The following is a 70788-nucleotide window of genomic DNA, read 5'->3' as shown; positions in this document are numbered from 1 at the left end:
GGAATTTTCTCTAAATGAAAAGGAGCTTTTCCCTGGCCACATATCCCTGTGAGCGTTGACAAGGAGCAGAGGCTTGGCACCAGGCTAGGATTCAGTTCAAGCCACACAGAGCTCCCCGTGCTGGGGGACCCACCTGCACTGGGTGACCACCACGGACGTGCCCGACAAGACACATGGGACCCGTGTTTTCAGTGCCCACAAAAAAATAATTTAACATGTTTGCAGTTTCCGGACTGAAAGCCATGCTGAGGAATTTGCAATTTTTAGGGGCTGCTCTCCATATGTGGACCAGCAGGTATGAAGAATGTAATAGAATTTCTGTGTATTGTGATCATTACCGGATTTCCAGAGTCCATGGAATAACTGGATTTTTTTTAAACTGTAGAAGAGGCTCTCAGAAGAGAGTAATGACCATTAATGATGCCCACTGTGCCCAGGGCTGCTCGGGGACCTCCTGCATCACCCTCGGAGCTGCGGTCACGGTCTCCATCTCCAAGACAGGATGCTGGCACTCAGAGGGTTCAGGGATCGTTCAAGACTTCAAGGGGGAGCCCCAGACTCACCCACACCTCAGTCCCCATGAGTCTGAGTGGGGTCAGCTGAAAACTGCATGACGGGTCAAAAGCATATTTGTCTCAGAGGAGCCCAAGGGCTCAAACCTAGGCCCCCGTGGCCTCAAGCCTGCTGCTGTCCCTATCACATAGCTCTGCTCCCTTCCCAGCCAAGCCCAAGGGGACATGGACAGGGCACTTTTTACTGTCCCTACATCCCATGCCAGCTGTTTGCTAGTGTGGACCATCAGCTCCCCAAGTGGAGGAGCTCGTGTGGGCTGACTGAATTTGAAATGGTGTAGACACCCAGCATAGACCCAGGAGGACTTTTCAAGATATGGTATTTTTTATTTGATGGTAGATGACAGAAAGTGACTACATGAGAGAATAAAATAGGAAAGCACCTTCCAGACCGTGTAGTCCGACCCCCACGGCACAGGTGAGCAGAGACCTCCAGGGGGCAGGTGGCTTGCTTTAAGCAGGTGACTCAACCTTGGCACTTTTGCCATACTGGGCCTGACAGTACTTTGTTGTGGGGCTTTCCTGTGCATTGTAGGTCCAACAGCACTCCTACCAGTTGTGACAACCAGAGATGTCTTTAGACATTGCCAAATTCCCATGGGCACAAAATCACCCACAGGTGAGACCCCTGAATGAAGGTAACACAGCTGGACAATGATAACAAATAGGACCTCCAGCACCAGCCCAGAATGTTGTATTCAAAACAGGGTTGGTCTAGCATATATAAAAAACTCCGACAAATCAACAACAGCAAAACCCAATTAAAAATGGGCAGAAGAACAGACATCTCTCCAAAGAAGACATACTTATGGACAATAAGGTCATGAAAAGATGCTCAACATCGCTAATCATTAGGCATTGCAAATCAAAGTTTTGGTGAGACATCACCTCACACACACATTAAGATGGCTACTATCAAAAAAAAAAAAAAAAGGAAGGAAGGAAGGAGAAAAAAAGAGAAAGAAAGAAAGAAAGAAAGAAAGAAAGAAAGAAAGAAAGAAAGAAAGAAAGAAAGAGAAAGAAAGAAAAGGAAGGGAGGGAAGAGAATTGTGGGCCAGGATCTGGAGAAGGTGCACTATTGCTAACAAGGTAAAATGGTGCAGGCATTGTAACAAACAGTATGTCAGCTCCTCAAAATATTAAAAATAGAAGTACTAGATGACCCAGCAGTCCCAACTCTGGGTATGTATCCAAAAGAATTGAAAGCGGGGTCTCAAGAGATTTGTACACCCATGTTCATAGCAGCGTTACTCACAATAAGCAGAAGGTAGATACCACACTAGTGTCCATCAGCAAGTAAATGGATGATTAAAACGTGGTCAATCCATACAATGGAATGGTATTCAGCCCTCAAAAGTAATGCTATGGGGCACCTGGGTGGCTCAGTCGGTTGAGCATCAGACTTCAGCTCAGGTCATGATCTCATGGTTCATGAGTTCGAGGCCCGCGTCAGGCTCTGTGCTCACAGCTCAGAGCCTGGAGCCTGCTTCGGATTCTGTGTGTGTGTGTGTGTGTGTCTGCCCCTCCCCTGTTCATGCTCTGTCTCTCTGTCTCTGTCTCTTTCTCAAAAACATTTAAAAAAAATGTTTTTTTCAAAAGTAACGCTACAACATGGCTGAACATTGGGATACGATACCAAGTGATATAAGCTGTTCATAAAAAGACACTTATGTATGATTCCACTCTTATGAGGTCCCTAGGTTGTCAGGTCCACAGGGACACAAAGTAGAATGGAGGTTGCCAGGGTCTGGGGGAGGGGAATGGGAGCTGCTGCATCATGGGGACACAGTCTCAGTTCTGCAGGAGGAAAAGGTTCTCGAGATGGTTGCACGACAATGCGAACATGCTCAGTAACACTGTCCGCTCTTCTCTCCGTTGTGAAAATGACAGAGAGAAGCAGAAGATATTTTAACACTTTTGTTCACAGTATCTTTTGGAAATTTTCCTTGAGTTAGGTTTGGCCTAGGACACTAGCTGATTCCCAGGGAATGATCACGCTGATGTCTCTGAAGGCGTGAGCCCTGGCCAGCCCATCAGCACCCCCCCCCCGGAACCTGTTAAAGATGCAAATTCTCGAGCACAACCCCCGACCTACCAAACCTGAATCTCTAGGCATGGGGCCCAGAGTCTCTGCTTCAATAAGGCCTCTAGGTGATCTTAAATTTTGAGCACCATTAAACTGCCAATTATAAAATCTCCTAACATTCTTCCAACCAAATACGTTGTTCCCGTGCTCCAGGTGGATGCAAAGGGCCACCAAACCTAAAAAACAGAGGCAACATAAAACACCGGCAGTCATAACAAATACCATAGGTTATCATTACCCCAGACGTTGACTCACACCCTTCAACACTCGTTTGCAAAGGCAGGCTTCTCCTGTGCTCTAGGAAAACTGTGTTTGCTTATTCCTTCTCCGAATGTGCAGATAGCTGTGACCAGACCCACTTTACATCAACTAAGGTTTATTTCATTTCCAAGGCTATTTGGAAGAATGCTGCTGCTTCCAGCCAGCGTGCAGATGTGGAACACCTACAACAGGTGCCTGACAAGCAGGTGGCGTGTATAGTCCCTGGGTCCCCATTACTCCTGCCCGTGTCTATCTCTTCCGGTGATCTCTACCAATTTGGTGCAAGCACGCATGGAAATAAAAATGCAGACAGCTAGTATGGAAGTACAGATCCAGGAGCGCTGCACTCTGGCAGTGGGGTGTGGGAAAGGGACCGTCGTCAGCTTTCTCGGGCTGTAGTAAACTCCATTCAGGAAATGTCTAGATTCGTGTAGCAGATATTTTAGTTGCCTGCTCAGAAGCGCCCTCCCCCTTTCTAAGGCTTGTGCTCCGTCTAGATTTCCACCCTGCCCACGAGGCGTTGGGCTTGGGGAATACCGACTCCTCTTAGCTCTGGGTAGTCAAAGCCAGGCAGGGTCATCGGGCCTGAAGATGATCCAGGACCGGGCCAGGGAACACGTGGGGCAGCTGCCTCTCACGTGCCCACGGAGGGAAGCCCGAGTCCTCTCCCGTTAAATCGGGGTGGGTTCTAAACAGTAAGGAGCTGGCGTGGGAGCCGGCTCGCGGTGGTTTTCTGGGGGAGGGCGGGGGTAAATTACTTGGCCTCTCTTTACTTTCGTTCCTCTTCCCTGAAAGCGGACATGCTCTTGGCACCGTGGTTAAAATCCGTGAGGATTAGATAAAGTCGTGTGTATAAGCCCGCGGCATCGTGCCCAGCACAGGGTTTAGACGAGGCTGGCTACTGAGAACATGACGGCACACGGTGAACCGGCCGGGGCCGCTGACCGTGCGCACGCAGTGAGACCCGACTCGGGAGGAGGGGGTGCGGCACGGATGGAAAGAGGGAGCCAGAGAAGAGAAGGAAAGAGGCGGAGAGGGAAGCCCTGGGCCGGGCGTGCCGACCTCAGGGCGGGTGACCCTGGAGCCAAGGGGCACGAGCCCGGGCATGAGATGGGTCTGCCTGGTCTGTCTGTCTTGCCCTCTGTGTCCTCACCAGGCGCTGGTCTTGTCTCTCCCCAGACCCGGCTGCTCCCCAGCATGACTGGAAATGGTCTCTCTTCTATTGGCCTGTGTCCGCACGCAAGGAGCCACACTCCTGGGACCAAGTGCCTCAAACAGCTCTTCCTAAAGGTAAGCACGCCCCTGGCAGACAGCCCGAGGGCTCGCTCTCTGTCTCTCTCTCTCTCTTCCCCCTCCTATCTCCCTTCCTCTCTCTCTCTCCTTCTTTCTCCTGACCTCTCTCCCTCCTCTCTGTCTCCCTCCCTCTCTCCCTCTCGTCTTCTCTGTCTCCCTCCTTCCCTCTCTCACTTCCCCCTCTCTCTCCCTCCCTCCCTCCTCTCTCTCTCCCTCTCCCTCCCTCTCTCCCTCTCTCTCTCCCTCTCCCTCTCTCTTCCTCCTCTCTCTCCCCCTCTCCCTCAGCAACCCCCCCTCATCTCTTAGATGCTTCTGTAAGCCATTTTCCCCCCTTTCTCCCTCACCGAGCCTCTCCCTTTCCATCCTTCTCATCTGTTGAAAAGTTGACAGCAAATTTTATCTTTCAATTTTAGCAACTAACTCTCAAATCCTGAAAGATATTTTTATTCCTCCTTTTTGTGATTATTAGTTTGCTATTTATTTAATAATATTATGATCGCTATTTCAAATATGATTTAATACAGTAAGCTAACGTGAATCCTTTATGGAGTCTGGAAAGCATAAAGAAACACGAGCTCAGAATTGAATGCCAGACATCCCCCGAACCTATTTAGACACGGAGAGGGAGAGAAGGAAGGAGGGAGGAAGGGAGGCAGGCGTGATGCGAATGCCTCATGATTTTTATTCTTTCCGTAAAACTTCCAGCTTTGGAAATATTGCTGGTAAACTGGGGGTTCCACTCACAAATGTCCTCAGGTCTCTCTCGATTAAGAGATCCTATGACCTTCTTGAAACTGAAGGTTTTGAAACACAGAAACATAAAAGCCGAGGGAACGCATTATGTGTGATGGTGGCGAGCGCGGGTCAAATATAACAGAGTGCGAGTCCCACGGGGAGGGGCTGGCTGGCCGGGAGCCACAGGGCACAGAGCGAATCGGGGGGTATCGCCTGCAGACCGTTCGAGAACCACAGACATTCTGCCATCCACAGCAGGGCCGGACCGCTGGAAATCGATGACAGGTCCTGCGGCCAAGAAGCGGCACGGACGGGGGCTGGCTCTATTTTGTGTTTCTAATTATTGTTTAACTCAGACGGGGAAGTAGGTTACTTTGACCGCGTTCGCAAAGAAAAGGAAAATCGAATCTATACAAACGGCCAGATGGTCACACGGGGAGCAGCCCGAAATACCCCCTCGCTCACACAGCATCCGGGGAGACGGCAGGGCCCCCCGGCCCACACCACGACGCCCGTCTCGGGGTTCGGTGCCCGTGGCCGGGAAGCTTCTAGCTTTGAGTCTTGTCAAAGCACCACAGGATTCGTTTCTTCCCGGACCACACGGGCATCGTCGATTTTGCAGAGGCATAAAACAAACCTCCAGCAAAACGAGGCTCTCTGTACCTTTAACTTCTTGTTAAACACGTGGATTTTACCCAGAGCAGGAGGGAGGAGGGCAGGGGAAGCCGGCACGCGGGAGAAGGAACCATACTCGTGTGACCACGCTTGCGGCCTCCGGAGAAGCGGCCAGCGGTTTCTGTCTGCCCCTGCCCACCCGACGGTCCCCGGGGCCGCTGATCCTCCCACGACCCCTCCCCAGCATGGGCAGAACAACCCAGGGGCCCCGTCCACGTGGTCCGCGTGCACTCAGCTCCGGAGTCCTGCAGGGCTCTGCCCGACGCCAGCAGCCCCGAAAACAACTCGCACGTACACGGGGCCACGTCACAAGGCACGGCCGGTGCTGAGGGAAGAGTAGCCCCCACGGGGATGGGTTTCTGGCCACAAATGCAAAGCCACGGGGCCAAGTACAGATAATCGTGTCCGCAGGTGAGAGAGACCAGAAGGACGAGCGGGTCAGACCCGAGCAGGGCAGGGAGAACAGCAGGCCGGGGCCGTGCTGGTGCTGCGGGGACGTGCCAGGCTTCAGGCGCTCCCGGGCCGTTGGGCACGACCTCGATGCACCAGGTCTGACCGCGGGCCGCAGCCAGAGCAGGCGGGCGGTTCTCAGCTCAAGGTCGTCCGTCTGCGAGACCAGAGGGCGCGGAGTGCGGGGCTTACCAGGCGCTGGAAGGAGAGAGGAGCCCGCGTCCGGGCAGGTGCGCAGTGCCATCCTCGGTGAGCGCCTGTGAATGGTCACTGAACACCTCCTGCCATCCTGTGGGGTTGGGTCCACCTGGTGACCCTCACCTTGACGGTCAAGCAGGACTCAGACATGTCAGCCAGCGGAAGGGGCACCTCGGGGCGGGGGGGCGGGGAGGGGCAGGAAGCAGCAGAGGTCGCAGGTTGAGGGCAAGTGACAACAGGGACTCAGGTTACAGAGGGGAGGCTGGCTGCCACACGAACTCTGGAGGCGGAAGGAAGGTGGGCGCCTGCCCCCCAGAGGCGTCCCCTCGGCCACAGAGAGAGCCACAAGGCCAAGCAGAGTGCTGTCACCTGTCCTGGCCCAGGTGTCCGGGGTCACAGAGCCCCTCACGCGGGTGTCCCTCCGTGGCACTCCGGCCACAAAGCCAGGGGATGCTGTGCCTGCCAGGGAAAGGGACTCACGGCCCACAAAACTCTGAACCGTGTTCAGTTCAAGCCATTGTCCTTGAGACGACGTGCCCTTCCTGGGAAGGGAGGCGGTCCACACGGAACCTCGCCCTGGGGCTGCAGAAGGGCAGTGCCCACCCCCAAGCTGCTGTGCACGGCCACCGTGACGGAGCCAGTGCCCCAAGGAGAGGCCCCGGCACGCCCGGCCCCTTGCCACACCCTTTAGTTCCGGTCCTGCTGCAAAGCCAGGAGATGGGCTCCTTTTTTTTGCTGTTCTGTGTTGAGAAATGCACGCGGTCCCTGCCCCAGGGGGGAAGTGGTCACTTGGAGTTCCTACGACAGATTTAACTTGGTCTCATCTGTCCCCACGCACCGAACTTCCAAACCGATGTCAGCCCTCGGTGTAGACCTGAGACCCTGGCCCCACAGTCTGTAGGATTCGCCGGGACCTCGGTTTTGGAAGGGACGCTGCCGACTGCCAGCAAGAATGCAGGTGTGTGCAGGGCCCGGAAAGCGCCAGAGCCACCGACGACTGAGGAGCCGGTGAGGTTCCTGCTGCCACGTAGCACCAGTTGCTGGCACTTCCTTTCTTTCTCGTCTTTTCTTCGCTCTTTGCGAGTTTCACCCGGGTCCACGCCCAATCCCGTGCCATCCGAGTCTGATTTCACAGGACGCCGGGCGGTGCGCTCTCGGGCAGTGACCCCATCGCTGGCTCCACCCAGGGCCCCCACTTCCCGCCGACAGGCAGAGTGAGGTGGCGGAGGTCGCAGTACCGAGGGACGGAACCAGACCCTGCTCCTCCTGCCGACCTCCCCGCCAACCTCCGTCGCGCCCTGAGGCCGCGCTGGTTGGCGGGTCGCTCACAACACGGTCCACGGGGGGCTCACCGCCGGCCCCTTGCTTCCCACTTCATTCTCCCCTTTTCCTTGGGGGTGAATCCGGGCACCTAGCGTCTAGACCGGTCTCTTACTTGAAAAAGTCAATGAAGCCAGGAAATCATAGAAATGTACATACCTTCAACAATTTTGCTTTGTTTCCTTCCCTTTGCTTGGCTCAGAATGCTGATCTTACTTTTTTTATTTATTTTATTTACTGCCTTTTTTTTTTTCTCTTTACCTTTTGAGCCCTTTACCGATTTCTTATTTTCTGGTGAATTTATAGGCTTGAGTATTTCTTGTTGACTCCCCGCGTGGCTGGCAGGCTCCGAGAAGATAGGGACTGAATGTCATTTGCTGCTGTAGCCCCAGGAGTGAAAGCACCTGGTCTATGATAGATGCTCAGTAAACACTGGCGGGAGGGGTAGTTTGGCCAGTGATGATTTCTAGAAGCATCGGCTCCTCAGAGCATTTTACTCCCAATCCGCCCCGTCTTCGTCCACCCCCTCGGTTTGTAAGATACACGATTCATCCCCATCAGATCAGTCCATGGACTCGACCCGCCCCCAGAAGAGCTTGGCTGAGAAAGCAGTTCCTGAACAGTTGCAGACCACCGGCCCCAGGGCCACCAGTCTGGTCCCCACTGCACATCCGGAGGGTGGAGACTGTGGGAGCAGCCCTTCCATCTAGGTACCTCCACGAGACCCGGGTCACCCATCTGTGGTTAGGAACTATGACTTGGGGTCAGCACCGGGCCCGCAGCCACAAGCCATGTAATGTGGGGTGAATCACTCACTCGGGCTTTCCGTGTGCTCGCTCGGGAATCAATTCCTTCCCTCATCTCATAGAGGAGGAAAGGGAGGCAGAACACGCATGAGAAAAACGGCATTCTGACTTCGTGATTTGTTAGATTTAGACCACGAGTCAGTTCCCCCACCCCCGCCCACCCCCCCAGAAGGTGCAAACAACACAACGGGGGTCGGGTCAGGCTGAGCTCTGTCGCCACTCTCGGGCTCTGAGGGACTGGGGTGGCAGGGACGGGGGCTCAAGTGGGTCAAGAGCAGTCAGGCAGCTCCCCCACGTCCCCCAGATCAAGTGCCCATGACACCACCTCCTTCTGCGAGGCGCATTCCCGGAACGAGCGTTTGCTCACACTTAAAGGGGAGGCTGGATTCCCTGGCAAAGCCGAATCACAGCACCGTGGGGGTTTCCATCGTGGGCCCGTCCGTGATCCTGCTCCTTTCCGTGACGGAACAGAATCAGGACTTGTCCCTCGTCTCAGCACACGTTACCCCAAAGTCACGGCTAACGGGCAGATCAACTGCTAATTCCGAGCAATTAAAGGCTGAGTCACAACTAAACCGCAGCTAATTTGAAATTTTATTTTTTATTTAGGGCAAAATGGCAAAGGCCTCGTGTCAGGCAGAGACACGAAGACCAAGGATGTTCGTCCTGTCACTCCAGACAGACCGAGCGCTCGGCGTGGCGGTGCCTTCCGGTCAGCCAGCAAATCACTCTGTGTCCCGCGTCCAGCAGCACAGCGGTGGCAGAGGAGGACGTGAGGAGGGGCCGCGCGGCCAACGACACGCAGGCCGGGTCCTTACCGCCGAGGGGACGGGATGGGGGGTGGGGCTTCCCCAAATCCTGAAGAAGACAACCTGCCAGGAAGGAGCCTCTCGGGAGGGAGGGACCTCCTCCTGGCGACCTCAGTCGCCCTCTTTGCATCCTTTCTAAGCCTGCGAATAGAGACAGTGGGTTCCAGGAGCAGAGCAAATAGGACCCCAGCCCCTCCGTGTCCCCACCAGACAACACGCAGGTGCACCCCACTCCGTGGCCAGAAGCACTGCAAAGGGCCAGGAGAGAGAGACGTGGGGCCCTGGGAGGCCTCGCTGGGAGAGCCACTGCCTTCTGTCCCAGTGCACCCACCCTCTTAACTGTGGGTGGAAATGAGCACGGAGGTCAATGTCACACGCACACACACAAAAGCTTCAGAGGACAAAGACCTCAATGTCATTCTCGGCGCGGGAATGGAAAGACAGATGGCCCTTCTGTGACAGGCCGCGGGTAATTTGAGCCCAAGATTCAGGCCGCGAGGAGAGGCTATCACCAAAGAATAAATCTGAGTCAGCGGCAAAGTAATCACTTTGGATTAAGGGCACTTTTCCAGGGCCAGGAGGAACAAAGGCTATTTCCCAAAGCCCACAGAATAAATACCCGTTGTTCTTCAAGATGTGAGAGGCTTGCAGACGGACCGTGTACACGCTGACCGGGGGCAGGCCAGCTTGCCCCCGCTCCACCATCCACTGTGACCTTGGCGATCCATGCTGCCCCCCCCACCGCCCCACCAGCCTTCAGCACTCTGGACCCTGCATGCGTTCCCGCCTGCGGGAGGGAGGGAGAGCTTCCCCAGGCTGGAGCCCCAGGGAGAGCCACCTTCCCCGGAGCCGTCTGAGCAGGGGTAGGGGAGGAAGAGCAGCGAATGACCCCCAGCACAACACCCCGGCTCCCTGGCACCAATGGGGCCCATCCTGAAGTTTGGTATCTTTTGGTTTTCCCCAGAGTACCTTCTTCCAAATGAGCACGGACTCAGCTCAGTGCACGAGCTGCCCTGGACCGCTCACCTGGGGGCGGGACCCAGCCTCCAGGGAGGGGACATCCCACTGCAACCCCAGGCCTGCCCCGCCCCGCCTCTGTGTGCTCTCAGCGCACCCCAAACTGGAAGAAGCCCCTCTCTCCAAAGTCCTTATAATGCAGCCTGGGTTTGCCTTCAGTGTGGGCGGCTCCTGGTGCTTCCACCCAGGAAGGAGCGCCTCTCACTGTGGACAGTCTGGGGAGGACCAAACCCTCCGTGCAGAGCCGTCGTTCTGGAGACCTCTTTGCCTTAGCAGCGTTCCCTCTGCCTTCCTACACGGCACTCTGAGGGTGATTTCCTCGGCTCTGGCTGTCTTGGGCGGTCTTTGCAACAAGCTGGGCCTGACCTGCGTTCATCCCCACACGTCCTCCTTTTCTGCCCGTAAGCACAGTCACACCCACCCCACAGAGAGGCCCTCGCCATTAAAAACCGAACACGATGCGTGTGCCACGCATACTCCGGGCCCTCCAGCTCCCTTTTCGCAGCCTGCTCCCTGCTCCCTGCTCCCACTGGCCCCCACGCCCAGGGATGCAGGGGCTACAAATAAGGCAAGGCTTCACTCTGAAACCTAACTGACTTCAAGTCCGTATGCCTTTGACGGTTCTCCCAGCTTCCTCCTCGAGGTCAGGCTGTCAGAAACCCTTCCTTGCTGCAATAAACCCCCCACGCTGAGCCCGGACCTCGCGCCTTCCCACGAACAGGACCTCAGTGCCTCCCCAGTCTCCTTCACAAGCCGCAGGATGGTCAGGAACCCCGCCACGAGACTGTCACGGCCTCCAACGCTCTGGTCCGTGAGCGTTGAGAACGAGGGCTTGGTCCGCATCTCACCTGGGCTGCGGGGGCCCGAGGGCCCCACCTGGAAGGCAGCACAGCCCAGGAGCAACAGACAAGCCTCGCTGCTTCACGTCCCCTCCGCAGAAGCCCCTGACGTTTCTGCGTGGCCCGGATGTGGGGTGAAGGCTCTCCTCGCGGGCGTTTTTCTTGCTCACTCCTTTGCACCTGTGACATCTTCCTTTCCAACCAACCGAGAGTCATTTATCAAGTACAATGTATTCAGCACATGACCACATTCTGAGTAATTACAGGTAAAAAAAAAAAAAAAAAATTTACAGGAAAGGTGTAGGAAGAGAAGTAAAACCCTTTTTTTCTCTTTGAAGGTAGACCTGAGTTTTTAAAATTTTGAGCATGATCTACTCTTCATTTAAAAACACTCTGCGTGCCCTCTGACCCTCCCTGAGAACACTTGCCCGGGAATCTGCAGGCCCGGCCACCGGCAACGTGCGGATCCTGGGGCGACGGGCCGTGCCCCTGCCACCTGGGGACACGTGTAAACAAAGACGGGCGTCTGCCCCTCTGCTGCTGATCCTGGAGGTGCCCGTCCTGCGGGAGCATCCCAGACACGTGCCTGCAGCGCTCAGAGCTCCTGGCCGACAGGCCACGCCAGAACTGCCACGCGGATACAACGTCCCGCTGTTTGCTTCCCGGCCATCTTTGTCAGGCACCGCGAAGCCCGTCTCCGGCCACGTGTCCTGACGCACACCTGCCAACGGGGACCAGAGGCTCCCAGCATCAACGGCCAGTTCTCCGGGAGCCCTGTCTTCTCCAAGGTCCAGGCCACCTCACTTCTGTGCGTTCTGCTTCTCATAAAGTGGAGTCCCAACCACTCAGAGGGCCCTTCCCACCCTGTGCTCCAGGCCGACCGTTGTGGAACTGACTTAACCTCTGGTAACCAAGCGTCTGCTGTGGATCCCTGCCTATCTAAGCATTTTGACAACATTCATTTTATGTTATTAAACGTATCGTTGAAGCTTTATGATTTTGTTTTATTAAATTTATTAATTAAATTTCATTCCTTAAGTTAATTTGTGTATTTCTTTTCCTGGTCCCTCTGCTGATGACTCGGGCATTTACTTAACAAATGTTGACTTAGTGCTAATGCTAATGTAGGCACTGTCCTCGTCACTAAGAGGACAGACAGAAATGACAGAGCCCCTGCCAACGTGGGGCCTACGATTTAGTGGGGAACTAGGCAAGAGCAAGCAAATAAATAAACAATGTAATTCCAAGTGGTGATAATACAGAATAAAGGAGTGTAAGAGTTGAGAGAGTTACAGAGATTTTTTGATGGAAAATCCCTTGAAAGAGACGGCATTCAGAGGGTCAGATGAGCTGTGCCCGGACAGGAGAGAACTTTCCAGCAGCAGCCACACCAAGAGGGAAGAGCCTCTGGCCGGACGCTGTCAGTGTCACAGCGTCCTCAGGTAACAGCATCGTCCGTTCAGCCAGGACGACAGCCCGGGAGGAAGCAGGGGGGTCTTGCAAACCATGTACAGCCTCTCGTTCCCTCGAGGTGTGACGGGGGCCGCCATACATTATGAACAATACAGACGTGAGCAAAAATATGACTTGAAAGGTTATCCTGCTCTTCAGAGAACAGACTGGAAAAGGGGCCCAGACGGAGGCCATCTGGGGCCACGGCCGTGTCCAGACAGAGACAGTGATGGCAGACGGGAGGGGTGGCCATGGGGCTGTGCGGGTGGTGGGGTCTGGAACATACTGTGAAGGTCGCTCTGACAGGACCCGTCAGCGGAGTCACTGGATCTCTGCCTCCTTTCTGGAGTTGTCGGTGTTCTAGAATGACTGACTTCCAGAGAACGATGGATCCTGAGAAGCCTCCGGTCTACACACGCGATGCTCCTCCTCAGAATCTTCAGTAGCTTCCTCTGTGACCGAGAGTTCCTGCTTCGTGGAGCACAGACCATCAAAGAGCTCCCGCCATACACAACTCTGCCTCCTGGAAGCTCCTGCTGTTTTCCTAGTCCCGCCGGGGCCCACGACCAGCCTGAGCGCGGTGCCCCGAAGAGCGTCCCTTCCCCATGGGCTGCCCTCCGCTCCACCTCCAAGTGCTGCCGGCCTCACACCTCCCAGACCCTCGGGCCCCCTCCTTCCCTCCTCCTGCCAAGCAGGCCCCACACTCAGCAAGGCTGTCTGTCCAATCTTCAGAACCTTCTGGCCGATGATCAATATGGAAGTCCCTCTGGTTTCAGCCAATGATCAATATGGTCTGGAATCGATAGCCTCATTCACAGGAAGGGATAAGAGGTTAATAAGAACCTCCATGTGACCCCCTCCTGGGCTGTTTTCACATTTACAGTCTTTGAAACAAGACCGAGGTGCGGGTGCTTGGCTGATAGAGACGCATCTTTCCACATCCCATAAACCAGGAGAGGGAAATCAACGTCTTCTTGTACGACCTGCCCTGGCTGCGTGGGGTAAAGCCCTGAAAGTCTGCCAGCTCCGGGCCCAGGAGGGACCACGCAGTTCCCAACCACACAGCAGCGTCTCCGTCAGGAGTCTGTGCACAACTCCGACCCAGTCAGCTACACCGGCACTGCACCCGGAACCACACTACTTGCCCCCCAAGTTTTTCCAGCTAGGTCATCGGCAAACGTAGAAACCTGAAGCAAAATTGGGGCGCCTGGGTGGCGCAGTCGGTTAAGCGTCCGACTTCAGCCAGGTCACGATCTCGCGGTCCGTGAGTTCGAGCCCCGCGTCGGGCTCTGGGCTGATGGCTCAGAGCCTGGAGCCTGTTTCCGATTCTGTGTCTCCCTCTCTCTCTGCCCCTCCCCCGTTCATGCTCTGTCTCTCTCTGTCCCAAAAATAAATAAATGTTGAAAAAAAAAAAAATTTAGAAACCTGAAGCAAAGACACTGGACAGGAAGTCCAGAGTTCTGGGCTTCGCACGGGAATTCTTCGGCTGCGGCATTAGTGACAGGTAGACCTGGCGACCCCCCCCCAGCAGCATCCCCGGCCTCTCCTATTGGCTCCAGCAGCACCTGCCTGAAGCCATGACAATTGAAAACGTCATGAGAACCACTGATCCGGAGAATCGCTGTTGTCTTGAGTCGTCACTTTTCCTTTGGGTCCCGTTAGCCTAGAGCGTCCCCCGGCCGGCCCAACCCCATCGGTCCAGGACCCCATTTCCCCTCACAGCCACTGTCTCTTCCAAGCCACAGAAGCCTCCCCTCATTGCCCCAAACGTCTGTTCCCCTAGCGTGGCCTGGAGGCCCCCTGCACCAAATCAGGGGGCCAGGCAAGAACGCAGGCCCCCCAGGGACGTGCCGTGCTCGTGCTCGGGCACACTTCGTCCTTCCAAAGCTCCCACACAGGAAGCTTATTTTCAGCAGAAACCCAGCAGTCTACACACATGTTATTAGGCCCTCCGAGGAGACTCCCCAGAGCTGCGAGTGTGGTATTATTTCTATTCTGCGTTTCCAAGTGCTTTCTAATTAAAGGATTTCATTTTACTCTGAACAGTCCTCGCTCCTTTTTGAAAACTGTGCACACAAAATGCACAATTGTATAAACATAATCCCGTTCGTTACAAAACTACGGTTCTCTGACAAAAGCCCATTCCATCTCAAGGGCTGTTTTTCTTAACCTTCACGGAGAATAAACATCATTTTCACCATAAGGAATCTAGTTCCTGTGGCAAATTCTGTAACAAAGAGAAAGCTATCAGGATAACTTGGTGAGCAACCGAGAGGCCACCATGTGGCCCGCGTCTCCCCGGACGGGGACAGAACAGTCTCTCGAGCCCTGTCTGGGGGCTCTCCCTCCACTTCCCCCACCCCTCACCATGGTGAGCCCCCACTGCACCCCCAGGCTGACCACCCAGTCTAGGTGGAGGGAGAGACCCCTCCCGGTGGCTGGGATGAGGTGGGACTGATGCATCATGGGAAAGCACCCTTGGCTTATGCTCTTGGGGGCTCAGAGTCTGTGAGGGATTGTGTGCACGCATGCATGACCCCAGCAGCACCCCAGGCCTCTTGTGATCATCTCCCTCCACGCTGCGTGCGGGCACCTAACTTCCTCTGGTCCGCAGGGAACCAGCTGAAGCCAGAATTGGCTGAGGGTTGCCCGTGTGTTGGGCACCGGGCAAGCGTTTTCCTCACTGTTGGTCACCTTGAGTTCACACAAGGGCGTTAGGACAATGGATGCCATCTTTGGCCAGTCCGGGTGGACCCCAAAGCTGAGGACGTGGGCTCCACTGTGACCAGGGTCACAGTCCAGGCATCTTGTCCCTGTGGCCCTGTCTGCCCAGGGAAAGCGCTCCCTGGGATTTAGGTCTTGAATGGCTAGGCACCTGATCTTGAGGTGGGTGGGGGACACGCTCATCCCACTAAGATGGCTCCAGGCCGATGACTGTAGACCATTGGCCCGGCCCTGGGGGTTCTCAGCACACTCCTGCCTGCTGGCTCCAGGCCGATGACTGTAGACCATTGGCCCAGCACGGGGTGCCCACCACACACCTGCCCTTCTCTAGGCGGGACCTAAGGAGGCTCCCCAATAAGACACAGAATATAACCGTGCAATTTAAACATCAAGGCTTCCATCTGGCCCTAACCCACGAAAAACCGTGTAGGAACTAAAACGTATAAACACACAAGACCAGAAAAACAGACGCAGAGGGTGAGTAGATACAAGACGGCCCACAGATGACGTGAGAACCGGAAGTGGGCGGGGGAGGACACGCGACTTCTCAAAGCCAAGGCCGCCACACTGGCCGCTCCTGCCTCGGGCACCCAGGGAACCCAGGAGAACACTCTGGGTGAGCTGGGAGCTGGTGGTCGCGGGCATGAGGAGTGAGGTCAGAGACGGGGGTGCTGAGATTTGTGGACGGAGCAGGAGGATGACCAGGAGGGCCTGCAGATTCACGGATGAGCCCCCCTCCCCGACCGCACGCCAGGGACTCGCTCCCCAGAGCAATCTAGCACACGGGGCCCAGACAGGGGGCATGAGGGACCCTCAGAGGTGGGGCGAGGCCAGGTCCTCATGAGCGTTGAACAGCACGGCACACGGGAGGCTGGGTCTCTCAGGCCACCTCCCACTTCTGTCCCCACCCCTACCAAGCCCCTGCGGTGCCAGGTTGAGCCCCGGCAGGCAGAGACCTGTGCTGGCGATCACCGGGCCCGGGGAGAGCGTCTCTGTACACGAATGCCCCCCACCCCCCACAGCCGCACTGTAGTCAGCCCGTGGGCACACCCCAGCCACGCAGGGCGCCTCTGGCCCCCCAGCCCGTCGCTGCGAGCTCGGGCAGACAGCCAAGCATGAGATAGAGGGCAGAAGAAACAAAGGCGGAAAAGGAATCTGAAGGAAACAGATAATAACACAGAAAAAAAAAAAAAAAAAAACCGAGGGAAAAAATGACACAGAAGAAATACTCTCAGGTTAATGAATTCATTAAACAAAAAAATGCTAGAATTCTAGAAAACAAGGAAGAGAGAGGTCTCTTTAAAATTAAAATTAAGAGAGGTGAAATTAAAAATCTGAAGGACAAACTAGGAAATGAAGGACTGAAATCTGCAAGAGATGGGAGACAGCAGGGAAGACGTTAACAATTTAGAAGGACAGGACTTCCTGTGTCCGACTCCCAGGACACGGGCGCTTGGGGGGCTCGGCCGGTCGAGCATCCGAATTCAGCTCAGGTCATGATCTCCTGGTTCGTGAGTTCGAGCCCCGTGTCGGGCTTGCTGCTACAGCCCTCCGCACAGAGCCCGCAGACCATCCTCGTACCCCCTCTCCGCCCCTCCCCCACTTGTGCTCGCCCACAAGCAAATAAATATTTTTTAAAAAGAAGAAAGAAAGAAAAGAGTTAGGACAACCGGAAAGTCTACCTTTGGATAGCCACAGAAGTAAGACCAGAAATGTCCCCTATGCCCCCAGAGGTCCACGAAGTGCCCAGGGCCGTGATGAGGGGCCCACTAAAGGCCTCCAGACAGGAAAAATGGATCACATACAGAGAACGAGCACGGGACTGTCTGGGTGTCCCCAGCACTGGTTCTGGACAATGAAAGAACACTGCCTCTGACGTGATTTCTTCAACCAGCAAAACCAGCGCCGTGGAAATAAAGGCATTTCCGGACACGCAGCAACGAAGACCACCGAGCTCTGCCATGAAAAGGTGGGTAGACAAAACCACAAATGAATGAAGCGGGGGGAGATGCAGGTTCGGGGTGCAGGGGACCCAGCTTCCGGGGGCAGGGGGCAGCCCAGGACCACAGTGACGGCCAGAGTGGCAGCAGGGGGCCAGACGCTGTCTGCAGGGGATGGGGAGGCAGGGGCTGGAGGAGGGGGTCCACACTGCACGAGGCGGTGAGTGAACCGAATCTGAGACCACAGTGGCAGTGACGGCAGAGTTCTGCAGCTTCTTCCTCAAATGTCCCTATGAAAGGCAGGTGTGGGACCTGGACGGCGGAACCAAAACCGCGGCTAACACTCTGAATCAGACCAGGTGCTTTAGACTGGATGTTGTGTCCCCAGAGACGTCACAAGTCGGAACCCAACACCCAGGGTGATGGTTTTAGGAGGCAGGCTGTGGGGGCAATCAGGTCAAGAGGGTGGAGCCCCCGTGAAGGGGATCGGTCCCCTTCTGATCAGTCCTTAGAAAAGACCCCAAGAGCTCCCACCCCCGGCCCACGTGAGGGGACAGCGAGAAAGGGCCCTTGTCCCCAGACACCAGGTCTGCCGGCACCTGATCCCGCACTTCCAGCCTCCAGAGCCTGGAGAGACAGCTGCCTGCCTGATGGGAGGTCTATGAGCCCCAGGCTCTGGGGGACCCAGTGAGAGCCACCCCGACAAGACGTCTGTGAACCACGGGGTGTGGGGCACCCGGTGAGAGCTGCCCCAACGGGCAGCAGCCACTGACACACTAGTTTCCTAGTTTCCCGGCACCATCAACTTAGCAGCTAAAACCACAGAAACTCATCCCCCCCACCCCACCCCAGTCCTAGAGGCCAGAAGGCAGGGATGGGCAGGGCCGAGTCTTTCCAGGGCATCCAGGGGAGAACCCACCCCATGCCTGTGCCAGCGTCCTTGGTGTGGCCTGGCTGGCAGTGGTCACTCCAACCTCGGTCTCCTGTCCAATCTCCTTCTCTTCTCTTGGGACTGAGGGATAATCTCATCTCGGGGCCCCCAAGCGAATGACATCCGCCAAGACCCTGTTCTAAATCGGGTCACAGACACAGGGACTGACCCCGGGACTGGTACTTAAGACTTGAACATGTTTTCTGGGGACACATTTCAACCCACTGTAGAAGGTCTTCCCACAGACCCCACAATCCAAGTCCCGCCCACTGCATCCACCACACGTGGTGACCGTGGCACCATGAGGGAAAAGCAGAGACGGGAGACGTGTCCGACAGGCCTCGGCAGGGCAGCTGGGACTGGATGCACTTCCTCCCGCCCCACGGCACTGGGCGGGGTCTGCTCGAGGACAGAACGGGCCGGAGGCTCACACCCATCATCTAGGACTCTCTGGACAAGGCCTCGCCAAGAAGGAACTTCTGGAATCTGGAACAAAACAAAGCAGGACAGGGACAACAGAGAAAAAGCAAAAGAAGGCCCAGAAAAAGGGGCCAGCAAGTAGGAAGGAAATGAGATGTGGCCGAGCCCAAGAATGAGCCGGACCCTCTACAGGGCACCTGGAGCCACGGGGACGGCAGGCAAGTGCACAGACACACCGACACGCGTCCCTCGCGGCCACCAGGAGCAGCAGCCAGGCCCCCAAGAAACCGTCACCCTGTGCGGGAGCTCGAATCCCATCCAGGGTGTGGAGCAGGGGCCAACACAGTGCTTCTGCACACGGCCATGCGAGCGAGCCTGGGGCCCTGGGGTCCAACCTCTGGGCCTCCCCCACCCTCAGCGAGGACCATCTTCCAGGTTTTGACACCTGCCCAAAAACCATCTGGTTTGCTCACTCTTCACAGCATTCGTGTAGTTATTTTTCCCCCCAGAAATTTTAGTCTATTGCAGGTTTAGTTTATGCAGGTTAGGCTTCTACTCCCCAGTGGGAACCCACACCTGCATTCCAGAGACAGACCCCACTTAATAACCCTGTGATTTACTTTTTATATACTACTAGATTGGATGTGAGAATATTCCTGATATTTTTGTTCATTTTCATGACGACATAGGTCTGTACTTTTCTTAGACAATCTTTAACTGGGTATTGATATCAGATTAATACTGGCCTCACCAAATGTGTCAGGAAATTTTCAGGCTTCCTCTGCTTTCTGAAAGAGTTTGTGTAAGATTGTTGACATTTCATTTTCTGTAAGAATTTGATGTAATTAATAAAGCCATCTGGGTCCAGTGTTTTCTCCATAGAAAGATGTTGGTTATTCCAATCTTTATTAACTATAGGGCTATTCAGACTGTTAATTTCTTCTTGAGTCAGTTTTGTTGAGTTCTGCTTTTCAGAAATGTTTCCATTTTACCTAAGTCACAAAATTTATCTTCATAAAGTAGGCTGTCATAGTTTCCTACTTAAAATCATCTGTAGAATACGTAGTGATATTCCAGTGTTCCTTTCTAATATTTATAATCTGTGTCTTCTCATTGTCTTTATTTTCCTTCCTAGAGATTTAACAATTTTGTTAATATTTCCAAAGAACCTGTGTTTGACTCTCTTTACTTAGTCTATTGTCTGTTATAGTTCTATTGTACTGATTTTGCACAGATATTTATTATTGTTACACTCTGATTATTTGGATTTAACTTACTTTTCTGTTTCTAGCATCTAATGGAGAAAACTTAGATCATTGATTTTAACCCTTCTTCTCATAAAATATGCATTTAAAAAAATTTTTTTTTTTTAATTTTTTTTTTCAACGTTTATTTATTTTTGGGACAGAGAGAGACAGAGCATGAACGGGGGAGGGGCAGAGAGAGAGAGGGAGACACAGAATCGGAAACAGGCTCCAGGCTCTGAGCCATCAGCCCAGAGCCCGACGCAGGGCTCGAACTCACGGACCGCGAGATCGGGACCTGGCTGAAGTCGGACGCTTAACCGACTGCGCCACCCAGGCGCCCCTAAAAATTTTTTTAATGTTTATTTATTTTTGAGAGAGACAGAGACAGAATGTGAGTGGGTTAGGGGCAGAGAGAGAGGGAGACACAGAACCCAAAGCAGGCTCCAGGCTCTGAGCTGTTAGCACAGAGCCCAACGCGGGGCTCGAATTCACGAGCTGTGAGATCATGACCCGAGCCGAAGTCGGACGCTCAGCCGACTGAGCCACCCAGGCGCCCCATAAAATATGCATTTAAAGCCGTAAGTACCCCCTCTGGCCCCCTTCAGCCATTTCATACAAATTTTGGTCGTCATTTTTATTAGTAAGCTTTCTAGTTTCCAAGTGGTTTCTTCTTTGACCCAGGCGCTATTTAGAAGCTTACTTTATTGCCAGCAGTTTTGAGACTTCCTAGATATCCTATTGGTTTTTTTTTTTTTTCTTCAAACTGAGATCTGTTTTAGCCAGAAGACATTCTCTGTTACATATTAATTTTTAAACAAATTATTGACACTTTCTGTAGACCAGTGTATCTCAGTGAACACTTAGTGTCGTGTAGAGTGTGGTGTTCTGTGAATGCCAAGGACATGGAATTGGCCGATAATGTCCAGACACAAAAGTGTTACAAAGTTAACGGCCTCTGATGGCGATGGTGGATGTATCAGAATTGGTGCTTTTTTGCACCATGAATTTTGAAGGTGGTGCCCAGGCCCCTGCACACCTGGGTTGCTCTGTGCCCCACGTGCCCTGCCCGCTTACCAGTACAAAGCGGGCCTCCAACCTCCTAGAACACTCTCTGTCTGCAAGTCCGCTTTGTCTGGTGCTGACAGAGCAGTGACAGCTTCGCTATGCTTCCTGTTCACAGTGTGACTTGTTCTTTTACATCAAACTATTTGTGTCTTTAACTTTGAAGTGCATCTTTTGTAAATAGCATGTAACTGGAGGTTGCTTTTTTAATCCAACCTGACAACTTCTGACTTTTAATTAGAATTAATTGGGTCCAACTAAATTTAAAGTAATTCTCTACGTGGTCGGGTTTCATGTGGCCCTATGTCTTTGTCCCTCCTTTTGCTTCTTTCCTGCCTTCGTTTGCGTTAATCGAATATTTCTCAGGATTTCATTTTGTAGCCTCTATTATTAGCTTCTTTCCTTTCTTTTCCAATTACTTTTCATTGTTGCTCTAGAACAATGTCCATCCTTAAATGACCACAGTCCATTTAGAGTCGATGCTGTAACATCTTGTGCCTCTGCTTCCCGCCTGACTCTTCACGGCCCCACTTCAGACCCCACTCTTGCCCAACCACGTCGCCACAATGACCCTCCCACTCAACGCCCGTGGTCTTCAGCCTTCGTGCCGTGTACCTTAGAAACTTCCCCTTATGCTGCCATTATTTTCTCTTGAGCAGTCAGTTGTCCTCCAAGGAAATTATGAGGAGAGAAAACAATTTATGTTTACTTACTTCTAGTTCTGACGCTCTCCTTTGTGAGAATTCCTGTAAGTTCGTATTTTTTATTCACCTTCAATCTGAGGGATTTCCTTTAAAATTTCCTGTAGTGCAGGTACAAATTTTCTCAGTTTTCTGTTTTTCTGTAAATGTCTTTATTTCACTTACATGTTTGAAAGATATTTCATTCAATGGAAAATTCTGGACACAGAGCATTTTTTTTTCTAAGCATTTTTTTTTCTAAGCATTTTTTTTCTAAAACATGTTCTTCTAAGGTTTTCCGGACTTCCTAATATTTCATAAGAAGATGAGCATCATTTTTATCATTGCCCCCACCCCACATCTTTTTGCTTGTTTTCTGGGTTTTCGGCTGCTTACAGGATTTTCCCCTTACCTTTGGTTTTCAGAAATTTGGAAATGATATGCAGAGTTGTGGTTTTCTTTGTATTTAACCTGCTTGGGGTTGGCTGAGCTTTCTAAATCTCTAATTTTAAGTTTTCCACCAAATTTGGAATTCTTCAGCTAAATTACTTCTTTAAATATTGTTTTCTGCCTTATATCACATATTTTTAAGAGACTCTCCCTGTATACGAGATGATTTTTCTTCAGCCATTTTTTTCTCTCTCACCTTCAAATTGGATAAATTCTATTGATTTGTCTTCAAGCTTAGACTTGAACTTTAGACAGACATTTTCTCCCGAACTCTTCTATTTGATGTGGAGCCCATGCATTTTTTATTTCAGGCATTGTACTCTTCAGTTCTAGAGAATCTCCATTTGGTTTTTCTCTAGTTTTATTTCTCTGCTGGGATTCCCTATCTAGGAACTCATGGAGATGATATTTTCCCTTAATTCTTTACATATGTTTTACCTTGGAATCTTAAACACATTTGTAAGAGCTGCTTTATCATCTTTTTCCGATGAATCCAACATTTGGCTGTGTTGTCTGCTTCCTTTAATGGCTCTTTTCTTGACTCGGGTCACATTTCCTGTTGTCTGTATACTGGCCCTTGTTGAAGAGACATTATATGCATTCTGTGTTCTGTTATCTTCTTCCAAAAAGTGCTCATTTTTATTCTATTGGGTAGTTCATTCATTGGCTACTCACCTTGAATGAATGCACACTTTTGTTGTTTTCTTTCATTTTCATTTTTACTTTTGCCCAAACTCTGTAATTTGACAAGACTCAGCCTCCAAATTCCACGTCTGCCAGCCTTGCCAGGGCTTGGATTTACACTTAAGGAAGATCTAGGATAGGCCTGACTCCAGGGAATGCTTTTTATCTCTTCGTTCCTGTGGGCTGAATGCAGAGGGTGCTACTGAGGTGCTGACAGTGTCTGTCTACTCTGTTGGGGCCCGGATGTCACCAGCCCTATGTGGCCTCTACTATCTCTGTCTGCCCTTAACCCCACAGCAGCCACTCGCCGGTGGGCCCCATACAGCCCAGCCTGGGCACACACAGCCCAGACGCGGCCCGTGTGCTCCCGGAGAGCCCACACGTGGACCCCAGGCTCCCTGTGCACAGCCCCCTCCCCCGTGCCGGCTCTGCTCCCCCCCCCCCCCCCCCCCCCCCCCGTTCTGACCTTTGCTTCTTCCGCTCAGCGGGGTTGCCAAACTCCTCGGACTTCTGTTTTCTGTGCCCAGGTGGGGAATTCTAACCAGGCCAAGAGCTACAACAATCATGGCGCAGAGCTCGCCAGTTTCCCCTCCCATGGGGCCACCGTCTTGCACTGAATGTTGTCTGTGCCTGAGCTCCGTCGCTCCGTCGTCCCATAAACGCTGCCCAAATTGATGGTTGTTTCATGTGGGGGTGGGGTTAATAAGCTCCTTTCCACCCAGTTCAGCCAGGATAGGCTACTATTGCTGGCAACCAGCAACCCCGCCCGAGCCACGCAACCACAGCACCTCCACGACTTCCTACGGCAGACAGGCTCGGCAGCACCGTCTCCCGTGGTGCCCGTCAGGCCAGGGACGGCAGCATGGAGTACGGCTCGGCATGGGAAGCTTGCTGGGGGAAGCAGGAGAAACAAACCGAAATCCACACGCAAGGCTCCCTGTTAGTTTAGGGAGAGCCCCCAGACTCCAGAGCCACAGACCCCAACCCACAAGTTTCAGAGACATCACACCCTCGGGGACCTCGAGCTTCCGGGGGAGGGGGAGGGGGGGCTCCGCTAATCGGTGCGATGCCAGGAGTTGGCTTGAGGCTAAATCACAGACTGTTTTCAGATGTGCCCAGACGCCACTATATTTCATAAAACACGAACCCATTTTAAAACTGTAAATACACGCACAGTAGTTTTAATTATGCTTTTTTCTCAATCGACAAGTATTAAAAGAAAACCAGTGATACTGGGGGGGACCAGGGGACTCTGAACGTTTTTAAGATTATAAAGGAGGCTTCATTTTTAAAGCATCGGAAAGCACGGGTCTAGGTGACCAGGCAGTCGGCATCCCTGGAACCTTCCTCCAACACTGTATCTATTGGCCTTCAGTACACATGGGTCAGACTGCACTGGAGACCACACTCCCCGAGAGAAGCCGGTGCGGGTTTTCCGGGTTGCTCACTGAAACAGCAACTCTACGCCAGGGTTAGGGCAAACATCCCTCACGGAAATTAGAGAACTTATTCAGAATGTGTGGCCACAAAGAGGCTACCCCACATCTCCCAAGAGGCTACCAAACAAAGTGATAAGCCAGCCCCACACCGAAAACCCAGCTGTAAATGCCAGTCGATGCACCACGTTCCATCAAAGTCAGCACAGCCCACGACAGGCAGAGGCTGGAAATTCTCGCAATAAAAGGAAAACGAGGGCCTTTCTTGTGAAGTCGCTCGGCGGCTTCATTCTGCTTGGCCAGAGCCGTTCGGCTCAGCACCCCCGGGCCAGGGCCAGGGCCAGGGCCAGGGCGCCCACAGGCCTGCTGGGCAGAGGCAACCTGGTGGGGGGCCGGCGGCCAGAGAGGCTGGAAGGAAAGGGGGTGGGGCAGGGCTGCCCTGGGACTTCAGAGCCGGCCTCTCCATTGCCTCAGGCCACAGCAGCAGCCCTGTCCTCCTCTAAGGCAGGGAAGGGGAAAAGGCCGGAACAGACCACAAGTGGAGCAGGAAGAGGGGACAGAGGAAGGGGGGAGGAGAAAGCAGAAGCAGGGGGGCAGGGCCGGAGGAAGGGGAAGGATAGGAGGGCCCACCAGCCTTCTCAGCCCGCTCGGAGCGCCCTTCGGGGCCCCCAGATCTGGTCCCAGGTTTGCCCGCTGCCCGGCCACACAGGAGCTCGGGCCCTGCACTGCATCCCGTGTGACTGTCCCAGAAAGCCCAGCCCGAGGGTGAGCCCCAGCCAGATGGCGGAGGAGGCCGGAGGGACAGACGTGGCGTCTGTCCCCGCCTGGATCCCACTGTCCCTGAAGCAGCGAGTGGGGTGGGGCCCGCCGTCCCAGAGCAGCGCCCCCCCCCCCCACGGCTGTGGCCTCAGGGCACCTTCCTCTTTGCTGTTCATACACGTTTTATTCACACGTGTTGGTCCTCTCCAGGCAGCCTCACGGGATGCTTCCATCCCCTTTCCTACTGCCGTAAAAATGGGTTTTCATGCATTATTCAGGACTGATCGATTCCCAGAAACATCCGATGCACTTGGCGGGAGGGGAGCGCCGGCCCCCCTTTGCGGCCCTCTGCACGACCGCAGCAGCCTGTCCGCCGCCTGTTCAGGCACCAGCACTGCCATGCGAAACGGTGCTGCCAGAGCCCCCCAATGTCGCCCCTCCTCACCGGGGCCACCGGAGTCCCCGGGGGGTTCTGGGACAAGCCTTGCTTTTGTCCCACCAACCGTCAGGCTCTGTCCCAAACAGCCCGCCCGGGGCCCCACACCTCCCGTGTGGTTTGCTGCCGGGTCACCCCTGCACCACACCTCCAGTCCCACAGGGCCACAGGAACTTCAGCCGGCTGGCATCTCCCGGCCGTGGCCCTGCTGCATGGCCGCTCTCGCAGGCCCCACGCCCAGCTGGCGGGTGAAGCTCACTCCCTCCCCGCCTGTCAGGGGTCACACACACCCAATGCCCACGCGCCCTCCTCTCCGGCCAGCGAATCCTGCGCCTCCCGCGGTGACGCCCACCCCTTCCCTGGCCTCTCGGGACTTGCCTGGGCTCACAGGGCTGAGGCTGGGCAGGCGGTCCCGCGTCATCTTTCATCCCCTAGAGCCTGGAGCTCCACCCCTGCTGCTCCCTGCCCTGAGCACTCACCCCCCCCCCCCCCCGCTCAAACACCCTTCTCCTTCAGAACAGTCCAGCTGCCACCACGTGGGGCCCTGCTCCTCCCTCCAGCCCAGGCAGGGTCCCCCTCCTCCTTGAGACCCCCCCCACCCCACCTCCAGGGGACCTCACCCCACCACCTCCTCGGGGGGACCCCACCCCACTCCCTGGTGCACTCACCTTCCCTCACCACCTGAAAGCCCGATGCCTGCCCAGCAGACAGAAGGCACCAGATGACCGCTGGAGGAATCCATTAGCTGAGGCAGAACGGAGGCACCCCCCCACCGAGTGCGGTCAGGCACCTGCAGACCCCCTTCCCGCACTTCACTTCCAGGGTGTAACCTCAAGCATTACAACCTCGATGAAGACTAGAGAGTTTCTCTCTGGGGAAAGCAACGAGCCTGGAGGAAAAAATCTGCCGAGTCTGTCAACATCCCCAGCTCCCCACCCAGAATCCTGGAGCCAAGCCCCTCACTCATCAAGCTCCTTGCCCAGGCACACAAAGCCTCCATCAAGTCTCATAAATATGAGCAGAATAGTCAACTATGGCCAAATGTTTGAGGGAAGCTTCTAACATAAAAATAAATAAGCAAACAAACAAAACCAGACAAATCCAGAGCAAGCAAACGAAATAAAAGCAAAGCAGTAAGAAAAAATAGGAACATAAGAAAAACATAAGAATAAATTATAATTAATTTGCTCATAAAGAAAAGAACAGGGGCACCTGGGTGGTTCAGTTGGTCAAGTGCCCAACTCTTTTTTTTAATTTATTATTTTTTATTTTTTAAAATTTACATCCAAATTAGCATCTAGTGCAACAATGATTTCAGGAGTAGATTCCTTAGTGCCCCTCCCCCATTTAGCCCATTCCCCCCCCCCCAACAACCCCTCCCACAACCCTCAGTTTGTTCTCCATATGTATGAGTCTCTTCTGTTTTGTCCCCCCCCCCGTTTTTATATTATTTTTTCCCTTCCCTTGTGTTCATCGGTTTTGTGTCTTAAAGTCCTCCTATGAGTGAAGTCATATGATTTTTGTCTTTCTGTGACTAATTTCACTTAGCATAATACCCTCCAGGTCCATCCACGTAGTTGCAAATGGCAAGATTTCATTCTTTTTGATTGCCGAGTAATATTCCCTCGTATATATAGACCACATCTTCTTTATCCATGCATCCATCGAGGGACATTTGGGCTCTTTCCATACTTTGGCTATTGTCGATAGTGCTGCTATAAACATAGGGGTACGTGTGTCCCTTTGAAACAGCACACCTGTATCCCTTGGGTAAATGCCTAGTAGTGCAATTGCTGGGTCATAGGGTGGTTCTATTTTTAGTTTTTTGAGGAACCTCCATACCGTTTTCCCGAGTGGCTGCACCAGCTTGCATTCCCACCAACAATGCAAAAGAGATCCTCTTTCTCCGCATCCTCACCAACATGTTGTTGTCTGAGTTGTTAAAGTTAGCCATTCTGACAGGTGTGAGGTGGTATCTCACTGTGGTTTTTTTTTTTTTTTTTTTTTAATATATTTTTTTTAACTTTTTTTTTTTTTTTTTTTCAACATTTATTTTTGGTAGAGAGAGAGACAGAGCATGAACGGGGGAGGGGCAGAGAGAGAGGGAGACACAGAATCGGAAACAGGCTCCAGGCTCCGAGCCATCAGCCCAGAGCCTGACGCGGGGCTCGAACTCACGGACTGCGAGATCGTGACCCGGCTGAAGTCGGACGCTTAACCGACTGCGCCACCCAGGCGCCCCTCACTGTGGTTTTGATTTGTGTTTCCCTGATGATGAGTGATGTGGAGCATTTTTTTCATGTGTCAGTTGGCCATCTGGATGTCTTCTGTGGAGAAGCGTCTATTCATGTCTTTTGCTCATTTCTTCACTGGATTATTTGGTTTTTGGGTGTTGAGTTTGATAAGTTCTTTATAGATTTCAGATACTAACCTTTATCTAATATGTCATTTGCGAATATCTTCTCCATTCTGTCGGTTGCTTTTAGTTTTGCTGATTGTTTCCTTCACTGTACAGAAGCTTTTTATTTTGATGAGGTCCCTCAAGTGTCCAACTCTTGATTTCAGCTCAGGTCATGACTTCACAGTTTGCAAGATCAAGCCCTGTGTCAGGCTCTGTACTGACAGTGCAGAGCCGGCTTGGGATTCTGTGACTCCCTCTCTCTGCCCCTCTCCTTCTCTCACTCTCTCAAAATAAACTTTAAAAAAGGAGAAAAGAAAAAAAATGAATTTCTAAAATTAGACCAGTATGCTATAAAAAAATTCAAAGAAAAGGAAAAAAAAAACTCTTGAAAATTGAAAAATAGAGTAGCAAACACTGAAAATACTGTAAGTTTAGACTACAAAGTAGAACAAAACAAGAAGGTGAAAAATCGGAATGAAAATATAAGAAAATTAGAGTATCAGCCCAGGAGAACCAATATAAAAAAAAAAAAAATGTACCACCAGAGGGACGCCTGGGTGGCTCCGTCGGTTAAGCGTCCAACTTCATCTCAGGTCATGATCTGCAGTTTGTGAGTTCAAGCCCCACATCGGGCTCTGTGCTGACAGCTCAGAGCCTGGAGCCTGCTTTAGATTTTGTGTCTCCCCATCTCTTGGCCCCTCCCCTGTTCATGCTCTGTCTCTCTCTGTCTCTCAATAATAAATAAATGTTAAAAAAAATTTTTTTAATGTAGCACCAAAAAGAAAGAAAAGAGCGGAGAGAAGAAATTATCAAAGAAATAACACAAGAAAATTACCAATAGCTGACAGGTATGTATTTCCAGATGGACAGCAGCAATGCTCCCTCCAGCTAGGAGGGCTTCCAGAGTCAAGTTGAAGACAGGGTACCAGCAGCTATTGAAGGGATGGGCCTGGCAATCATTCTGCCTGGTTTTAGTTCCCAGCTCTGCTCCCTACCACCTGGGCAAACTTGGGCAAGTGAGGCCCCTCTGTCCCATAGCACATGTCACACCCTATTACAATGACTCATTCAGTTACCTGCTTCCCTTTATTCGCTGGGTACTGGTAGGGTAACGACTCTGCCTTCTGAAACAATGGGTCCTAAGCCTCTGGAATGTTCCTGGCACATAGCAGGTGCTCAGAAAGTACTTACTGGATGGATGGATGGGATGGATGAGTGGGTGGAAGGCAGGGAGGGAGGGAGGAAGGAAGGAAGGAAGGAAAGAAGGAAGGTGGGATAGATGGATGAGTGGGTGGAGGGAAGGAAGGAAGGAGGGAAGGAAGGAAGGTAAGTAGGATAGATGGATGGGTGGGTGGATGGATGGAAGGAAGGAAGGTGGGATGGATGGATGGATGGATGAGTGGGTGGGTGGGTGGGTGGAAGGAGGGAAGGAAGGAAGGTGGGATGGATGGATGGATGGATGGATGGATAGATGGATGAGTGAGTGGAAGGAAGGAAGGAGGGAGGGAGGGAAGGAAGGAAGAAAGGAAGGAAGGAAGGATAGATGGATGGATGGATGGATGGGTGGATGGAAGGAAGGAAAGAAGGTGGGATGGATGGGTGGATGGATAGATGAGTGGGTGGAAGGAAGGAAGGAAGGAAGGAGGGAGGGAAGAAAGAAAGGAAAGTAGGATGGATGGATGGATGGATGGATAGATGAATGGAAGGAAGGAAGGTGGGATCGATGGTGAGTGGGTGGAGGGAAGGAAGGAAGGAAGAAGGGAAGGAGGGAAGGAAGGAAGGGTAGATAGATGGGTAGATGGATGGAAGGAAGGTGGGACGGATGGATGGATGAGTGGGTGGATGGAAGGAAGGAGGGAAGGAAGGAAAGTAGGATAGATGGATAGATGGGTAGATGGAAGGAAGGAAGGTGGGATCGATGGTGAGTAGGTGGAGGGAAGGAAGGAAGGAAGAAGGGAAGGAGGGAAGGAAGGAAGGGTAGATAGATGGGTAGATGGATGGAAGGAAGGTGGGACGGATGGATGGATGAGTGGGTGGATGGAAGGAAGGAGGGAAGGAAGGAAAGTAGGATAGATGGATAGATGGGTAGATGGAAGGAAGGAAGGTGGGATCGATGGTGAGTAGGTGGAGGGAAGGAAGGAAGGAAGAAGGGAAGGAGGGGAGGAAGGAAGGGTAGATAGATGGGTAGATGGATGGAAGGAAGGTGGGACGGATGGATGGATGAGTGGGTGGATGGAAGGAAGGAGGGAAGGAAGGAAAGTAGGATAGATGGATAGATGGGTAGATGGATGGAAGGAAGGTGGGACGGATGGATGGATGAGTGGGTGGGTGGAAGGAAGGAGAGAAGGAAGGAGAGAAGGAAGGAAAGAAGGAAGGAAAGTAGGATAGATGGAAGGAAGGATGGATGTAAGGAAGGAAGGTGGGATGGATGGATGAGTCAGTGGAGGGAAGGAGGGAGGGAAGGAAGGAAGGAAGGAGGGATGAGTAGGGCGTGTGGGCAAGCCAACAACTGGTAGGCCAACAAAGGTAGCACAGCTGCAACCAATATGCTGCTTAGCTGACGGATCACGAGGAACGTTTTTATCACTCATCTAACATTTGTCAAGCACCTACTATGTGGCATGCGGTAGGGACACGAATGGGAATGGGACACAGTCCCAGAGACAGAGGGGCTCGCGGGCCCGTGTTTACAGCCAACACACATTAAATTCAGCAGCTTCTCATACAATCACCGTCATTTCTGGAATGCTCAGACGACCCGCAGTGAATCTCGCAGGGTCGAGCCTCTCAAGTCAACTTGAGCAGAGCCGCACGCCCAAGACAGGTGGGGGCCACACACACTTCCTAGAGCCTAAGTAATCCTCGGATCACAAGACGGTTTTCCCCGAGAGCAGTGCCGGGTGAGGGCCTGCCCAAGCCCGCACCCGCAGCGCACCTGGGGTTGCTATCTCGGAAGCCGCTGATCCAGACGCTCCCCACAGGCAGAAACCCGCCCGGCTCGGGGATGCGATGAGCTCGCAGCTGGAGAAGCTTGCCTTCAGCAGCCTTAACTGATAAGCCTTGAAGAGCTCGCTTCTCTTTCCTACCTCATTACCGTGCAGTCCCGCCGCTGCCGGGCTGCTGGCATAAATATGAGCTCTTTCTCCTTCACTTAGGATAACCTCCTTCCACTTCCTTCTTCCCGAAGCAGTTACAGTGTAATGATGTCATGTATTTAAGCTTGATAAACATAATTACTATCAACATTTAATTGATTCTTGATTACGATCAATTATATTTCTGAAACAATCAAGCATCCTACAATTAAAAATAATTGATTCATTAGCACACCCCCTTACTTGACAATTACACAAATGCATTATTTATGTAATTAGACACATTTACAGTTCATTATTCCACATTTTATGCTATTGTTACAAAGCTACCAAACTCTCCAGCTTACTTTTTAATCTTCCTTTGGCTAATCTGAGATAGAACACTAAGTTTATTCAAATGGATCCGGTTAAAAATTGGAAGTCACCTAGAGCAGTACAATTAAGTTATAAATCAAAAGCCTGAATAGCATGTCAATTCAAAAACAATAATTAACTAATTTACTTGCCATATTTTCAGAGGAAGATGTCAGGGCCCACATCCATCTGCATCCAGTAATGTAGTTTACCAGTTAAGCAGAATAATGGCTTCATCGAGGCAAAAACCTTCCTAGTGTGGAGTTGGGTAAGAGAGAGCAAAGACACGAGAAGCCAGGCTATCCCTGGATGGCAATGCTCTGGTTCGGGGCAGGGGCAGGATCTGTGCTGGACCCGCCCCACCCCTCCCTGCAGGGCCCTCTGGTTCCCTCCTCTCAGTGGAATGAGTCACTCTGACATCACTGACATCACAGCCTTCGCTGACATCAAAGTCTGAGTCACTCCCTGCTCCCCAAACGCCTCTTTGTCTCTGCCTCTCCCAGTAGCCCTTGGCCCCCGCGCCCGATTCTCTTCTCAAGATGGCAAAACTGGCAGGTGCATTTTCCTTAATCACTCCCCAAATTCTTCCCCATGATAATAAGAATCCAGCAAAGACCCCGAATCCCCTCTGGAGCTAAGAAATGGTCACTGGAGCCACAGCCGCTCACAGACTTGAGTGGCTTCCTAGAAGACCAAGTCAATGGGACCGCATTGGTAGACGAGCTGGAGCAGGGGGCAGGACAGCTCCAACCACCCGAGAGATGGCTCGAAGGTGCACCCCACGTCCCACCAGCTCCGCAGCACCGAAGACAGAAACCGCGGCAGAGTCAACGCCAGACCTTCCTAACAGACACCTGAGGGCCCAGGTGTGGGGGAAGGAGTCGCGTCCTGGGCACACGGGGATCTGGCCTTCATTCAGACCACACGTTCCCCCTCCCACAGCCTCCCTGTGGGTTTACCCCGTCTTCTTCATAGAGGCTGGGGTCACCCCCACCACGGGAAGGCCTGTCAGGGTGACAGACATTAAAACGCGGAGGAGAAGCCCAGGAGAGCTCCTGCATCACTCAAGCTGTTCTCCACTTTAAGGAGAAACACACCACCAGGTCATCACGTATCTGAAGAAAATCAACAGCAAGAAAGACGAAAACCAAGATAAGCCAATTTCCCCAAGGGGAAGAACAGGATCATTCAGAAAACGAAAGAGAGATTGGACGTGATATCGCACCCCTTTAATAAAAGCAGGCCGCTGTGAAGAAGGAGAAGCAGCAGGGCGAGAATATTTAAATGTCAGAGTAAAGAAGTTCAGTGGCTGTGATGCTCAGAACACTGAATATTGTGTACCTGAAGGCTGCATTGACTTTCTAGAAGACACAGACAGGAAAAACTCAAAGCATAAAGCAAAAGGAGAAAGGCACAGAAAATAAGAGAAGTGAGGACATGAAAACTCAACCCAGAGTATTTTGCAACAGGAAGTACATAAGAGAAAACAGACATGGAGTGAACGATTCCCTTGTAAATAGCGGCTGACATTTCCTAGAGCTGAAGAAAAGCACAAAACTTTCGATTGAGAGAGTCTGCAAAGTGCCTGAACGAATGAAAAACAAAGGCTCCATACTTACGCTTACTCCGTGCCGGGATTTCAATATTTCAAGGATGACATTTACATAAATAAATTACGTTACAGCCATAAGTGGAATACTACATAGCTGTAGAATAGATGAAAACTCTTCGTACATAAAGATCTCCAAGATACATTAAAATTAAAAAGTCATATGCAAACAATAACCACAAGGGGGCCGGAGTGGCTATACTTACCCCAGACAAAAGAGACTATAAAAATTGCTACTAGAGACAAACCAGGACATCTTACGACAGCATGAGAACAGGCGTACAGACCAGTGGAATAGAACTGAGAGTGCAGATGTAAACCTGTATGTGACTGAACAGGGAGAGAGCAGCCCTTTCAAACAGTAGTTGCAGGACAACTGGACATCTGCATACGAGAAAATGAATGTGGACCCCTACCTCACATCATATCCTAAACTCAACTCAAAATGTGTCACAGGTCGAAATATAAGACCAGACTAGAAGATTCCCTGGTAAAAATCATAGAAATAGGTCATTATGACCTTGTATTGGGTAATGGTTTCTTAACATGATACCAAAAGTGTGATTTTAAAAAATTGGTAAGTTGGATTTCATTAAAAACTTTTATGCCTCAGAGGCCACTATCACTATCAAAAACAGTGGAAACATATTCTGTAGAATTGGAGAAGGTATTTGCAAATCATAGATCTGACAGAGGTCTAGTATGTAGAGTATAGAGAGAACTGTTACAACTCAAAAATATAAAAAATAATGACCCAAACAAACAAACAAACAAACAAAAAAGAGCAAAGGAACGGGTACACTTTTCTCCAAAGACACCCAAAGGGCCAATGAATATAGAAAAAGATGCTCGACATCATTGGACCTCAAAGGAATGCAAATCAAAAGCACTGTGAGATTTCACTTCGCACCCACCGGGATGGCTAAAAGTTAAAAAGACGGACAGTAACAAGGGTTGGCGAGGATGTGGAGGAACTGAACCCTCGCACACCACCGGTGGGAATGTGAAATGGTGCGTTCCTTTTGGAAAGTACTTCCGCAGTCCCTCAAAATGTTACACATCAAGTTCCCATGAACCCAGCCATCTCCCCTTGGAGGTATCTACCCAAGAACACTGTAGACATTTATCCACAGAGCACACACAGCGCACGCAAACATTAAACGAAGCATTATTTACAGCGGCCAGAAAGTGAAAACGGCATCTCCATCACTGAAGAACAGATAAACAAGTTGTGGGCTGTCCACACAACGGAGAATGGGTCAGCACAAACAGGGGACGGGCACAGCGTGAGGACGTTGACAAGACAAAGTCGGTCGCATACACCACAGAGTGGACGATTCCGTTCACGCAAAACGCCCAGAGCAGGTGGATCCATAGACACCGACTGGCGGTCGCCGGGGGCTGGGGGCTGGGGGCAGGGGGTGGCGGTGCTGCCGCGGGTACGTGGTTGCTCTGGGGGGTGACACCAATGTCCTGAAATCTGCAGTGACAGTTGTGCAACTCGGTGAATATACAGCGGGGCACACTGGGCTGTACACCCTAAAGAGCGAATTTTATGATAATGACCATGATATGATGAATTTAATGTGAATTACATCTCAATAAAGCTGTTATTTAAATGAAAGAAGGCATGGACTCGGGGGAGGAGCCAAGATGGCAGAACAGCATGGAAGCTTTTTGTGTGTCTCACGGCCACGAAATACAGCCAGACCAACACTAAACCATCCTACACACCTAGAAAACTGATTGGAGGATGAACACAACCATCTGCACAACCGGAACCACAGAATTCAGCAGGTACGCGCGCAGACGAGGGAACTTGGGGAGGGAGAAGCCGCGGGAAGGGAGGTGCTTTTGCGGGCGGAGAGAGGACGGAGACTGGGGGAGGGGGGCGGGGAGAATACGGAAAAGCACCCCTCCCCCTCCCCAAAAGGAGCTGGAGAGAAAGTGGAAAATGGGAACCGGCCGCAGGGACTAAAGGAGAAAGGAGAGGGTTTCAATCCCATTAAGACCGTAAACGAGGGGAGCGCAAGGCTGCACCTCCGCAGCTCCCTACCTGGCGGTGCTCTGGTGGGAAGGGCGAATCCCCAGGAACAGAGTGGGGTCCGGGAGGTGCTCGGGCCACACGGGGGAAAGGCGGTTCCGCTGCCGGAAGGACATTTGGTGGAGACCGTTGAAGCCACCTGGTCCCGGCAGACCCCGGAAGGCGGCCACGTTCGCCGGTGCTGGAACAAGGTCGTTGAGGGTGAAGCCTGGGGCCAGACGTGTGTTGCCATTTTCCACCATCCCCGAAACGCTGCTGCTAGACTGTCTCGCCAACTTTTTCTGGGGCGGGCTGGCCTCGGGCGGCAGTCTCGGGGCACCGGCAGCAGCAGGGTCCAGCGGGCGTTCCTGGCTGCAGCCGACATTCGGCCGTTGCTCCGTGAGACCCTCCCGCGGAGGGGCAGAGCAGGTCAAGGCCTCAGTCCTTCGGGAATAAGGGGCTGGGGAAAACAGCCACGTCTGAGGCAAAACTCGGGAGCGAGGTACGGCCTGGGGCCTGGTCACGGAGAGTGAAAAAGCGGGGAGTGGACGAGAGCTGAAGACGGAGGACGGGTGCGCGATTGCTGATCCGGGAGAAGAGACGGGTTAGCTGGTGACGCCATTTTGACCGCTCCCGCGCAGGCGCAGACGCACCTTCGAACTCCGTTAACACTCCACCCCAGGAGGCTAGCAGTGCCATCTAGTGGAGAGCAGAGCCGTTGCACTGGGCTCCCGCCAACTGGGCCAACCTCACTCTTCAAGAACACAAGTCGGCTTAGTTTATGGACTATAAGGCACTACATAGACTGACTTCTAGAGAAAACGAAGTAATTTCAGTCCTACTTCAATCTGTTAGCGGGTCCATCTATTCAATTTTCTTTATTTTTCTCTTTTACACTTCTTTCCTTTTTCTTGAATACAGAAAGAGAAAAAATTCATTTTTATTTTTGATTTTTATTAAAAATATTTTTCTTTCATTTTTTATTGTATTTTTTGCTTTTATGTAATTTTTTTCAAATTCTATTTTACTTCCATCATTTTATTTTAGTCTACTACACTGTATTCACTTTTTCAAATTTTCAAACGATTTTCTTTTTTTCTTTTCTTTTTTTATCTTTTTTCTCTTTTTCATTTCTTTTCTTTTTCTGGAATACAGAAAAAGGAAAAATTCATTTTTACTTTCAATTTCTATTAATATTTTTATTTAATTTTTATTACTATATTTTTTGCTTTTATGTACATTTTTTCAAATTCTATTTTACTTCCATCATTTTAGTCTACTTCAGTGTATTCATTTTTTCAAATTCTCAAAGTATTTCCTTTCCCCCACTCTTTTTTTGCTCTAATCTGTCAAACCACGTTCAACACCCAGACCAAAACACACCTAGGATCGAGCATCATCTATTTGATTTGTGTGTGTGTGTTTAATTTTTAATTTTAATATTTTTTTAATTTTAATTTTTTAAATTTTTCTACCTCATTAATTCCTCTTCTCCCTTCAAAATGACAAAACGAAGGAATTCACCCCAAAAGAGAGAGCACAAAGAAACGACAGCCAGGGATTTAACCAACACAGATACAAGCAAGATGTCTGAACCAGAATTTAGAATCACGATAATAAGAATACTAGCTGGAGTCGAAAATAGATTAGAATCCCTTTCTGTGGAGATAAAAGAAGTAAAAACTAGTCCGGATGAAATAAAAAATGCTATAACAGAGCTGCAATCACAGATGGATTCCGCGGCAGCAAGGATGGATGAGGCAGAAGAGAGAATCAGCGATATAGAGGACAAACTTATAGAGAATAATGAAGCAGAAAAAAAGAGGGAGATTAAGGCAAAGAGCACAATTTAAGAATTAGAGAAATCAGTGACTCATTAAAAAGGAATAACATCAGAATCATAGGGGTCCCAGAAGAGGAAGAGAGAGAAATAGGGGTAGAAGGGTTATGTGAGCAAATCACAGCAGAAAACTTTCCTAACCTGGGGAAAGACTCAGACATCAAAATTCAGGAAGCACAGAGGACCCCCTTTAGATTCAACAAAAACTGACAATCAACAAGGCATATCATAGTCAAATTCACAAAACACTCAGGCAAGGAGAGAATCATGAAAGTAGCAAGAGGAAAAAAAGTCCCTAACCTACAAGGAAAGACAGATCAGGTTTCCAGCAGACCTATGGACAGAAACTTGGCAGCCCAGAAAGGAGTGGCAGGATATATTCAGTGTGCTGAATCACAAAAATATGCAGCCAAGAATTCTTTACCCAGCAAGGCTGTCATTCAAAATAGAAGGAGAGATAAAAAGTTTCCCAAACAAAAATTAAAGAAGTTTGTGACCACTAAACCAGCCCTGCAAGAAATTTAAAGGGGGACTTTCTGAAGGGAGAAAATATACCAAAAGCAACAAAAGATTCGAAAGGACCAGAGAACACCACCAGAAACTCCAACTCTACAAGCATCATAATGGCAATAAATTCATATCTTTCAGTACTCACTCTAAACATCAATGGACTCAATGCTCCAATCAAGAGACATAGAGTAACAGAATGGATAAGAAAACAAGATCCATTTATATGCTGTTTATAAGAGACCCACTTTAGACCTAAAGACACCTTCAGATTGAAAATAAGGGGATGGAGAACCATCTATCAAGCTAATGGTCAACAAAAGAAAGCCGGAGTAGCCATACTTATATCAGACAATCTAGACTTTAAAATAAAGACTGTATCAAGAGATGCAGAAGGGCATTATATCATAATGAAGGGGTCTATGGACTAAGAAGACCTAACAATTGTAAACATTTATGTGCCAAATGTGAGAGCACCCAAATATATAAATCAATTAATCACAAACATAAAGAAACTCATTGATAAGAATACCATAATAGGTGGAGATTTCAACACCCCACTCACAGCAATGAATAGATCATCAAATCAAAAAATCAACAAGGAAACAATGGCTTTGAATGACACACTAGACCAGATGGACTTAACATATATACAGAACATTTCATCCTACAGTAGCGGAATATACATGCTTCTCCAGTGCACATGGAATGTTCTCCAGAATAGATCACTTACTGGGACACAAATCAGCCCTAAGTAAGTACAAAAAGATCAAGATCGGGGCGCCTGGGTGGCTCAGTCGGTTAAGCGGCCAACTTCGGCTCAGGTCATGATCTCGCGGTCCGTGAGTTCGAGCCCCGCGTCGGGCTCTGTGCTGACAGTTCAGAGCCTGGAGCCTGTTTCAGATTCTGTGTCTCCCTCCCTCTGATCCTCCCCCATTCATGCTTTGTCTCTCTCTGTCTCAAAAATAAATAAACGTTAAAAAAAATCTAAAAAAAAAAAAAAAAAGATCAAGATCATACCGTGCATATTTTCAGGCCACAATGCTATGAAACTCAAAATCAACCACAAGAAAAAATTTGGAAAGGTAACAAATACTTGGGAGACTGAAGAACATCCTACTAAAGAATGAATGGGCCAACCAAGAAGTTAAAGAGGAAATTAAAAAGTATATGGAGGGGCGCCTGGGTGGCGCAGTCGGTTAAGCGTCCGACTTCAGCCAGGTCACGATCTCGCGGTCCGTGAGTTCGAGCCCCGCGTCGGGCTGTGGGCTGATGGCTCGGAGCCTGGAGCCTGTTTCCGATTCTGTGTCTCCCTCTCTCTCTGCCCCTCCCCCGTTCATGCTCTGTCTCTCTCTGTCCCAAAAATAAATAAACGTTGAAAAAAAAAATTTAAAAAAAAGTATATGGAAGTCAATGAAAATGATAACACCACAACCCAAAACCTCTGGAACGCAGCAAAGGTGGTCATAAGAGGGAAGTATATAGCAATCCAGGCCTTCCTAAAGAAGGAAGAAAGATTTCAGATACACAACCTAACCTTATGCCTTAAAGAGCTGGAAAAAGGGGCGCCTGGGTGGCGCAGTCGGTTATGCGTCCGACTTCAGCCAGGTCACGATCTCGCGGTCCGTGAGTTCGAGCCCCGCGTCGGGCTCTGGGCTGATGGCTCAGAGCCTGGAGCCTGTTTCCGGTTCTGTGTCTCCCTCTCTCTCTGTCCCTCCCCCGTTCATGCTCTGTCTCTCTCTGTCCCAAAAATAAAATAAAAAAAACGTTGAAAAAAAATAAAAAAAAAAAAAGAGCTGGAAAAAAAACAGCAAATAAAACCCAAAACCAGAAGAATACAGGAATAACAAAGATGAGAGCAGAAATTAATGCTATCGAAACCAAAACAACAGTAGAACAGATCAATGAAACCAGAAGCTGATTCTTTGAAAGAACTAACAAAATTGATAAACCACTAGCCAGTCTGACCAAAAAGAAAAAGGGAAGGACCCAAATAAATAAAATCAAGACTGAAAGAGGAGAGATCACAACCAACACAGCAGAAATAAAAACAATAATAATAGAATATTGTGAGCAATTATATGCCAATAAAATGGGTAATCTGGAAGAAATGGACAAATTCCTAGAAACATACACTACCAACACTGAAATAGGAAGAAATAAAAAATTTGAACAGACCCATAACCAGCAAGGAAATCAAATTAGTAATCAAAAATCTGCCAAAAAACAAGAGTCCAGGGCCAGATGGCTTTCCAGGGGAATTCTACCCAACATTTAAGAAAGAGTTAACACCTATTCTCTTGAAACTGTTCCAAAAAATAGAAATGGAAAGAAAACTTCCAAACTCTTTCTATGAAGTCTGAATTACCTTGATTCCAAAACCAGACAGAGACCCCACTAAAAAGAACTATAGACCAATTTCCCTGATGAACATGGATGTAAAAATCCTCAACAAGATATTAACCAACTGGCTCCAACAATACATTAAAAAAATTATTCACCACAACCAAGCTGGATTTATACCTGGGATGCAGGGCTGGTTCAATATCCGCAAAACAATTAACATGATTCATCACATCAATAAAAGAAAGGACAAGAACCATATGATCCTCTCAATAGATGCAGAGAAAGCATTTGACAAAATACAGCATCCTTTCTTGATAAAAACCCTCAAGGAAGTAGGGATAGAAGGAGCATACCTCGAGATCATAAAAGCCATATATGAACGACCCAACACTAATATCATCCTCAGTGGGGAAAAACTGAGAGCTTTCCCTCTAAGGTCAGGAACAACACAGGGATGTCCACTCTCACCACTATTATTCAACATAGTATTGGAAGTCTTAGCCTCTGCAATCAGACAACACAAAGAAATAAAAGGCATCCAAATCGGCCAGGAGGAGGTCAAACTTTCACTCTTCGCAGATGACAAGATATTCTATATGAAAAACCCAAAAGATTCCACCAAAAAACTGCTAGAATTGATTCCTGAATTCAGCAAAGTTGCAGGATAAAAAATCAATGCACAGAAATCGGTCGCATTCTTATAAACCAACAATGAAGTGACAGAAAGAGAAATCAAGGAATCAATCCCATTTACAGTTGCACAAAACCCATAAAATACCTATGAATAAATCTAACCAAAGAGGTGAAAAATCTATACACTGAAAACTATAGAAAGCTTATGAAAGAAATTGAAGACACCAAAAAATGGAAAAAATTTCCATGCTCCTGGATAGGAAGAATAATTACAATGTCGATACTACCCAAAGCAATCTACATATTCAATTCAATCCCTATCAAAATAACACCAGCATTCTTCACAGAGCTAGAACAAATAATCCTAAAATTTGTATGGAACCAGAAAAGACCCTGAAAAGCCAAAGCGATCTTGAAAAAGAAAACCAAAGCAGGAGGCATCACAATCCCAGACTTCAAGCTATACTACAAAGCTGTCATCATCAAGACAGTATGGTACTGGCACAAGAACAGACACTCAGATCAAGGGAACAGAATAGAGAACCCAGAAATGGACCCACAAACGTATGGCCAACTAATCTTTGAGAAAGCAGGAAAGAATATCCCGTGGAATAAAGACAGTCTCTTCAGCAAGTGGTGCTGGGAAAACTGGACAGCGACATGCAGAAGAACGAATCGGACCGCTTTCTTACACCATCCACAAAAATAAACTCAAAATGGATGAAAGACCTCCATGTAAGACAGGAAACCATCAAAATCCTTCAGGAGAAAGCAGGTAAAAACCTCTTTAACCTTGGCCACGGCAACTTCTTACTCAACACGTCTCTGGAGGCAAGGGAAACAAAAGCAAAAATGAACTACTGGGACCTCATCAAAATAAAAAGCTTCTGCACAGTGAAGGAAACAATCGGCAAAACTAAAAGGCAACCGACAGAATGGGAGAAGATATTTGCAAAGGACATATCAGATAAAGGGTTAGTATCCAAAATCCATGAAGAACTTCTCAAACTCAACACCCAAAAAACAAATAATTCAGTGAGGAAATGGGCAAAAGACATGAAGACATCCAGGGAAGACATCCAGATGGCCAACTGACATATGAAAAAATGCTCCACATCACTCATCATCAGGGAAACACAAATCAAAACCACACCTTACCTCACACCTGTCAGAATGGCTAACATTAACAATTCAGACAACAACAGATGTTGGCGAGGATGCGGAGAGAGAGGATCTCTTTTGCATTGTTGGTGGGAACGCAAGCTGGTGCAGCCACTCTGGAAAACGGTATGGAGGTTCCTCAAAAAAATAAAAATAGAACTACCCTGCGACCCAGCAATTGCACTACTAGGCATTTACCCAAGGGATACAGGTGTGCTGTTTTGAAGGGACACACGCACACCCATGATTATAGCAGCACTATCGACAATAGCCAAAGTATGGAAAGAGCCCAAATGTCCCTCGATGGATGCATGGATAAGGAAGATGTGGTCTATAGATACAAGGGAGTATTACTCGGCAATCAAAAAGAATGAAATTCTTGCCATTTGCAAGTATGTGGATGGAACTGGAGGGTATTATGCTAAGTGAAATGAATCAGTTAGAGAAAGACAAATATCATCTGACTTCACTCATATGAGAACTTGAAGACACAGAACAGATGAACATAAGGGAAGGGAAACAAAAATAATATAAAAACAGGGAGCGGGACAAAACAGAAGAGACTCATAAATATGGAGAACAAACTGAGGGTTGCTGGCGGGGTTGTGGGAAGGGGGATGGGCTAAATGGGTCAGGGGCACTAAGGAATCTACTCCTGAAATCATTGCTGCACTATATGCTAACTAATTTGGATGTAAATTTTAAAAAATAAAAAATAAAATTAAAAAAAAAAGAAGGCACGGGCTCTAGAAAATAGTAACTGAAATATGAGCTAATAAGATACCAAACTGATAGAGGACAGGAGCAGGCTTAGTTAAGGCAATCATTTACAGCAGTGACTAACGCATCAAAAATACTTAAAAAATGAGTCCAGAAGTAGGACCAGACACAAATTACTCTGCAGAAAAACCAAACCATCTACTCTGCAGATGCCATGGGACAAAGGCTTGGGAGGCCAGCCCATGATGCAGGGGCGCAGGGCAAAGCAGCAAGGGCAGTGAGGGCGGACACACACACAGGACCCACGCGGTAGAGATCACAACACAGAAGCGCCACGGGGAAGCCACACCGGAAGAAAGTGTCCTTGAGCAGACAATCGGGCCACTCAGTAGACACCGAGTGTACCAGTTAAAATTGACGGTAAGATTCCAACACCTGAGTCAAACCGGGCAATTGTTTTTAATTTTGTGGATGAAGCTCCTTTAAAGAGCCAGCAGGAAAAACACGTTTCTTTTACAAATAAGGATCGGTCAGGTCTTATCAGGCCTCACCTTTCCTTTCGCAACCACAAATGCTAGAGAACAATGAGGCAGAGGCATCAGCTTAAAAGGACACTTGTGACCCCAATTCGATCCCTAGCTAAGGCTTCAGAAGCCACAGCCACTCGCATTTACCCAGGAATGAAGTCTAGGTCATCAGCAAAGAAACAGAGGAAAAGTCCCTCAAAAATCGGAAGTCATGGCATAAAAGACGGGCAAGCAGGATTAAAACCACATCATCACACAAATTTGAATAACTGTTCAAATTAGATGCACCTGTCATGTGTAATTCTTGACCGAGAGAGCACTGAATATACACAAGTATCAGCCTAGCGACCACGTAAGGAGAAAACACGCAGAAGACGGACGGAGAGGTAAAAGAATATAAATGTGCCAGTTTCCTCGATTTATCTAGGGAAGATCAATGAATACATTTCATTCTTGATGCTGATATTTAGGCAATATATGCTTTTCTCTTCGCTAGGAAAACCGGTCCCATAATTGAATCAACAAGCGATAGACAAAAAGCTGTGTATGACATTGAAAATGTTATTCAAGAATTGTCTCCCACAGGGTCCCAGGCCCAGAGAGTTCACAGGCCAGGCTTCCAGATGGTCATGGAGCACATCACTCCCATACCAGATAAACGTTCCCAGAGAGCACACGAAGCCACATCCCAGGAATTCATTTCACAGAACACGCATATCCTGGAGACCCGAGCAAGGACAGGTTGGAAAGGAAGCTCTGGGCAGGTGTCCTTTATGAATACAGATGCAGAAATGACACATGAGTGCCGTGGAGGCGCATTAGAGACCGGGCACGTGCACGCACGCCGAAACCCAGGCAGGAGTCTGCAACACGGCAAACGTTGTGTCTACTCACCGCCAGCGGAAACCAACAGAGGAGAGCCCTACATGCACGTGGATAAACGCTGGAAAGACATTTGCAAAACCTTAATAAACAAGACTGATTAAACATGATTAAAAAGATCTACTCAAGGGGCGCCCGGGGCGGCTCAGTTGGTTACGCATCCGACTCTTGGTTTCAGCTCAGGTCTTGATCTCACAGTGTGTGAGTTTGAGCCCAAGTCGGGCTTGGTGCTGACAGCATGGAGCCTTGTTGGGTTTCTCTCCCTCCCTCTGTCTCTCTCTCTCTCTCTCTGTCTCAAAATAAATAAATAAACTTCAGAAAAATATCCACTCAAACCACAAGCTGATAGGGAATAAATAGCCAGCAGTACGTCAGGGGTGGCACTCCCCGACCCCCACAGCAAAATAAGAAAAAGGGCTAGGGATCTATCTAGCAGGAAGGGAGGGGCAAGGTGACACAATTCAAACACGCCTACCCAAAAGAAAAAAGAATCTGAAAATACACAAATTTATAAAATTCCATTAACACAAACCTAAAACGCAATACTTTTCCTACATGCCAGTGTTAACAGAGCCCCCGTGAAAAAGGAATCCTATTCAGAACAGTAAAATTGAATATGCAGAAGTTAACCTTACAAAACCTATGCCAGCCTCCAACGACTAGGCCAAGGGGGTGCTGTAAGAACAGGTCTGAACCCATGAATGAAGGCAGCATGTTCCGTATCGGAAGATCGACACTAGGAAGAGGTGCGCTCTCACCAAACCGACGTGTAAAGTTAGTGCAAATCATGCAAAATTGCAGTAGAATTATTTACGTACCGTAATGAAAAGCAAGAAAAGACAAGGAAATCTTTTCACAGAATAACAATTTGGATGCACAGAGGACACTTCATGTTGAAATAAAGCTGCTAGAATGGACAGAGACCCAGAAATTGCCCAAAAAGGTGTGAGCAGTTAGCACAGGCCACGTGGTGGCACGCAGACTGGGGGAGCAGCCCGCAGAGGTCACGAGCCCAGCGCTGCCTGGGCCCCCAGCCCCGATCCCGCTCCCCCCGGGCAGCCGTGCGACTCGGCACAAGACCCTTAACTCGTCTTGGCTTTAATTTCATCAGTAAAATGAGGATAATAGTACCTACCTAACAGGTGTTTTGTGAGGGTTAAATAAGGTAATGTATTTAGAGCCCCTCCCGGAGGACGTAAGCTCCACGTGAGAATTTATCAGGTAAAAGAAAGAAAAGGTGAGGGAAGTCAGGTAACTGGGGGGACTGTGAATGAGGCACAGGTTCACACCACACGCCCATTTAAGGGGTGGAGGCGACACAAAGTTAAGCTGCAAAATACAGTCACCAAGTGATGGTGCAAAGTGTAGACAGATCTGTGGTCACGGGGCAGTAAAGTGTTTCTAACCTGGCAGAGATGGGGGGTGGGGGTGGAAAGAGAGACAGAGGGCAGAGAGGGAGATAGAGGGAGGGGAGAGCGAGACAGAGAGGGGAGGGAGACAGAAGGGGGGAGAGAGACAGAGGGAGGGGAGGGAGACGGCGGGGGGGGGGGGCGTTGAAAGAGACAGAGAGGGGAGGGAGAGAAAGGGGGGAGAGACAGACGGAGGGGAGAGAGGGGGGAGGGGGAGAGAGGGGGGAGGGGGAGACAGACGGAGGGGAGAGACAGGGGAGGGAGACAGAGAGGGGGGAGGGAGATGGGGTGAGAGAGAGACAGGGGGGAGGGAGGAAGAGTGGGACAGAAGCTGTAGGATGAGACACTCAAAGCTCTGGGAACCAGGAGAGGCAGCAATTCTCACGGCCCGGACCCGGCAGCGGAGCTCAGCCACCGGGAACACAAGCAGGTCGAGGCGACCGTCGCGTCCGGCAGCAGATCAGGAATTCGGACACTCTCGGTCTTTACAGGCACCTTCAGAAAACAAAATGTCTCCAATAAACGTCATTTTGTTTTTTTCACATTACGAAACATTTTCGAAGGAACAGCGTGTCCTCATCGCGGCTACAAAATCCGCACCGACGGCGAAGCCCACGCCTCCGTCCACGCGGAGCACCCGCCCGAGCACAAACGGCACGCCCGACACCGCGTGGCTCGGGAAGAACCGCCACAAGAAGGCGGCCGGCTCCGCCCGAGCGCGGTCCCTGCGAGGGGTCGGCCCGCCGCCGCCACCCCACCTAGCGCCTCTGTGGTTTCTCTCGCGAGAGGCTGACCCCCGAGTCACGCAGACACGCGAGCGACCGAGAGCGCGCCGTGTGGACACCGTCGGGCCCCGGACCGCGCGGCGGGACTCGCCCTTGGGCAGGACTCGCAGGAGTCTTTAAAAGTCACTAGACCGTAGCGACTGTCAACGGTCCGTCCCTCGCAAAACGCGCGAGTGGGAACGGTGTGCTTCCGGTGCCTCCTCCCCCGCGCCCAGCCCCCACCCTTCCGCGCCTCCCCCCTGCGTTTCCCCGCCAGGGCGCCCGGAGACATGAGCGTACAAGCAGCTGAGCCCGCGACAGAGGCTCCCGGGCGCTATCTGATCACAACGGTCCCGAAGACACACGTGCTGGAAGGCAGGCCGAGCACGCGGTCCGGGGGGTTGGCGGGAGGAAGCCCACGCTCCAGAGCCCCCCCCCCCCCCGGCGCCCCCAGCCCCGCCCAGACACACCGCCCTCCCGCACCCCTGCCGGACCCATCAGGGGGGCCTCTCCGTCTCCATCGGGGCCTGTGTCCGTGGGAGGTCCCGGGACCGTGGGAGTGGAGGCAGCCCTCGTGGATGACGGACGCCTTCACTCCGGCCACCGGGTGGGACCAGGCGGGCCGGGCGCTGTCCCGAGGCCAAACAGAGGTGTACAGGGTGCACCCCAGGGGGCGGTGGGACAGAGGGAAGACGGGCGTGCGTCCTGGGATCAAAGGGCTGGGACAAGAAGGCCAACTTCCTTTCTTCCTCTTTCGCCGGCATCCGAAGGTCCAGGCTTGGCCAAATTCCGTGTATTTATTGAACCTCTTCACCTGTAAAATCCACCAGTGCCCCCACGCAGTGCTCCTGCTGACTCTCCTGAGTGAGGAGGGCATGCGGGTTGGAGAGGCCGTTTTGGGGGGGGGTGTTGCACAGGTGAGCGGGGTTTGCAGGTCAGACAGGGAGGGCGTGAGGTCAGGGAGAGAGTGTACAGGTGAGCGAGGGAGGGCATGCAGATCAGAGGGCAGGCTGTGCAGGGAGAGAGGGAGGGCGTGCGGTCCGAGAAAGGTTGTGCAGGTGGGCGAGGGAGGGTGTGCGGGTTGTGCACAGGGCTCGAGAGGCTCACCCCTGAATTACAGGAGCAGGGACGTACAAACAGGCAGAGGGGAGCTGAAGGGCTCTCCCGGGTTTCGGGACAACCAGAAGCATAAAACGCTCGGTCGTGCTGGAGACGCGGGTTGAGCGAGATTACAATATTATTTGCCTCGAGACATGACTCTTTTAATTTCGCTGGAGAACCCAGCTTTGGACAGGAAATCAATTGTCTGTTGTTATCAGCGGTGGAGAAGAAATAAGGGCCCACATCCGTGGGCTGCTGTCCGGGGTGTGATTTATTGGAAAGCGGGCTGAGTCCCCAGTGATGAAGATAAGTGAGGGCCGGAGCTCCGCGCAGCGGTCAGGCCAGCGCCAGGGCTCCGCTCAAAAGAAAGCCGGCATCCTTAACCCGTCCTCACCGGGTGGAAAGCCTTCGGGCCGTAAGGCCTTAGACACGGGTTCAAACGCCCTGCCACCCGCGTGTGCGGACTCGAGGAGACCCCAGCCCCAGACAGAGGCTCGCGGACAGCTGCTGTTCTCCGTGGAGCTTCGTGGCAGACGCTGAGACGTCAGCAAAAGCAAAATGGGCGCTTTTGGGCCTGACACCTGCCACCGTGCCCGTAATTACCTTCGCATGTACGCTCACGCGATGCAGAACACACATAAAATATACACAGCGTGCAGAGTCATTTTATTTGGGTTTCTCCTCAGAGCGCACATTGTTTCTTAGCTTTTGTAATTTCATCTTTTGGAAGGCAAAAATCATCCCCCTGCAGAATTGGTTTTTGATTTGCTGGTGTTTACCTGACAGGAAGCATTTCCCAGGAAGAAATAGCGCTCTGTTCGGCACACGGCATCGAACTGTCTCTCCTAAATCCCAACCCATCTGCTTGCTCCAGTCCCGTGGAGACCATCCAGAGAGCAGACATCGCTCCGTCCCTGAGATGATCCCGCGGCGGCTCAGACGGCAGGAAGAGAGAACCCAGGGGGCTGCGGAGAAACGTGGGCGAGGCCCGCGGGCCTGGGGGGCCGGGGAGGGCTCCCAGGAGGCGGCCACATGCCCCGGCCATGCCGCCGCCCCAGCAGGCCCGCAGCCCCCGGTCCGGAGAGGCCGCGTCCCCCTGCTGGAGCCGCATCCGGCTGCCCGCAGCCTGCCCGGCCGGCAGGTACTGGTCCCCAGGGAGGAAGGAAAGAGATCAGACGACCAAGACCCAGTCGGGACCCCGGGACCGGCGCCTGCACGAGATGAGCACGGGATGAGGTGTCCTGGGCACAGCGGTCAGCGGGGCACCTGCCCGCCAGGGGTGAAAGGGCTGGCCCGTGGGCACGCAGGGACGGGCCAGGCTGCAGAGTCCAGTCCCCCTCCCTGTCCACGGGGCAGCTCACAGAGTGGCCCCTGGACGAGGGGTGGCATCTCTGAAAGGATCAACGACAAAACCACAGATGCTTTTGTGATTTCATTTATTCGGGATGGCCTAAAGAGGTTTTACAAACCACACACATTTATTCCTGAGCAAATCACTTTTATTACAAAGAGAAAATACTGTGAAATCAGTGTGTGCTCCTCCGCAGCACCTGCAGATCCCCCCGACCCCCTCCCCCCACACCTGCTGCTCCCCCTGCCCCCTTGTCCCCTGCACCTTCTGCTTCCCCCCCAGCCCCCCAACCTGCTTCCCCTCCAGCCCCCCCGCACCTGCTGCTCCCCCAGCCCCCCACCCCCCGCACCTGCTACCCCCCAGCCCCCCTCCCCCTGTACCTTCTGCTCCCCCCCGCCCCCTCCCCCTGTACCTTCTGCTCCCCCCCAGCCCCCCTCCCCCCACCTGCTGCTACCCCCCAGCCCCCCACCCCCCACACCTGCTGCTCCCCCAGCCCCCCTCCCCCTGCACCTGCTGCTCCCCCCTGCCCCCTCCCCCCACGCCTGCTGCTCCCCCTGCCCCCTTGTCCCCTGCACCTTCTGCTTCCCCCCCAGCCCCCCCACCTGCTTCCCCTCCAGCCCCCCCGCACCTGCTGCTCCCCCCAGCCCCCCTGCCCCATACCTTCTGCTCCCTGCCGCCCCCTCCCCCTGCACCTTCTCCCCCCAGCCCCCCTCCCCCCCAAACCTGTTGCTCCCCCCGCCCCCCTCCCCCCTGCACCTGCTGCTCCCCCCAGCCCCCCCTCCCCCTGCACCTGCTGCTCCCCACCACGCCTCTGCTCCCCCCACACCTGCTGCTTCCACCCCTGGCCCCCGCACCTGCTGTCTCCCAGCCCCCCCACACCTGATGCTTCCCCCCCATCCCCGTGCACCTGCTGCCTCCCCCCCAGGCCTCCCCTCCCCTGCACCTGCTCCCCCCCAGCCCTCCTCCCCCTCCACCCCTGCTGCCCTCCACCCCTGCTACTCACCCCCCCCCCCCGCCCACCTGTGCCCACAGGGTGAGTGGGGGGGAATGCCTGCCAAGTTCATAGGTCAGCTGGGGGTGTAGGCTCTGGAGACAGACAAGGGACAGGACAGAATGCACTTCAGAGGGCAAGAGCCTCAGAGAAAACAGAATTGCGTGGCGTGGTCAGGGACGAACAGGTCCCTCCTGGTTTTCTGTCGCTGCCCTAATCAATTACCACAAATGGAGCAGCTTAACCCCAGAATGTGTCACCTTGGAGTGAATGGGTCAGAAAGGTGAGGAGGCCCCAGGCTCAGCCCCACTGTGGGCCAGCTGCTGCCCTGGGACCACCGTCCCCTGCCAGAGGGTTGCAGGGCCGAGGGCCGCTCCCAGCTCCTGGGAGCCTGCCAGGGACAAGGGCGGCCCCTCCCCTGTCACATCCTGCAAGGCAGCAAGGCAGGGTGAGCCCTTCCCATGGCCTCTCTGAACCACCTGCCCCCTCCCACTTTCCGGAACACATGATTCCCTTGGGGGCAGCCGCCTCACCTCCGCTCTCACCGCCTGCACCATCCATTGCCTCTGTGAGGCCCCTGGGGCCACACGTCACCTCCACAGGTGGGGACTGGGGCCGCTGCGTGCACGCCGCAGCAGCTACCCTGCGTGGGCACTCAGGGCCGGGGTCCCCCAGGTTCCATGTACTTGGACAAGGACCCGGCTGCGACACAGGCCAGGCGGAAGCCGGGAAGACGTTCCTGGCGAAGGGCACCAAGGGTCCAGCCCCCCGGTCTGTACGAGCCAGGCCTGGCCTGGGGGCTGAAGGCAGCCAGCACACTGGGCACCCAAACGGGGGCTGTGGGCCTGGTGCAGGGTGCCCTCCGGCTGTGTGGAAAGGGCAGTCGGAACCATTAAAGATTTTAAACACGAGAATGACATGATCTGATTTATATTTTTTAAAGATCACTCTGTTATTTGACATTTGAAATGATATTTGAGATGTGTCTTGAGAGTACAGGTAGGATTTAGACAGATGGGGGGGGGTGAGACGTGTGCTTCAGGTACGGAGAGCTGGGACGGCAGGCCTGCCAGCAGGACACAAGAGAGACACAGCATGTGAGGGAGGGAGGGCCGGAGGGACTGGGGGGCGGGGGGGAGCGGGCCGAGGGAGCAGGGCCAGGGGATCCCCAGGACAGAGGGAGCGGGGACAGAAGGACTAGGGGGCCCGGGCAGAGGGGGCAGGGCCAGAGGGACTGGGGGGATCCCAGGCAGAGGGGGCAGGGCCAGGAAGACTGGGGGGGGGGGCGGGCGGAGGGGGCAGGGCCGGAAGGACCGGGTGGAGGGGTCCCGGGGCAGCGCAGGATCCTCCGGGGATGTCGGGTCGGGGGTACGCAGATGGGCGTGCCTCTCTGATCCTTAACAAGTGATCGATGGCACTGAAGGGCCCGGCCGGCAGCCTCCTTACATCATCATTAGATGCCATTAAAGAATCAATAATGGGAAGAAGGGGGTCTCTGCGGAAGGTCAGAGCTGGGTTGCACTTGAGGGGCCTGCTCAGGGCGCACTGATCTGCTCAGCGGGTCTCTGCGTAACCAGAGATTCTGGGGGAAACGCCTTCACTCAGAAATCTTGACGATAAATGCAACCCCCTTCTTCCCCCCGCCCCCCGCCGCTTACATTTTTTAGTTTTCCTGTTTCCAACACGGGAAATCCTAGCTCAGCAAGTCGGCTGCTGGCAGGTGGCCGCAGGGGTCCCAGGGAGGCAGCAGGGCGCGCGCAGGGCACCCGGGGCTGCCGGGCCCGCAGGCCCCAGGCGGGTGCAGGAGGTGGAGGGCCCGTGAGAAGGACCACCCCGTGTGTCTCTGCCTGTCGGTGTGAAACGCTGGGGCACACGCATGTCCTGAGCCTCGTCAGCAATCCAAAATGTGCGCCCGGGTTGGAGCCGAGTATCGTGGGGACTCGTTAAACCAGTAAAGTGGAAACTAGAGAGAAAAACAGTCAAATGACAATTGGACACCCGCCTCTTTAAGCCGCGCCCTCTCTGCACACGGTGTCAAGGGCACGCACAGCCTCGTGTGGTCCCCCAGAATGACTCCAGCTTGCTGCGGGTGTCAGCCAGCAGGCCCCGCGACACCCACCTCCGATCAAGTCCTCCGCGGTGATGCATAGGCTTCTACGTATTTCTTGGAGCTGTTTAAGCCTTAAATTAAACGAGCAATCCAGCGTGTCGCAGCGTCTCAGGGAGTTCTGCACCTGCCTGGCCTGGGAACGTACTGGCTGGCACAGGGCCCGTCTCTCTTACTAAACGGAAGGAAGGAGAAATGAGTCACGACGGACCCGGTCCTCAGCAGACAAAGAGGTATTTTAACCCTCCTTTCCTTCCAAATGCACAGATAACACAGCGTCCTTGGCGAGGGGCGTCGGGCCCCGGCCCCGCGGGGCGGCTCTAACTGGCCTCCTTCCCAGGAAGCGGGGACGCACTCGCTCTGCCCTGGGCTGCCGGCTCCCCGTCCTGGGCGGCGAACGAGTGTCCAGAGCAGACTCTGCGATTCTAGTTTCGGCCGCACTCATCCACCCTCCGCACCTGGGGGCCCTTTGTCCTCCCTGCCCCCCCAGCGCCTCCCCCAGCACCCAGGGCCAGTAAACATATCTCTGGCCCTAAGTGTGAACAAAAGCGCAGCGGTGTTAGGATGCAAAAAGGGGGAGGCAGACACAGGGCAGGCGTCTACAGGATCGGCCACGTGCGGACTAAACTGTGCTCTACACGGTGACCAGATCAGAGGTGTCTGGGCATAGAATTCTGCACGACCCTGCCAGGCCACGCCAGGCACACAGGGATCGACCAACGGCAGGGAGCCCCCGAGCTCCTGGCTGACGTCAGGCTCGGGATCCTGCCACCTGAACTCCCGGGATGTGGCCTGTCTCCACTCTGGTGCGGTGGCTTTCGCAGAGTGGACGCACAGGGTCATATTAGTTTCAGGCGGACGTACGGGGATCGCACAACTGCACACAATCCCCAGCATCCCGCATGGTGAGCCTGGCTGCCATCCGTCATTACACGACATTATCACAATATTACTGCCTGTGTTTCCTATGCTGTTTTTTTTTTTTTTTTAATCCCCATGACTTCTTGATTTTGTAACTGGAAATTTAGACCTCCTTAATTCCACTCTTAAAAAGGATGCCAGGTCTATTTCCCCTGTGCACTGCAGGTGGGCACATAGGGTGGTGCAGCCTCTGTGGAAAAGTATGGAAGTTCCTGGAGAAAATAAACACAGAGACGCCACCATCCACGCAGCAAGTGGATGCTTGCTTCCAAGAACTGAAGGCAGGGTCTTGAAGAGACATTGGCACACCAGCGTTCACGCCGGCATTATTAACAATAGCGAGGGGCGCCTGGGTGGCTCAGTCGGTTAAGCGGCCGACTTCAGCTCAGGTCATGATCTCGAGGTCTGTGAGTTTGAGCCCCACGTCAGGCTCTGTGCCGACAGCTCAGAGCCCGGAGCCTGCTTCCGATTCTGTGTCTCCCTCTCTCTGCCCCTCCCCCGCTCACCCTCTGTCTCTCTCTCAAAAATAAGTAAGCGTTAAAAAAAATTTTTTTTAAATAGTGAAACTAGAGGCAACCCAAGTGTCCGTTGTGGAAGTAAAGGAATAAAGGAAATGTGGCCCGTCCGTACGATGGACTCAGCCTTAAAAAGGAAGGAAATTCTGACACCTGCTCCAATGTGGATGAACCTTCCAGACAGCATAGTAAGGGAGACAAACCTTTCGCAAGAAGACAAATGCGGTATAATTCTCCCCACAGGAGGTACCCAGAGCAGTCAGATTCATCGAGGCACAAAGTAGATGGTGGTGGCCGGGGCTGGGGGAGGGGCTCCGGGGGGGGGGGTCACGTTTGGTGGGGACCAAGCTTCAGTTCTGCAGCACGAAGGGTCAGGCGGAAGCCAGTGATGTCGGCTGCACAGCAGTGTGAACGTGCTCGCTCCGCCAAACTGTGCGTCCAAAAATGGGTAGAGCGGGGAGTTCTGTTGTGTGTGCTCTACTGTGACGAACAGACTCGCAGAAAGGAAAAGGACAAGAAGGCCGGGTGTCACGGCAGAACCTCGTGCTCTCTGAATCCTGCTCTTACGGGGCCTCCGGACACACGCCGTGACAGAGCGGAGGCCCGAGGTCAGGCCCCGGGCCCACCACTGGTTCGGAGCAATCTCGGACCGGCTTCGGTTTCCTCCTGCGCAAAACCAGCGAGAACCCCAGCTACCGTGCTGGCCTATGAGCGAGGGCCGCCGCGTGTGAGAACGACCGCTATGCGCCCAGGCTGGAGGGACACGCATGGCCAAGCCCACCGCTGCCTTCTCTCACATTAAAGGACGGTGAAGCGTCCCGGCTGTCGCACCACCCGCTCCAGCTGCCAGATGGAGCCCCACGTGGGGACGGCAGCCTGCCAGCGGCCGCCGCGGAGCCACGCACAAAGGAGGAGCCAGCTCTTCATCGGCTCGCCGTCGGGAAACCTCACCACGGCGCGTCTGTGAAGGGCCTTTTCGTGCAAGTTTCCAGGACTTTAAAAAAAGAAATCTGACCAAGGAAGCCTGGCAAATGGCCGATGAGCACCCGAAGGGATCGTCACCGTCACCAGCCAGCAGAGAAATGTGAACCAACCCACGGTGAGAAACCACGGCTCGCCCCCCCCCGGGATAGCTGTTACTCAAAACAGGGAAAATAACAAGTTGTCGAGGGCGCAGGACAATTGGACAGTCACATAGGGCTGGCGGGAACACGGACGGTGCAGCCGCTTCAGGACACATTCCGGCAGCTTCTGAAACTATTAAGCATATAGTGACTGTTTACCCTGGGGCGCCTGGGGGGCTCAGTCAGTTAAGCGTCCGACTTTGGCTTCTTTCATGATCTCGAAGTCTGTGAGTTCGAGCCCCGTGTCGGGCTCTGTGCTGACAGCTGGGAGCGTGGAGCCCAGAGCCCGCTTCGGATTCTGTGTCTCCCTCTCTCTCTGCCCCTCCCCTGCTCGCACTCCGTGGACGGGAGGAGTGGTGGGGGCAATGCTGAGCCCAGGGGCCGGGGCCACACATCTCCAAGAGGTAGCAGTGACCTCTGGGGGTCTGGAGGGATGATGGGCGGTCGTTGACAGGTGTTAGAGGCGAGGCACGAAGAGAGAGTGGCCCGCTTCCCTGTCACCTGTGTCATCTCCTTGGATCTTCTGCTCCGGATGACCTGAGCGCGAGCTCCTTCCAGCTCTGTGTCCAGCTGTGCGCCCAGCCGCGAGGCGGAGGTGGCTTTGTGCCGCGGGAAGCGTGTCTGGGACGGGCGGATGCAGTCCCGTAAGTTACAGAGGGAGGAGCTCTGTCCACATGGAGGTTGTGTGTAGGCTGGAAGAGCCCGGGTGTGGGACTCACAGGGGCGCCGAACAGAGGAGGACGGCCCGATCTGGGAGCTCACGGTGCTCCCGGGAGCCTGGGACCGCGAACAGCACGCCACACAGCCTCTAACCCGGTGGAGCCAAGGCCGGGCCCAACCGCGTGTCCTTCCAGTGACACGAAGCACCGGAGAGGGAACCGGGTCCTCTCCACCTTGCTCCCCCGGGCCGCTGCCCGGATGCTAGTGCACACGCTCCTGGCCCACGGCTCCTGGGCTGTGTTGGTCTCTGGGCCCAGGGCACTGGGTGTTCGCCGGTGTTCATTCGCTCACAGGTACTCTCCCGCCACCGCCTGGAGCCACCCGCCCCACGACGAACAGCACCTGGAAGCCTGACTCTCTTCTTTCTTTTTAAATGTTTTCGATGTTTATTTATTTTTGAGAGAGAGAGGCAGAGCATGAGCGGGGGAGGGGCAGAGAGGGAGACACGGAATCCCCGACGCGGGGCTGGAACTCACGGAGTGTGAGAGCAGGACCCGAGCCGAAGTCAAACGCTCAACCGACTGAGCCACCCAGGCGCCCCCTGCCTCTCTTCTTGCCCCGTGGTGACTTTGGTGTCAGCAGGACGGATGTGTCCCGTTCTCCTCCCAGGATCCCAGATGCCTGCTAACCTGCCCGCACCTCTGAAACCACAACAGGCCGCGCACAGACTCAGACACGGCCGTGCACCGCTCGTCTCGGCCACGGCCCCGGACGCTGTGCCTGCGGCCCTCGAGATCCCGCCCCGATGGCCGCCCGCCATCTGCGCTTTCGGCCCCAGGCGGGTGGACCGAGCCGTCCGTCACACACCACGGCGACACACAGCGGCCGGACACAGAAGCCGAGGCCGCCCCGAGACCCTGGGGGTGGGGACTCCGGGCAGGGCTCACAGGACAGCCCTCCAGCACACGGGGGTCCGGGCAGCAGGTCGGGGACGGCTCCCCCCACGTGTGCGGTGCTGACGGCGGCCGTCCCGCTCCGGACGCCAGCGCTTCCCCTGCCCGTGTGGGGCCGTTCCCTGGGTCCTCCTCCAGACGGACGTGATGGGCCTGTGACACGGCAGCCAGGCCCCTCAGGACGGAGACCCGGACATGCACAGCGCCACGGCCACGCTTTCTGCTGGTCTGGGAGCCCCAAGGCCTGGGCCAGGTTCTCTACGTGGAGAAGGGAGGGGGGCCTGGGCACCGGGATCAGGACAGACCCCCCACCCCCAGCAGACCAGCCTCCGCGCCGCCGCCTTCCCACGGGGTCCTCGTCTCCCGCTGACGTGCACCTGAAGACAGCTGAGGACAGGCTCCTTCACGCGGACTCAGCCCTGGGACGGCTCCCGCGAGGACAGAGGTCAGAGCCCCGTGGGCTCCATTCCCAGCTCCACCAGCGGCGCGACCTGGAACGCGCCGACAATCCCCCGCGAGCCCGGGTGTCCCCACACCTCACAGGGCCGCTGGGGCGCCAACGGGCCAGCGGCCATCGATGAACGGAGGCTGTTGTCGGTAAAGGTATCCTCGGGATGACGTGGGCTCGCTCATTCATTCAGACGTTTCTGGACGCTTCCCTGTGGTCACTCAGCTGGACAGGGGAGGACACGGTGACCAAGACGCGTGACCTGCCCCCGGGGAGCTTAGAGGGGAGGCGGTAGAGACTCTGGGGTCCGCTGCCGCGTGGAGGCCGGACAACACCGTTCTCGTGCGTGGCCGCGGGCACCTGCGCAAGCCTCTCTGAGCCCCCAGCCAAGGTGGGAACGACGGTAACGCCCTCGGTTTCACGAGGGGCCAGCAGCACCAGGCACGGGCAGTGCTGCTCCCTGCGGACACAGGCGCCTAATCAGCGCTTCCCCGTCAAACAAGGAACCCGGGGAGGTGTCTCAGCCTCTCTGCCCTGACCTCTGCCCCCGGGTCTCCCTCCCTCCCCCGCCCGGCCCAGCGCCCCATCACCTGTTCACGCCACCCGGCCCTGCCTCCACGAGACAACACGTGGCATGAAGTGAACACACACGAGCAGCTCAGGCTCCAGGACCCTCCCCGGCTCCCGCCCCGCGAGGACCCTCGGCCATCGGCCTCAACCTCTGCCCCCTCTGAGCGCAGACCCCTCTGCCCTCTCTGAGCGCAGACCCGTCAGCAGCTTCCCTCCGCGAGCAACCTGCTGTGCTAGACGCTGGCTTCCTCTTCCTGAGGAGACAGTCCCGCACTTGGTTTCCATCTGGAAAAATGTCATCCGTTCTGCTGATTTACTTCGCCCCAGGTTGTCAAGGTGCCCATAACCTTGTGCCCCGGGGACTTCCATTCTCTCAGAGCCTGACTTGGATTTATTGTGAAAAACGTCCCCGGAATAGGAATTGCCTCGTCGCCCTGCGGAGGGAAGGTCAGAGCCCCAGAGCCCTCAGCCCCCCTTGGTGGGGGGGGGGGGGGGGGGGGGGCGGCGCCAGCATCTCTGAGCCGCGGGGGGCGCCCCGCCTGAGCCCGTGGGGTACCCTGAACCTCAGGATGACAGGACTGCAGAGCTGGAGTGAGACAAGTTCGCCCTGTTCCCTCTGCAGCTGACAAACCCCGGCTTTCTCCGGGGGCAATGTCTCCTGCCGGTGTCGTGGAGGAGGAGGAGTGGCTGTCCCACCCCCGGCCACAGCGCCGTGCTCGAGCAAAGGCCCACCGCCCAGCGGCCGGGCCCACGGGACCCCCGGCCACCGGGATGAATCCAGGCCCCGTCCACGCAGCGGTGTGTGCCGTAGGGCCCCTCCTGCCTCCCCAGGACACACGCCGTCCTGCACCCGACAGACAGCCCTGTGTCCCTGGCACCCGTAACCCAGACAGACGGAAGGACACACAGCTGGTGGGCATTTCAAGCTGGATGAAGAAGGCAAGAAGCAATAATCCCAGATGATGTGCTACCTGGCACGGTGCCTCCTCCCTGTGCTTAATGTTGGTGCCGTTCTCACTGGCAGAGCCGAGGGCCTGTGGACTGACCTCTGAGCGGGACCGCAGCGACTCCAGCGCCGGAGGGCACCCCCCAGGGTCCCCGATCCTGCCCAGCCCCCGGCCAGGGCCCCAGGCAGCCCCAGAGCCGTCCGCGGTCGGCGGCAGCAGCTCCCATGTCCTGCGGTTACCGTGAGAAATACACCAGAGCATCCAGGAAAAGCACGCAAGGTGATGCAGAGGAGTCCAGCACACCAGTGTGGCCCCGTGTGCCCCATCCTCAGCCCTGGGGTCCCAGCCCAGCGGCCCCTCCTCTGCGGAGTAAGGAAGACGGCCAGCCAGTGAAACCGGGCTTGGTTTTGTGGTACAAGCTTTGAGGGCCACACAGCAGAGTCCGGCCCACGAGACGCTAGAGAGATACACCGCACGGATGATCCGAGGGAGGCCCCAGAGGAGGCCGGTGGCCCAGACGCGTCAGGGTCCCTCCCGAATCCCACTCTAGGGGCAGGCGAAGTCCCAGGCACCCCAGAGTCAGTGCGGCACCTTTGAGACCAGCCCCAGCGCTGCGGCCCCAGGTTGGCTCCAAGGTCCTGATTCCTCGACCAGAACAGGGCTTTTGCAGAGTTAGTTTCTACGTCTTCAATTTTCAAAGACTAAATACATCAGGGGTGCCTGGGGGGCTCAGTCGGTTGAGCATCCGACTTCGACTCAGGTCATGATCTCGGGGCTTGTGAGATCCAGCCCGCATCAGGCTCTGCACTGACCGTGTGGAACCTGCTTGGGATTCTCTCCTTCTCTCTCTACCCCTCCCCTGCTCATGCTCTCTCTCTTTCTCTCTCTCTCAAAATAAATAAATAAACTTAGGGGCACTAGGGGGCCCAGTCGGTTGAGCTTCCGAATTCAGCTCGGGTCATGATCTCACAGCTGGTGAGTTGGAGCCCCGCGTCGGGCTCTGTGCTGATGGCTCGGAGCCTGGAGCCTCCTTCCGATTCTGTGTGTGTGTCTCTCTCTCTGCCCCTCCCCCACTGGTGCACTCTCAGTCTCTCAAAAATGAAGAAACGTTAAAAAAAAATTTTTTTAAGACTAAAGACATCTTCTCTGCCATTAAAACAACAACCATGCGACTCCACCGGCCTCCGCGCAGCACTCTCGCTCAGGGAACGGTGAGCAGGGAGGACAGGGCTTTACCGTGTCCACACTGCCCGCACAGCACGAGGCTCGGCAGGTTCCCCGCGCACGTTCCTAGCCTGGACTTTCTTACCCACAGTCACACGTGCACGGTCGCAGCTCAGCCAATAGGAACGGGCTTTCCTGGAAACGCGTCCTCCTCCCTCTCACGCCTGGTTTGACTCGGCACCGAGCCTGCAGGTGGCGTCCGACTGCGGGACCCGCCCTCCCAGCCACCCCCTTTGCAGACAAACCTGCGGGTGCGGGTCTCTGTGCTCCCCCTGCCCCCACTTGTCCCCGGTGAGGCCAGCCTGTCCTTCGGTGACAGTCTCAGAGGTCCCCTCTTCTTGAAGACTTCCTGGCTCCGGCCCCGGAACCCCACCCCGCACGGCCGGCTGCCACCTAGCGATTCCGGGAACGTGCCTTTCTTCCCTCCTTCCGAGGGGCCCAGGGCGGGGTTTCATTTTAAGCTGTTCAAGCCCTGTGCCCGACTCGGCCCTCCTGTCCAGAAACACGCTCACCGCTCACAGCACTCCACACGATGCACCTCATCGCTTCGTTTATGTTGCTAATGCAACAAAAACAGCTCCACTTAAACTCTACAAAATGAGACTCGTCGCTGGGGCCGGGAGGGGAACAGCAGCCACCAGCGTGAAGATGAAAAGCCTGAACTGGGGGCTCCTCTCAAGGAACCACACCTGTTAGCGCCTCCAGGGGTGGCCAGTGGCCGTCACTGTCTGACTCAAGTCAGAGCGCCTGCGGCCCCGCACACGGCGGCCGCTTTAACAAGTCGGCAAGAACTGGGTGGGAGGTGGTACCAATCGTTAATGACTGAGTGCCCCTCAAGTAGTCAAAATAAAACTCTTGTTCTCTCAAGTAACCCAGTTGCTAATGTTTACTCACTTAGCAAACCTTTAAATGTTTTAAATTCCAATGTAAGTGACAAGTGTACATGTTTAATATAAAATAGTACAGGAAGGCTGATGAGAGAGAAATGGAGGAAGGGTGGGGAGGGGAGGGGGAGGAGGGAGGGGAGGAGGAGGGAGAGAGGAGAGAAGGAGGGGGAGGAGGGAGAGGAGGGAGAGGAGGGGGAGGAGGGAAGGGAGGAGGGAGATGAGGTGGAAGAGGGAGGGGAGGGGGAGGAGGGAAGGGAGGAGGGAGAGAGGAGAGAAGGAGGGGGAGGAGGGAGAGGAGGGGGAGGAGGGAAGGGAGGAGGGAGATGAGGTGGAAGAGGGAGGGGAGGGGGAGGAGGGAAGGGAGGAGGAGGGAGAGAGGAGAGAAGGAGGGGGAGGAGGGAGAGGAGGGGAAGGAGGAAGAGGAGGGGGAGGAAGGAAGGGAGGAGGGAGATGAGGTGGAAGAGGGAGGGGAGGGGGAGGAGGGAAGGGAGGAGGAGGGAGAGAGGAGAGAAGGAGGGGGAGGAGGGAAGGGAGGAGGGAGATGAGGTGGAAGAGGGAGGGGAGGGGGAGGAGGGAGATGAGGTGGAAGAGGGAGGGGAGGGGGAGGAGGGAGAGAGGAGAGAAGGAGGGGGAGGAGGGAGAGGAGGGAAGGGAGGAGGGAGATGAGGTGGGAGGGGAGGGGGAGGAGGGAGAGAGGAGAGAAGGGGGGGAGGAGGGAGAGGAGGGGGAGGAGGGAGGGGAGGAGGAGGAAGAGAGGAGAGAAGGAGGGGGAGGAGGGAGAGGAGGGAGTGGAGTAGGAGGGAGGGGGAGGAGGGAAGGGAGGAGGGCGACGAGCAGGAAGAGGGAGGGGAGGGGAGGAGGGAGAAAAGTGAGGAGGGGGAGGACAGGGGGTGGGAGAGGAGGGGAAGGAAGGAGAGGAGGGAGGGGGAGGAGGGAGAGGGGAAGGGGGACAAGAGAGGGGGCAGAGAGACCCCTGCCCCCCCCTCCCCGCCCCTAGACGTGCTCCTTGGCGGTAGCCCCCTTGCATGTGACTCTGGCTCCTCCGTGGCCACCCCCACGCTTTGGTAAGGGAAAGCCACTACATCTCGGTGGACTTGGGGGTCCTCCCTACTGTGGCGGGCGGCACCAGCCCTGTGCCAGGGCCCCTCCCAGGGCGGGTGTGGCTGCGCTCTGGCTCCCTTCTCCCTCGCATCTGACCCCACTGCAGCGCCCCACCCCCCCACCCCTGCGCTCGCGGAGGCGTCGGTGTGGCACTTGCACGCCCCCGGCCGCTCCCTCACCTCTGGCGTCCTCTGGCGCTGACGTGACACTTCACCTTGTTAAGGTTGATAACATTCCATTCTATTTTTACTCAATATAATTGAGTCTCCTGTGCTTTGTCTCCAGTCTACGAAGTTGAAAACCAATTAACCTGAATTAGTTAGCATCGCTAATCAGTGTAACACGCGAGCCCCGTGTAAAATGGCGCAATCACAATCTTTTGTTTCCTGTGCGCCTGCAGGGGAAGGTGAACAGGTGCGTGAGCGGCCGCTCGGGACCCCCGGTGCCATCCTGACCGTGGGCTGTCCCGGGGGCGGCCAGCGCGAGGGATAGAGCCCAGAGGGGCCCGTCACCGGCTCACAGGGACATGGGGTCAGACTCCGTCCTCTCATGGGCCGAGGTCCCTAGGGCCACACTCGCGTGAACTTTCTCTCTTACTCCTCACCAAACATTCCCAGGCGGCCCCGCTTCTGCTGACCTGTCTGCGGGCCAGGCGGTTCAGACGGTGCTCAAGCCTTGGGCCATCACCTGAGTCCTGCTGGGCAGGGTCCGCTGGGTCTTTCCTTCCTTCCCTGCCCTTCGTGGCCTCACATTCATGCCCCCCGGAAGCTCACTGCCCAACCTCCGGGTACCTTCCTCCCCAGGAGCGCCTCTCCCGGACACTCGAGGGGCCTGCTCCCGTGTGGGCAGGTGCAGCCGCGCCCCCACTCCGCGGCATCAGCCCATGGTCCCCAGGTCCCTGTCGCTCCCTCGCTCTTTGTTTGCTCCCCTATTTCACACCCCCAGTGACGCCTGAAGGAACGGTGCTTAGTGGATACATTTCGGTAACTGGTGCCAGCAGAGCCTGGGAGGCAGGTGATGGGCGCGTCTCTCCACACACACGCTTCGGTGGTCTGCTTCCTTCCTGCACTTTCCCACGTGTACGTGCACCGCGATGGGGAAGTTCCCTACAGAGGGGGCCCCTCCCGGGGCGCTGACGATTCCCGTGGGTCTGAAACCACACCTCCGCTGCCCTCCGGAACGTGATCGCGCTGCTTTTCAAGACCCAGTGCGGTCTGATTTTAACATCCTCGCGGCTGAATCCCGGTTTTTCTTTAGGTAATTCTTTAGTGTCTTTAAATCCGGCGTTTCGCGTTTTTACACTAGCGCCTCGGGTCCTGCATTCGGCAGGAGGCAGCGTCTCTGCCCCGAGTCCCCCTTCCGACTCGGGGCCTTTGCTCCTTCTGTTTCTGCAGAAACCTACTCTGTTTTCCCTGTTCCCTCTTTCTGAGACTTCTGTTCACTGGATGTCGATGTCCTGTGTTGATCCTTTAAGTCCCTTTCCCTTTTCTTTTATAGTTCCTCCCTTTTGTTCTACTTTCTAGCAATTTTCCCCAACTATATCCTTTTTTATTGATTTTTTTTTTTTTTTGGCAAGTGCATTTCAGGTTTCCAGGAGCCGGCTGGAGGTATAACGGTTCCTTTCTTACAGCAAACTGTTCATGTTTTATGACTGCGTTCTCCTCTTAAATCTCTCGAAGATACTTACTGGGGTTTTCAGTTTTTTTCCTAAACTGTTTCCTCTTATGTTATTTTTATCTTGTGTACTCTGGATTTTCTTAGACGCTTCCATTTAAGAACGAGGCTTAACAGCTCAGAGTTCTGTGGGTTGACAACGGGCAAATGTTGCTTTAGGGTGATGAGCAGAGAGGGGCCGAAAGCCCAGGGTGCCCAAATCGCACACCTGCCCGGGGCCTTCCCAGCGAAGGCTGGCCTGGCAGTCGGACACAGGCCGCCCTCACGGGCGGGACCGACCAGGCCCAATGGCCTCAAATACACACAACTGAACCGTCTTCAACCCAGTCTGTGGTGGCTGTGCCCTGAGAGCTGGAGCGACGCCCGGCCCCTCCCAGTACGGGTGCCCAGGCACCCCGGACACAGCTCCTCCCTGCACCCACGGACCCTCCCTGGGCTGTTGAAACTCATCTTCTGACTTCTGCTGCCTCCTGGCTCCGCTGCGTTGTTTAAGGAGACCCCGCCGGGGGAGGACAGAGGTCTGAGCTGCTCCATCCTGGAACCAGAAGTACAGCCGCTGTTGAAACGGGTTGGACTGGCGACAGGCCACACCAGCAGGGTCTGAGGGCCGTCCACGTACAGGCAGGTGGGGAGGCTCATGTCAGAGGCTGCACAGAGACTGCGGTGGTAACTGTTCGCAGGAAAGGGGCGGGCGGGGGGGGGTGTTCTGTACCATGAACGCTGACCCTCTGGGCAGCTACTCCGGTCCTAGGGCCTGTCCAGTCTTCTGATGGAGAAAACCGAAAAACTGCGTTATGCAATAACCCATCTGCGGAAACGTCTCAGCCCCTCAGCCGGCGCCTCCACGGGGAGACCCGAGCGTTGTGTCTGCAGCGGGGATGTGAGGTGCTTACGGGCGGGCGGGCGAGCGTGCCCGCGGCGGCCCGCGCCCCACAGCGTGTGGACCCGAGACACCTACCACCCGTGGGGACCCCGCGCCATCCCTCAGGCCTATGTCACAAGTATCCCGAGTCCTCACCGCAAGGCACCAAGGCCTGTTGGTTTCCGCTGGTGCGCGGTCAAACACTGGAATGCTTCCGACGGGAATGCAAGCACGTGCCGGCACGTTTGGAGACCCGCGGTTAGCGCCCCTCAGGGAGGAGGGCACATCACTGCCGAAACGGGAGGGTCGTCCACATCGGGATGAGTGGCGTGACCCAGGTTCGAACCCGCGTCTGTCTGGCTCTGGGTCACGGCTCTCTCAAGCACAGGGCAGCTGTCTCCAAATACCACGATGCCGCCACGAGGCTGCGCGCAGCCGTGATGCCCTCACCACGTGAGCACAGTGCAACGACCTCGCAGCTCCCACGCCGCCACGCGACGTCCACGGACCACCACGCAGCTCCCAGCTGCGACCGTACGTCGGCCGTGCAACGGCCACGCCACCGGGCAGCTGCCACGTAACCGCCACCACACCAGCACCGTGCCGCTCGGCCACAGAGCGGAGGGGGCCGCTGAGGCTGCGAGTCCCGGGGGAAGCTTGGAGGGCCGCGGGCCCGTGTCCACACGCGGCTCCACAGGACCTCGGTCTTCCAAAGCAGCAGGAAGCCGGGCGACCACACTGCCTCCCGTACATGTCCCACGGTGTGGCAGTCGAGGGTCTCAAACATCCCGCCAGCACCCCTCGACGCAGGGAGGCCGGTGACGGCACAGGGGGTAGACCCCTGAAGACGCTCTGCACACTCGGGCCGTGACGATTCCACGGCAGACCCGCGCGAGTCCGTGTCACCCAGACAGACTGGCTCCGGCCGAGAGTCACCACCGCCACACTGTCACGCACGCTCTGTTCCAAGCCCTCCTGCCTGGATCTCTCCGGGGCCTCATCTACTCTGACAAATGCTCATCGCTTCTCCGATTCGGCACGGAAGTTCTACAGTCTCTTCCGGGGGGGGGCTGGATGGTTCTTCAGCAAAGATTTATGGAGTCCCTGCCACACCCCTGCCTCACTGCGAGTACGGGGACACAGTGAGGCCACCGTTCGGGATCAGGACTGCGAGGCGGAGGCACAGAGAGCGACACGCACACAGAATCACGCACACAGAGGACCGGGTGAGCCCAAACCAGCCCGGTGTCTGTGCCGCCGTCCACACCCCGGTCTCCAGAACAGCCGCTGTTGTGCAGGATGCCCTTGACGAGGGGGACGGATGAAGGAAAGCATGGTCTCCCACACCACTTCTCAGAGCCAAGGGGAATCTACAAGGACATCGACGTAGAAAGTTGAAAATAGCAATGAGGGGGGCGATGCAGACTTCTCTGCCTTCCCCAAGATTCCGCCCCGTGGGCCTTGGGGCCTGGAGGCGGGCGCGTGGGAACCCCCCGGGGGACCAAGGGGCCGGCTGGACTGGGAGCCAGCGCTCGGGCACAGCCGCGGGCGGCCCTCCACACCCAGCACGGAAGGTCACGAGTCCCCGGGTCCCGGGAACGCCCTCCACGAGGCACGGTGTATCTCGGCTGGTTCTAACGTAACCGCTCAGGTGAACGACCCCCCTCATGTTTACCACCTGGTCTCTTGAAGGAGCTTCCAAACGTTTTAAGCAGCTCGCAAATCAAATCCCGGGCAGACCGGTCTTCCCCACCGTGACCCTCCTTGCTTAATTAAACCGCATCTAACAAGTGACAGAGACAGGCCGTGTGCTGCTTCCTGGGACACCGTGCCAGCAAGTCCTGCCGGCGGCGCAGGCCCTCCCCGAGCAGATTCGCCTCTCAGGCTCCTCGGCTGGGTCCTGGCGGCTGTCGCAGGCACAACGCCCGAGAACGACGCGTTCAAGGGCACCGTGATAATCAGGCGGGAAGGCGGCCGTCGGTAGGCTGACACAGCGTGCTTTTTAATTATCTGCAGATCTCAATCGCGAAGATGATACTTATGTTATGTCAAAGTTAAGGGATGATTAATAATTTCTCCGTGTACTTGGCAGAGTGGTGCTCCAGACTATGACGATGCGATGCCCTGTCTCTATGCAGCCTCTCTCCTCCGGAGAGTTCAGTCTTTCAAAGACTGCTCCCATGTACGTTTCAGCATTGCTGGGAGAAGAATAAAGTAACACCCGTGGGTCAAATTAACACAGACCATCGGGCAGGGGGCAGAGCCAGGATCAGAGATGGAAAGAAATTCATCAAAAGCCCAACATTTAGGGGCGCCCCGGCGGCTCAGTTGGTTGAGCGTCCGACTTCGGCTCAGGTCACGATCTCGCGGTCCGTGGGTTCGAGCCCCACATCTGGCTCTGTGCTGACAGCTCAGAGCCTGGAGCCTGCTTCAAATTCTGTGTCTCCCTCCCTCTCTGCCCCTCCCCCGTTCATGCTCTGTCTCTCTCTGTCTGAAAAATAAATAAACATTAAAAAAATAAATAAATAGAAATAAAAATGAAAAGAAGCCCACCATTTTGCTCAGAGGTCGAGCCAAGGAGAGATTGCAGTTGTCCACTCAAGACTGTATCTGCTGGGGTCATGGACTCTCTCTGCCGTAAGAGACGTGTGGTGTCTTCAGCCAGTGAAATCCTACAGTCTGATGTGGGCCAGGCAGCCACCACGGGCGCGTCCCCTCCACACGGCAACGGTGGGGCCCAGGGTTCTCGAGCCTGTGCCTCTTCCAGAGCAGCCTTGGAGGCCTTGCTGACGCTCCGCATCCAGCCGCAGCGAACACAGATGCGCAGCTGGGGACACCCCGGGAGGGTTTCAGGCAAGGTCTGGACGTTACACAACGCACAGCCGCACGCGCCTTGGGCCGGGGCTGCCGCGTGGCCACAGCTGATGCGGAGGATGTGCGGGCGCACGGAGTCTCTGAACCTGTGAGGGCGCTCGCCGTCCTCTGCCCGTGCCCGCACTGCCGCTCTACCCGCCCTCTTCCGAAAAACGTCTGAAGAGAACCACATAAAAATGCCTCATGCCAACCAAGACAGCACTTCAAAGGATTATGTGAAATTACACCGTCCGCTGATTTCTAAAGAAAATCCACTTACCGCCCAGGCTCACCTTTTTCCTTCCCTCTCTCCCTCTGAAAAGAGAAAACAAATCGGCCCTGGTGCCAGCAAGACGGGGAGGGCCCGCCGCAGGTCGCCCCTCCGCGGACGGCAGCGAAGAGCTCTGGGCGGAATGCAGAGAGCGCACCTGAGGACTCTGAACAGCCCGCGACAGCGGGAGGACGGGGAAGGGGCACAGAGCCTGACGGATGGCGGCAGCTGCCGGGATGAATGGCTTTCCTCCTCCGTCTTTCGTCCTGGCTTCCAGGCCGCATCTCAGAGCCGCACAGGGAGCAGGACAGAAGTGACTCCGGGAGAACCCCTCTTTCTTGAAAAGGGGCCCCCGAGAGCCAGAGGGTGTGGGGAGGCACCGGGGGATCCTCTCCTCTCCCCTCCCCACCCCTGCCTTGCCACGAAGCCCCCGCCGGGCACGAAGCTGCGGCCGTGGCGGTACCACAGGCTCCTGAGACGCCCAGGAGAAGCCACTTCTCTGGCGGGAACCCGGAAAGCGGGCCCCTGCGTTCCAAAGAATTTGGGGGACTCCTGCTTCGTTTTCTCTTCCCACGTTGCCCCCGAGAACCACAGCACGCTGTGTGGGCGGGGGGCACGAATCTGAGACTCGGAGAAGCCAGGGCCGTGGAGGCTGGGGAAGGGCCCCTGCGATGCAGGGGGCACTGGACCCAGTAGCCCACAGGAGCCCTGGGCGTCTCCCTGGCCGGGCGCCCGTGGAGCCAAGTCAGGGGAGCATGGCAAAGGCTCCGAGCACTGAGCCGATCCTGCGGTCACTTCCGACAGGTGCTGGGACAGACCTGTGCTCTGAACCTAAGGTTTAAACAAGAGTTAAACAAGGCTTCTCAACCTACGCACCTACGTTGGTGTTTTGGCCCAAATAACGGATGGGGCGCGATGGGGAGCGGGGGGCCGTCCGTGCCCCGCAGGACGCGTACAGCCGCCCTGGCCTCTGTCCACCAGATGCCAGCAGCACCGCACACGTCACCTAGTGTCCTCGGTGGGCAAAACGCCATCAGGCTGACAAACCCTGATTTCAGCAGAACTCAGCACCTCGCGACAGAATCCTCAATATATCCAGGAGACGATTCAAAATTATTCCGTGCAGTAAAAAACCAGGAAAATACGAGCAATTTTCAAGAGTAAAGAAAATCAGCACACGCCAACTTGAGGAGGGTGCGGAGATTTGAATTACGAGACCGAGACTTGGGAGCCACGGCGGCCACGACCGTGCTCTGTGAGAGCAGGGTGAACGCTTTGGAGACGAAGGGGAAGACAGATGTCGCAGCAGAGGAGAAACTCTACGAAAAAAAAACAAAGAAAAAGAACCAGATGGAAGTTTTAGAACTGAAAAAAAATAAATATTTGATGTGAAATTAAAGATCACCGGGAAGGTTCAAGAGTAGAGTGCAGACAGGAAAGTGACCGAGCGCGCCCGGAGCGGGTCCGTGTCATCTACTCCGTGTGCAGAACAGAGAGGAAACTGGGCGCAGGAGGGAAGGACCGCCTCCAAGCGGACGGGGCGGGCCGGGCGGGGCCTCCCCACACGGAAAAGTCCGGCGCTTCCCCGGCAAATTCTACCACGCCTTGCGCCACATCAGTTCGACACAACCGCCTCCTGGGACAGAAGAAGCGGGCACGCCCGCCCACACGCTCTCCGACGCCGGCAGGATCCCGGCGCCAGCCCAGCGATCTCACCGGAAGAGAAAACAGGCCCATCCGCCTCGTGAACGCAGAGGTGAAAATCCTGCACAAAACCTCAGTAAAGAAAACTTAGCAGTAATTTTTTCTTATTATTATATTTGTATTTTGTATTTTTTTAATATGAAATTTATTGTCAAATCGGTTTCCATACAACACCCAGGGCTCATCCCAACAGGTGCCCTCCTCGGTGCCCATCCCCCACCCTCCCCTCCCTTCCACCCCCCATCAACCCTCAGTTTGTTCAGTTCTTAAGAGTCTCTTATGTTTTGGCTCCCCCGCCTCTAATCTTTTTTTTTTTTTCCTTCCCCTCCCCAATGGTCTTCAGTAGTATTTTTTTAAAGATCGCTAATCATGGCCAGGGCACCCAGGTGACTCGGTCGTTGAGCATCCAACTCTTGGTTTGGGCTCGGGTCATGACCTCACTGCTCGTGGGATCGGGCCCGTGTCGGGCTCTGTGCTGACAGCGAGAATCCTGCTTGGGATTCTCTCTTTCTCTCCCTCTGTCCCTCCTCCCCCTCAAAATAAATAAACATTTTTTTAAACTGTAAAAAAAAAAAAAAAAAAAAAAAAAGATTAACTAATCATGACAAAGAAGCTTAATCCCAGAGTGTAAGGCTGGTCATCGTCTGAAAATCAATCAACGTGACTCCCCACATTGACAGACCATAGAAGGAACACTCCAGAATCGTACCTATGGACACAGAAAAAGCATTTGACAGAATGCAATATCCAGTCGTGATAAAAACTCTCCGATACACAGGAAGAGAAGGGAGCTTCCTCAACTTGATATGTGTCACGTGCACTTAATGGCAGAGATTGGATGACTCAACCCCTGGGATCAGGAACAAAGCAAGACGTCACCGCCCCCCCCACCCCCGGCCCTTCTTTCCAGCACTGAACTGGGGTTCCTGGCCTCCAGCGCAACGAGGTGAGACACAGAAATAGAAGGCACAGAGAATGGAAAGGAAGAAATAACACGGTCTGCATTTGGCATAGAATAGGATTGTCTACCTGGAAAACCCCAGAACCCTTTGGAAAGGATTCCACAAAACAAAGAATCTCCAAGAACCAGTGAGCGAGTCAGGCGTGGGCAGTATCAGTACCAGGACAAGTACACAGACCAGTGCAGCAGCACAGCGAGTCCAGGACCCCCACGCAAACACACTCAAGCGACTCTTCAAAGAGTTGAGAAGACAGTGGAAAGGGTCACCTTTTCAACAAATGACCCTTGTTTGTGCAGATACACGTGTAACAAAAGGAGACTCGCTATCTTTCCTGCAGCACACGAAAATTAACTCTGGCGAGTCTCAGGCATGAATGGAGGAGGCAGACCTATAAAGGCTTTAAGTTAAAAATAGGAGAAAACCTTTCAGACTCTGGGGTTAGGCAGTCGGGTTTTAGATAGGACATCAAAAGCATGATCCGTTAAAAAATTAATAAATTAGACATCAGCAAAATTAAAATTTTTTTGCTCTGTGGAAGACACTGTTGAGGAAAAAAAAAAAAAAAAAAAAAAAGGAAGCCAGAGACTGGGAACAAATATCTGCAAACCAAATATCTGACAAAGAACTCCCATCCAGAAGATACAAAGAACTCTCAAAACTCAAAAGTAAGAAAACACACAACCTGATTTTTTTTTAATGGACAAAAGTGTGAACAGATGCTTCAGCAGAGAAGATTTATGGGTGGAAAACACGGACATGAAAAGCCAGCCAACATCATTAGTCATCGGGGAGATGCAACACAAAACCACATTTGGAAGGCCTGTGCACAGACCACAGTGGCTGGATTTCAATGACAGATCACACGCGTGTTGCCAAGGACGGAGGTCACCGGGGACGCGGGGACTCTGCTGGCGGGATGCGCCATGGTCAAGCCACCTTCGGAAGGGGTTTAGCGGTCCCTCGTAAAGCGAAGCATACATTTACCCCACGGCCTAGAATCTTCTTTCAAGGCGAGTGAGTAACGCCAATTGTGATCACACAGGGCCCGTGGGAGACGCTTGTCGCGGGTGTGCTCATACTCCCCCAAATCAGGAAAACCCAGGCATCCATCAGTGGTGCCGTCCACGCACCCACGGGGCACTTCTCAGCAGTGACAAGCGGTGAGGTATTCATACCTGCATGTACGTGGATACGGCTCAGACACATCACGCTAAGTTGAAGGCGCCGGAAAGAGGGGCCACAGACCGACCCAGTCACATGACCTTCCGGAAGGGCGTAGGGGTGCAGATCCGATGAGAGGCTGTCTGGGGCAGGGTGGGAGAGGATAGGCTCCGGGGCGAAGCTCAAGGACGTTAGGGGGTGATGGCTGCGGTGGGGGCCACACCGCCACGCACTTGTCAAAAGCTGATGGGTTGTACACTAAAAAAGCATACACAAATATAAAAACCAGCTTTAAGAAAACTAATTTTGGGGCGCCTGGGTGGCTCAGTCGATTGAGCGTCCAACTTCAGCTCAGGTCATGATCTCGTGGTCCGTGAGTTCGAGCCCCACGTCGGGCTCTGTGCTGACCGCTCAGAGCCTGGAGCCTGCTTCGGATTCTGTGTCTCCCTCTCTCTCTGACCCTCCCCCGTTCATGCTCTGTCTCTCTCTGTCTCAAAAATAAATAAACATTAAAAAAAAAAATTTAAACAGCTAATTTAAAAAAAAAAAGAAAGAAAGAAAACTAATTTTAAGATGTCCACATGTAAGCGACACCATGCTGGCTAAGAATATCCAGAGGAGAAATCCTAGGCACTCTCGTGGTCACGGAAGGGCTCACGCCCGGGGACGCTTCGGAAGCCACAGAAACGGGGTAAGTGGAGGGGAGAGGTGTGCACGTGGGTGGGGCAGCAGGACGGGGCCGGGGGTGCGGCCGCGGCTGGGCGGACCGGGCAGGGCCAAGTGCGGGGTGGGAAGTGGCCCCAGGGACACGTGGAGGTAAGGCTGGCCGTGGAGGGCCTTCGGCGGGG

The 70788-nt window shown here is 53.9% G+C and overlaps 1 protein-coding gene and 1 long non-coding RNA gene across 3 annotated transcripts; both read right to left on the bottom strand.

The window, feature by feature from the left end:
- Nucleotides 1–49910: 49910 nt before the first annotated feature.
- Nucleotides 49911–52417, bottom strand: LOC123581681. Of its 2 annotated transcripts, XR_006703927.1 has the most exons (3): nt 51116–52417; nt 50655–50959; nt 49911–50578 (listed from the first exon to the last, which is right to left on the bottom strand). It is a non-coding gene; the product is annotated as an uncharacterized LOC123581681 (long non-coding RNA). The 2 variants fall into 2 exon arrangements; XR_006703928.1 differs by having other exon boundaries at nt 50655–52417.
- A 2445-nt stretch (nt 52418–54862) lies between these two features.
- Nucleotides 54863–58044, bottom strand: LOC123581680. Its single transcript, XM_045447868.1, has 2 exons — nt 55654–58044; nt 54863–55429 (listed from the first exon to the last, which is right to left on the bottom strand). Exon 1 carries the CDS (start codon nt 57500–57502, stop codon nt 56591–56593), a length of 912 nt encoding a protein of 303 aa, XP_045303824.1. The 5' UTR covers nt 57503–58044; the 3' UTR covers nt 54863–55429; nt 55654–56590.
- Between the last annotated feature and the right edge of the window lie 12744 nt (nt 58045–70788).

This window comes from Leopardus geoffroyi, chromosome A3 (genome assembly GCF_018350155.1).
Source record: "Leopardus geoffroyi isolate Oge1 chromosome A3, O.geoffroyi_Oge1_pat1.0, whole genome shotgun sequence".
NCBI lineage: Eukaryota > Metazoa > Chordata > Mammalia > Carnivora > Felidae > Leopardus > Leopardus geoffroyi.
Note: the sequence above shows the minus strand (reverse complement) of the source record. Positions and strands in the feature narration are given on the sequence as shown.

Excerpts from the sequence above, each read along its gene's own strand:
- LOC123581680 (XM_045447868.1), bottom strand. The coding sequence starts at position 57,502 with ATGCTCTGGTGTATTTCTCACGGTAACCGCAGGACATGGGAGCTGCTG.